The sequence below is a fragment of the Hypomesus transpacificus genome, chromosome 3 (assembly GCF_021917145.1).
Source record: "Hypomesus transpacificus isolate Combined female chromosome 3, fHypTra1, whole genome shotgun sequence".
NCBI lineage: Eukaryota > Metazoa > Chordata > Actinopteri > Osmeriformes > Osmeridae > Hypomesus > Hypomesus transpacificus.
Window position 1 is genome coordinate 11,807,060 of NC_061062.1, and position 72,089 is coordinate 11,879,148.

Genomic DNA, 72,089 nt, shown 5'->3' on the forward strand with positions numbered 1-72,089 from the left:
ACAATGTATTTTTAATACAACAATAACAATTCACTGGATATATAGGTTATTGGATGAGCTTGATATAATGTTGCATTGTAATTTGCAAATGGAGCCTTTTCATGTATGCTTGCTATGAATGAAACAAATATAGGCCTATATAAGTGTATCATTCAAATAATATGAAAGTGCAAATGTGTGATTCCAATCGTCAATTTAGCTTATTTATATTCAGGCTAACCCTAACCCGATAAAAGGGGAATCACATGTAGCCTAATGCATTTACTAAGACTTCAGGTTTTTCCTCACTAGCACTAGAAGTCTCATATGAATGTAGGCTACAGTTATATTATTCTGAAGTGTTGTGTATTGTTTTTCAATTGTTTTGATTTGTGGTATAAACTCTTTCTTTTTGTGTGTTACAGTATATAGTGCTCGGCTTGCATGGGCTTTCACATAAAGAGGTCTACATTATGCAATATTGTAGCTTTTTAAGATTACCCTATATAAACTAAAAATGTTAAAACATCAACTCGGTTTTACAAAGACGTAACATTTCATTATCATTCAAAGTTTGACAAACCTCGTGGACCTGGAGCGTCCAAATCTGTCTGTCGACAAAAGGCCACCTTCCATTCGGTTGTCAATACAAGTTAAAATAATAGATCTATACATAAAAAAAATACTCTATAATGTGCAACCAACCGGCTCCAAAAGGGTCGTGGATTTCCAGTGTGGAGGGTCTCTGGACGCTGGTCGTGCTCTCTGACTCAATAATCCAGGAGGTTGAGAGGTTTGCCTCATTTACATAATGCTAGCGGTACCACGATTAGGCCTATACCTTTCTTACGTCCCTAAACCCACCATAGAGCGTTTCCAAAAGCGTCGATAAGCTTCAAAGATGTACAGTTTTAAGAATCACAATTAGAGGTAAGATTAGATTTAAATTCATATTTTGATAATAGGCTGTTTGTAAATGACAAATAGCTTTCTTTTCTGCCATTCTTTTCTTTTCCGACAACGGCATATCGTGCCGCATGCTGGTGTTTCCTTGTAAACCTCTCATTAGGCCTGCATGTATGTATTTTGTCTTGAGAATAGGCTAACTAACTTCAGTTCAAGTTTCACAAAATGCTAGTGACTTTTTAGTGCTTTTCTGTGTTTGCGATGTAGTCAACACAAAATCCACCCACTTCGGCATTGATGAAAGAGATTGAGAAGTGTTTCTCTGTAATTGAAGGATGTAAGGGCTCGCAAATATTTACTGAATCAAAATGCACAAGGACAATGATTTATTACTCATAATTAGACTAACAGCTTGATGGGAGATTGATGCTTCTTAAGGCTGTTGGTTGTAATTGATGGATGACCATGTCACATCTTCATTTGTGCAATTAGGGTAGGATAGCATGCTACCTACTTGTCATGTCAAGCTACATTACAGTAGCCTGTTTCTGCTTTTGTTTTAGCCTCTTCAACAACAAAAACAGAATATTTAACTTCAGCATGATAACTTTTAGGTCTCATGTTGGTTAGGCTATACAATTTTGTTGCCCCTGTTTCGGTCCAGAGCGTGAGAAAATAAGAGCAGTCAACTTAAACAATGTATTTGCAATTTAAAATCCCCAACTAAATATTATACCTCTCTCTTAGGCTTTAGACCTATAGACCTACAACACATCCCACATAATTATTTCCCGTATCTGTGTTTAATTATGTAGATAACGTTACAAAACACAAATCGCAGCAATATTTTTCTCACCACGACTACCTAACAATAATACTCATCATCATTAGTTCAATAATACAGTTTTCCAACTATATGTATTAGAACCATCAGTCATATCCATTTGTCATATTATTGATGTAAAATACTTTACTTTTACACCAGCATGAGAGTAATTCAAAATTTCAATCATATGTTAAACCTTGTTCAATCTTGTTAAACTAACGAGTGTAATCACAAATTATGACTCATACAACATACACGTCAGTATAGTTATTTAACGTATAGTGAAATTAATGAGTCTATTCTTGCTGTTGTTAATTCTATATTTTTTTTCCTATAGCATATTCTTGTTTTATTCGTATTGCTATGGCATGCAATTAAAGGTGGCCTTGTGATTTGTCTTGTTGAATTCAGTGGTTATGCCAGTGGCGCCAAAGAGTTTAAATAAAGATTAAGATGGCAGGTCAAGCATCGGAGTGTATGCCTATCAACAGAGGAACACGACTGCAAACATATCAAAGTGTCATCTGTGTAAGGTGATTCAACTTGAGTGCTTAAAGTTGAGTGTCAGTATTCTAATCAGATTCTTTACATGTTTCCTCAGTGTCATTATTAAAACGCTGACTTTATTCAAAGTCAACGAACTTTTTGTCACAATAAATATGCAATTTTTCCAAAACCAGATTAGCCAACTCATTTCGTCCAGTAAACACAATGTAGTAAAGCCCATTCCCACTGTTTGCATATATCCATGGACAATTCCAACTTCATTACCAAAGAGCACATGTAATAGAGTATTATATGGCCTTTATCCGTTAACCATCCAATCAATAGATCAATGAGTCTAGGCACGCTGAATGTGATGTCCTGTCATGAATTTGACTGTCAATACTTTGTTACTTCGAGTTAATTTGAAAGTGGTCCACTCTGGTGAACAAAATTATGCTTAAGACGCATACATTAGGTGTTCACACAATTGAGGGGAACCTTCATTGTTGATGGTGCTCTGTGCCGCTTATGTCTGGTCAAAGTGCCCTCAAAGTTTCTGGAAAGTGTGGAATTCCCTACTGACGCAGAACATTTGTGCTCTAAACCCATTTGTAAAATGTAAGAGGATGGTTGCTTGCTGCTTACATATCAACCAAAACTAGGCTAACATAATTACATAGCCTATATCTCATTTGGAACAGTGATATCACCTCAATGTGGAACTAACAGCATTTTCCTCAATTATCATTCTAAAATGTCAATGACTATTGTTTGCTCGTTTAGGACGTTGCTCCGCCCCCCATGTTTGTCGTAAACCTGGCTCATGGCTACAATAAACCGAGCTAAGAGCGCCCTGGGCTCGCCTCCTTCTCCAAGGCGATCAATCGGATCTCAGGCGTAGTACAAGCACTCTCTTACGTAGACGATCCAGAAGGAGAGAGCTGATACAACAACACGGTTGATCTGCTCAGCAAAATCTACCTGCTTTCTGAACCATGTCGTTGAGCCCAAAGCATACAACGCCGTTCTCAGTGACAGATATTTTGAGTCCTATCGAGGAAACATACAAGAAGTTTGGTGGCATGGACGGAACAGGGAACCTAAACTCTCCATTGGGAGCTTACCGACAGCCCCAGGTGTCTCAGACTGGCATGCAGCAGCAGCACTCCATGGGCCACAATGCTACCGTGTCGACCACCTACCACATGCCACACACTGTCTCCCAGTTTTCGCACAGCGCTATGGGGGGATACTGCAATGGAAGCATTGGCAATATGGGAGACCTCCCGTCGTACCAGGAAACCATGAGAAATAGCGCAGCAGCAACAGGGTGGTATGGCGCCAATACTGATCCAAGATATTCAACAAGTAAGTTGCCTTTTGTATTTTATTTAGTTTTGGGATGTTTTGTGACTTGTCTCAACACAATTGATATATATTAAAAAAAAATTATGGCATACACAAACACTTAAATATGTACTACACCATTCACCATCCCCAAACACCATTTAAGCCTTACCTAATCCTTTACACATTGTTCTGTATGTGTTAAAACACTTTTTCTTATTTTTTAAATCTAAATATTACTATTGGATTGGATTCGTTTATTATCGTAATGTAATGTATAATCATGTATTACTGTATTTACTTGATTGATTATTATATGTCTATTATAATTATTTTGATTCGTTATCTTTTTAACATTAACCATATAATTTTTTGCAATAGTCACATTGTAGACCGTACCAATATTTCCTCTCTGAAAGTATGATTATATTTTTTATTTGTTTACAATTACGCATGGCACATATTATAAGGTAACACCATTTTAGCAAGACATGTTGGTACATTTAAATTCCTGCTTATTGAATGTGCGTATATGTATGTATATTTTTAAGTTTCTAGATTCATGGGACCTTCCACAGGTATGAACATGACTGGAATGGGGACCCTGACGGGCATGGCGGACGCTTCCAAATCTATGCCACCTCTGCATGCAGCGCCCAGACGAAAACGTCGGGTACTCTTCTCCCAGGCTCAGGTGTACGAGCTGGAAAGGAGATTTAAGCAACAGAAATACCTCTCTGCGCCTGAGCGGGAACACCTGGCGAGTATGATTCACCTGACGCCGACTCAAGTTAAGATTTGGTTTCAGAACCACAGGTACAAGATGAAACGACAGGCCAAGGACAAAGCGGCCCAGCAGCTGCAGCAGGACAGCAACCTTTGTCAACAACAGCAGTCCCCGAGGCGCGTGGCAGTTCCTGTTCTAGTAAAGGACGGTAAACCGTGTCAGAACGGCTCAAACACGCCAACACCGAACCAGCAGCAGGTGCAGCAACAGCAGCAACAACAGGTACAGCAGCAACAAAACGGACCAGGGGTCGTGCTCCCTGCCTCCAGTAATGCCATCAATCAACATCACAGTCAGCAGGTCAACGCCTTGGTTCAGGCCCAAGACCTGGATGAGATGTCACCTAGCCCCCCCTCACTCCACAGCCAGATAAACATGTCTCAGATTGACACGTCTGCTGTAGACTACACCAATAACATGGTCAGTTCAAACCTCCTTTACGGCAGAACGTGGTAGGACCTACTGCAATTTTTTTTCCATTTTTATATGTTAACCTGCGGATGGGCCCCTAATGAAACAAGAAATATATCATGTTGATACAAACAACTGTGAGAAAATGGCGCCCTTATTGGCTAAGAGGACAGCGCGCTTTAGGCGCATCAGCTGGTCAGGGCACATTTTCTTGACATTTCTGAGAGGGAGACTATTTTTGAACATTACGCGAAATGGCTGCCCTTGAAAACGATTATGTCGATTCTGGACCTTTTTGTAATCAATGTTATGGACTCCCTCATGATGTTAAAGTAGTCAATGTTGTTGAACGCGAATGCTGCTCCACTTTAGGGGACTGGGGGAAATGGAGGCTATAGGTGGGATCAGGTATGCTATGGATTTCTCTCAAGGTACTAACCACCTCCTTTGCGGTGAAAACCTGGTATTTTATGCTATTAATATTGTAAACTAATGTATTCATTTAGACTTAAAGAAAGTAGGAACTGTATATTTGGCTAACACACAAGAATGCGTTTACCTGTATAATACTTGTTTTACGTCGACTTTTTGTTTTCTTTATTCTTTTGTAAGTTAAAACGAACAAATGCGTGATGGCTGCTGTATATGTTTCAAACCAATTGAACGTTAACAATAAATCACTTGAAGTGCGAGCTATTCCTGACGATTTAATTTTTATAAAGACGTGGCTGGAGTATAGGCTACGTTTTCATTATGGTGTGATTGAGACCACATTGAGTTGGGACGCAAGGTCGATGGGGTGGTACCCAGCATTGTTCACATGAGATTTATTTGGGAGAGGTATCGCAACAAATGTATTCTATAGGTTCACATATGAAAGGTTATTTTCAAGTTTAAAACAACAAAAATATGTGATTTAGGCCTATATCACGACAAGACTGTTTTGAATACCATTATTAGACTGTGTAATACAACCTTGACACATCCTCTGTATCCATAAAGAATAATTCTGAGATGAAAATTCAGCTTTCATTATAATCAACTGTATTTATAATTATATAATGTAATCCAGTATTATTAAGCGGATTGTTCCCGTGACTTAAAATCATTCCAATTGGGTAAGATTCTTAAAACTGATATGTAGCCTATCCAGTAATTATATGGAATACTGCCAATGACTTGCAATTATCGTAATAATAGCGTACGTCTTCTCCAAATATGTAGGATGGGATAAACAATTATTTAAATAATTAAGATGGACTCAACTTTAGCAAACCACAAAAACGATTGTTATTTGCATTCGTATACAAATAGCCTCCAATCGTCTCATAGGCTATGAAAATTGTTAAGTAGGCTATCGTAAAGAAAAAAAAAATGACATACAACCGTAGGCTTGTTGACAAGTGTTTTTTTCATGACCATGACTTAAAACTATTCTTTGCGGACGTTTTTATGTAGGCCTATAGTATGATTGTTTGCGCGTAAAATGTCATTTTGCTGGTTCCAAACAGTGCGGTTGGGCACTGAATTTGAACAAATAGCCAACTAGTAACTTACAATATTTGAATAGTTCCAAGCTACAAAATTACTGATAGGCCTACATAATAACGTAATAAAGTAGGCTATTCAACGTAGTTTTTCCAAATATTCAAAAAAATCAAGCAAACTGCTGACACGTAAAACGGCATGTTCTATAACACAGTAGGTCAAACAACCAAACGCTTTCGACTTACATATAGTCAATGATAGGTAACAAAAAACGACCACAGACCTTAACATATATGTCTACTAAAATAATCTCAGGTATATTAATAATATAAATAACTTAGAGTATTTTATATATGGTAATTATTGTGTGGTTAACTCTAAAATACAACATAACTTTTAAGTAAGTCTACCCTGTCTGCCCAGTTTTTCATTAGCAGTGGACAAACCTATGAATATGGTTTGGACTATGCCGTAGAACTCCATAGCCACTGGTCTTTCAAACCGGTTTGAAAATGGCATCTCAATAACAGTCATGATGATACCCAATAAAAGTGCAGGTGATGATGATGGCCTATTGTTGTCACTGCATCCTCTCAATGAAGAGGAATCTAAGAGCCTCAATTTACAATAGCTTCAAATAACTTACAGCTTTATGTATATGTGCAATAATGTCTCCAGCAAAATGCATACTTGGAGATCTATTTCAAGGAAGAATTAAAGCCCATGTGATTAAATGAAGAATCCATCACAATAACTGTCTAAGTGTATGTAGGCCAACATGAATGGTTCTACCAGTCAAAATGTATGGTGCACACTGGCTGGAAAATAATGCTGGTTGTGGCTGGCTGTAGGCTTTATAAAGGCATGGGGATGTGTATTTTTTGGGGAATTTAATTTAGTAAAAGAGTACCGGTAATATATTTAATTCCGATAATTACACAGATAAAGGAATCAGTATATATTCCTCGGTCTCTACTTTGAAGCCTAGTAGTAATCGAAAGGCCTTCCACATCACATGAATTAAATATGATTTGTGTATGACATTACATACAGCAGAGATAGGAAACGTTCTCAATGTGTTAAAAATGCTTTTATTTAATCAGTGTTAAACATGAACATTCTCAACATACATTCTAAGGCTGTATTATTCCCTATTTCTGGCAGATAGACAACTATTTCTTGCTGCTAAATGATTTCATTCTAGCAAGGGGCCTTGCCTGTGGTTTCCCCCAATTCTACTTATATTATCGTATAAGGAAACATTTTCAAGTCCTATTCATGTGTTCCTCAATTGACCATGGCGACCTAGCAACCTGGTTGAGTGCTAATTGCCCAGGGCTTAATGTCATTGGTTGTACATTCCCCATAATAACATTGAAACAACCTTTGTGAAAATCTTCATTTTAAATGTGGTGAAAAACTATACACACTATAGGTAATGTAATCATGTCCTGCATACATAAATGAAAGGATGTTTTCTTTGATGATAATTCTAAAGTGTAAACAAAAAACATGAATATCCTAAAATATATTAATTTACTCAATATAAAAATATATTTTATGGTAATTCCCAAGTAAAGTTATTAAACTCTACAAAGAAAATAAACCTTGTTTATGCATGGTATACTGGGAAGGCGGTGGACAACAAACTCTCCAACTGGATTGGGTAATGTGTAATCTTGGATCGAGTTATTCTCAGTGTCTAAGAACAAAGTACCCTGGAATTTGAAAAGGTGCTGTGAGCATTCTCCACTTACCTCCCCCTACTTCCCCGTTCCTCCCCCTCCTTCTTTCTCCATCTCTCCTTTTTGCCAAAGATAGTCTCCAAATCTTGCCCCACGTGAAATGATTAGGGGACGAGCACTGCTTTTCATTGCAGTGGCAAAGGATGCTTTGATTGACGAGTTCTGAGAGAAAATTTAATTAGTGTAATGCCCTTCCTTTCTGGCAAGAAGAGACAGTCTTTTCTATGACAAACGTATCTCTCGTCCAGTGTTGTTTGGTGTCTTCAGAATGAGTCATTGCAGCCCTATATTTATGCTGCTTGCGGAAACCATCAGCTTTTGGGATCAAAGGAAATTGTGCCCTAGGAAGTAGAAACTTTTCTAATTCTAGTCATTTGAACAGGAAAAATAGCTTGCAAATAATCATCCTGCCACAGAATGAAAAACATTTCAAGGAGGTCAGAGGACTCAGAAAGCAATTCTCATTCTAATAGATTTCCATGAAATTAAATAAATGACACCACATTTTACCATTGCCTTTGCTTTGAAGATAACATGGGCTCACTCACATGGATGACTGACATACAACAGCAATGATATGCCATTCCAGGGCTTAAACTGTCTAATTCCGTTGCTTGCTATGAATACAATTTTTGCAATATGTAGCATTGTTCAGACCAAGCAACCTTTTGAAGACTATTCTGTGTCACTCCTAGATGGATAGAGAGGAAGGACTGACGGGGGAAACATGGTCACCATCCCTTATTAGAGAACCATGTCACATTCTCTCCAGTGCCTGCTTGTCTTGCTGCCACCGGTAATCCCCCCTCCAAGTTCCCTATGCATTTTATTCAGTCCCTTCATAAGTAGTTAAAGAAACTGTTTTCAGTTGGCACTAATAACTACTGACCTGGAGTGACACAGGCGCACAATGGGTTTGTCAGGCCTGAAATGCAGAACCAAAGAAGCTGATTAGGAACTCAAGTGGTTTGAAGCAAGAATCAATGGTGGGTCTGTCCTGATGCTGCGCTTCCAGCATGGTGCTGATAATGGCAGAACACCATTAGGTATGCCTCATTAAGTCCTGTGAAGCCCTTTAAGGGAAATTTGTTTAGTCCATCCAAAATCTATTACTGATTTCATCACTTACTGTGGTTCCGTATAGCTGGACCCTAAAGCACACACATTGGTATGGTCTGTAAATATACAAGTATAATAATTACTTAGAGTATAATAGATACTTACACTTGACTATGGAGAGGCTGAGGTCTTTAAGTGTAACATGTACATACAATACTAAACTGTGTTATGCTATACACACACTCGCTAGGATAACACATGACCTACACAGACAGTTTAATCAATTTAGGCTGAATTACTAAGACTTACTTTAAGTCGCTCTGGATAAGAGCATCTGCTAAATGACAAAATGTAAATGTAAGAAATCTCAAGCAGTTGCAAACTTAGTACATTTACTGTCAGCAGCTGGAAACAAACTATTATTACATTACATTTGCATTTAGTCATTTAGCAGACACTCTTATCCAGAGCGACCTACAGAAAGTGCAGGGCCATTGCCCCGAGGCAAGAAGGGTGAAGTGCCTTGCCCAAGGACACAACGTCATTTAGCAGTGCCTGGAATTGAACCGGCATCCTTCTGATTAATAATCCGATTTCCTAACCGCTCAGCCATTTGACTCCTTTCATTATACTATTACCTTTCATTATACCATCTGACTCCTTTCATTATTCTATTATACTACTGTCTTTGTATTATGTTAGAATAGACATTCTTTGTCATATATGTTGTACGTAACTAGTTGTATACATTATAAAGAAAAAGGCTGTGGATAAAGGTAGGCTGGGGGTAGACCCCAGTGCAATATGTTATGAAACTGCTCTTTGTTGATGAAATCCTAACTCTAACCCAAAACACATGAGTTTGAGGAACCCTCAAACTCATGTGTAGTAACCCTAACCAGATAAAAGTCATTCTTAAAGACGAGATGTGTTGCCTAATGATTTTCTTTTTATTGTGGCAAAACATAGCTTAATTGAAATAGCAACAAATGATACTTCTGTCAATATAGGATCTGTTTATGGGTAAAAAGTACATAAGTTATATATACACAAGTATGACTATTGTTAACCCAAACAATCGTGACAAAATATTAACTGGTAGAATAGTATGTTTGTAAATGACAAAATGTTTGTAAATGACAACTTTCATGACACCAGGTTCAAGATAGGAGCGTAGTTGTGCTTCAAAATATGAAAAAATGGGTTGTGATGTGGATCAGTGAGGTATTCCAAGTCTTTTCAATATTTTCACAAAGCTATACTTTTAAACTAGTGAACAGTTTTTTTCCAACCCACGGTTGCCAAGGCAATGGCCAGCTGCAAGTGAGGCCTGTTTGTTTACAGGAGCAAGGTTGAAGAGTAGTTCAGCTCAGGCAGAGACGAGGATGGAAGGGATGAGAGTGATCCCTGTGTGTGTGTGTATGTGTGTGTGTGGGTGCATGCATGTCTGCTTGCGTGCCAGTGTGTTTGTGTGTGTCTCAGCTATGAATTAAGATCTCGGGGCCCACTGCTCTGCCAACACACACACACACACACACATTTTCCCTCACTACACCAGTAGACAATTAAAACAGGGAGAACAAGCCTTCAATGTAGAGGTCTGTCAAATGAAGCCTAGATGGACCTAATCATTTCAGCAAATTTGACATTTGATAATCTCCTGGGCCCATACAGGGAAGAGCCTCAAAACCAAAGGCCCAGAGGGCCACACAGCCAAAGAGGACCACCCACTTTCTTTTCAATTATCATCTTGCAGCAACCTGTCTCCTCTCCAGCTTTGAGCAGAGGACACTGACAACACTCCAGAGCATTACAATTAGACGCCTGTTGTCCCCCTAATAAAGTCTCAGACTGTAGCTCCAAATCCAAAGTCTGTAGACCATGTGACCCTAGAGACAAACAGGATTACACCCTAAATCCCATGTTCCTTTTCTCTCTTACCTCCTGAGTAGTGATGGTCAATGGTCCCACAGCAGAAGACACGTAGGAGTCATTTGTGTTTATACTGGTTACAACACTGTATTTGTAGATCTGTCTGGAGACATTCCTTGTGGTGCAAGTTGGTTGGTCAGCCTACCTGCATGTGATTGCTGTATATATGTACATTGTGTGATGAAGGCATAATGAAGATGAATCCAATAACTATAATACAGCTAACTCCCTTACTTGAAAATACATAATAGTGTCTAACTATACACTTTATATTGCTATTTATAACATCTGCCAAATACAACTTGTCATTTTGAGCTACAGCAATAAAAACAATATATCTGGGGACATCAATTAGCCCACAATCCACATAGGACAAAGGCTATGTTTTAGATGGCAGCCATATTGGCCCCACTATGTGCTCAAGTGTTTATTTGCCCTGCTTTAACCAGCTGGCCAGATGAAGGCCAGAAAGGATACATTGACTCCACCCCACAGGGGGTAGTTGTGCAGCAAAAGGATAAATTGAACCCTTTTTCTCCAACTCCCTCTCCATAATGCACCACAGCCAATCAAAGAGTCCAGTCTTTTGTCGAGTAACTGCGTGTACTGGGTGGTGGGACAAGACAGAGACAGAGGCACCACACCAGACTGCCCCCACCCACCAACTCCTGAAATCCCTGTCCAGCCACACTTCAGTGCTAATGGCCAGCCAGGTCCTGCTGCCCTTAATCAACTGGCCATGTTAAAACTGCCCTAATCACAGCTAATCCTGCCTTTGTGTCACCACCTCCCTGCCAATAGACCTCATCACCCTGTCTGTATTGATTCATGCTGGCAAACCATGATTTGGGGATTTGTTATCTTTTGTGATCTATGGATCATGTGCAGCATTCAGGAGGACGTCATCAAACTTGTAATTTAAGTGCCCGCAGAACTTATTTATATCTAAAGGACAGGAGTGAAAAAAACTAAAATGTAATGTGGAAACATGGATTTACATGGCATTTTATGATAGGCATACAATAACCAAGTAGACCCTGCCCTTGTGAAAGTGATAAACAAATGGCATTACATCCCTCAGTCTTATCATTGGACTTGTGGCGATTACACTAACTGGAGAGAACAAAATATCTGAAATAGGCGTTATTCTCATAACTGCTTTAAACAAAAGCACCAATTTGTGAATTGAAAGGAAGTCCCCTGCTTATAAATCAAACCTGTTAGTAATATAAATATTTTACTTCATGGCAGTCATTGTCTCTTTTACATTAATAACCAGCTAGTGTTAATTACTAATGTGCAAACACTTTAGGACGGGAGGGGATGAAAAGACAGATCATTTTGTCTACAAATTAATCTGAAGTGATCATTTAGAGAATAATATACCTTGTAACAAAAGCTAAATATGTCATTCAATTGTGACAGGCAGAAAGGATTGAAAAAATTATTTGGAACTGAAAATCCTAATATGAATAACTCTGCCAATAATCTATAAGTATTATCAGGATAGATTGTTGACTACCAAGGGCAGTGCTAACTTCCTTGTCTTTTTCTGTTGTGGACAGAAATCTGGATGATTCTCAGAATGTTTTTTTTCTAATAAGCCACCACTTCACATCCTGACCACCAATAAGACTTCTTATGCAAATTCCCTCCCTCTGTGCCTAAACGATGCATCTGACATTTTGTCTGTCGCTGTGGGAGAGACACTACTTACACACTTTAGGAGGAAAAATTAGGTTGTTAGAATGTACAATGCGATTGAGTTTTAATCTGAGTGCTGAACTGCAGAAAATGGATTAGGTAATTACCATACTTTTCAGGACTATGAGGCCATAAATTAAAATCTCCAACAACTTCTCAAGTGACAACTCATCTAATCAGGAGGACAATCATGGAGAGGTCTTTCTGTTTACTGATTGCTCTAATCAAAAATGGCTTCTTCAAACACAGCTAATTGACGAGTTTACTCACGGAAAGGAAAGGCAGACATAGAGGGGCTACTGTGGTGATTTGAGGGACCCAAATATCCCCATTTGCATTGAGTGCCACCAGAATGCACTTGACTCCCACAAGTTATCAGCAAACCAGACAATTATTCATCAGGCATAAATTGGCACATCAAAGTCAAATCAGAGAATTACTGCCAGAAACACCCTGAGGCAGGGGCTGAGAGAGGAAAGGTAGCCTTTGATTGACCGCAGTGCCCTTCCTTCAATCTGTCGCCCACATTACCATGCTCAATACACCGCCAGCCGCACGCTCACAAGTGGCCGACTCACCAATTCGGTGTGTGGGGATGTTTTCTGAAGAAAGTACGCATTTCTCCAAAAAAGGAGGTTGGTTGCTTCGGTTATCATAGTACAGTAAGCTGCATTCATGCATTTGGTCAACTTTTGTAAGCAACATTGGGATCACCCTCACAAACACATGAACACAACTTTCAAACAACTGTTTTTTGTGATGAAAATGAATCTAAGGGAGATGTAGAGGACAAATGTATTTCTCTACAAGACAACGCCAACGTGTAATGATAGACTACTCTAAAGTCTATCAAACTACTAAAGTAAGACTGATCAATGGGGATCCTTGATTTCAGCTATGTACCACTGCTGGGAGTTTCATTTCCTACCTAGAAAAATAATCCTTACAAACCACTGTGGACTTTACTGGATGTGAAGCTACATGAATAAGGTATGGTACCCATTGACTTGATTAGAAATTTTTTCAATGTTTTGACAACAATCTAGACACACAGCTAACAATCTCAGTAACCAGGCAAGGATGGCCATGGTGAATTAGGTGACAAATAACCTAATGGCCACTCCAATAGAGCGCCAGACACCTGTAAAGATAAGAGGACCTGCTAGTACAACCATCTCTGCAGGACTCCATCCACCAAGTGTTTTTGGTAGATTGGCATATACAGCATCTAAATGATCCTTGGAAAAATATGATCTGATGAGACACTGAATTCCTTGGCCTGAATGTCAGGTGCTGGTGCATCTGGCTAAAACTCTGATTTCAGGATGACACCAGAATAATATTATCTTCACAGTGAAACATGGTGGTGGAAACATCCTACTATGGAGGTTTCTGATTGACAGAGTTGCTAGATTCGTCAGTATATATAGGCAAATTTGACCTTAGAACATAGCAACAACCTGAATTGGCTTCAGGACAAGTTTCTGAATCTTCTTGTAAATATTAATATATATATATATATAGTATATGGAAAACAATTTATGTTTATTTCTGCGTGCCTCAGGAAATATACATGGGGTCCCTCAACCAAAAGCGGTGGATATACAGTAAAGTTATGTGATATTCTGTATACAAAGACAAAGAGACAAACATGCCCCTTCAAGTATTTATTGAATCTAAATCTAGCGTAAGGGCATTTTCATAACCCCTTTCATAACAGATTGAATAAAACTCTACATACTTTTCAATAATTTGTTTTGAATATAGCATTATCCCATACTGTACAGGAACCGGAACTCATGACAGTCAAAGCAGAAAAATTATGAATATCACTTGGCCTTCCTGCACTCTCACAGATATTCTAAAGCTTTTCAAATGGTTATTGAATAGTATTACTGTTGGTGCAGATGTTTACATACAAAGAGAGACTCATCTATGCCTGATGACTGAAATTTCAGAACAAACACAGTTCAAGTCGATACCAGGGCTTGCTTTATTTTTGAAAAACATTCTTCAAAGCAAAAAACTAAATTACCAGTGCACCGCATATAGAAATATAATGCCAACATTTGTGATCGAATTATATAATATGCCAACCCTGAGAACTATACAGCAAGTTTGAGTATTATGTGACAGAAATGTTAGTGGGTTTTTTCACACTTAGTAGCACCAACTAAGTCTGGGCATAAGACAACGTGACCTATTCTTCACAAAAACTGTCACAAAGCTTGAGAAAAATGTGCCTATCAATGGCTAATAACTTTCAGACCAGTAAATATAGAGGCAGGCAGCCAGGGGCCAGTGCTTGAAGGGAAACATTAGCATTTTCCCCATCCATGCTAATGGCTCTCCCTGTATTCTCCTGATGGGAAGCAGGGAATGCACTGGGCTTCCGAACATGGCATGTTAATATCAGTAAACTCCTTAATTCCCTGCTGTGTTTCGGCTAATCTGATTCCTCACCTTAGCTAACATTGCTAATATCAACAGATCCCAGCTGTCAATGAGGAATTACACTAATGTAACTTCCTGTAGAGTGTGGCCAGAGGAACTGTGTGCGTGTGTGTGTGCGCACGTGTATACGTTTGTGCTTGTGTGCATGACAACACTTCCCTCAGGACAAGATGACATTTAAAAGGTTTGTATTATGAGCGTGTCGTGCAATTAAAGGTCACTATCATGTACACAATGCTGGGCAAATACATTTCCACTGCAAAGGCTTAATATAGACATCACACCCAAAGACCATGATGTCCCCACTAGGATAAAAAAACAAGAGGCTCAACTACCACAGATCATTTAGTATTATTTGTGCATTCAGGGAAAGATGCAGAGAAGCAAATCTGTGAATGTGTGGCGGGTACCCAGAGACACGTCTCCCATGGCTTGTAGGAATCTACACCATGAATAAATTCAGCCCTTCCCAGGAGATTGCCTTCAATCACAGAGCATAAGGTGTCAATGCTGTGCCCGGCGTGCACGAAGCACGATATTACCTCCCCACCAGATTGCTGAGCTGGGCCTAATAGGACAGGGGAGCTGGATGAAGAGCAGGGACTGCTAATTAGTCCATCCAAAGTCAGAGCTCACAAACTGAGCTGCCTGATGAGTGGCCAAGCTCAACTCAGAGATCAACGTTCATGTAGCCTGAGGTTTAGAAGATGAGGATGTTGTTGTTGCTTATTTTTTGAAAATAGGTCATGCAGAAAGTGGGCCTTGAGACTAGAAACTCCCTACAGCAATTTTGTCAAGTCTATTTTACATTACCCTTAGAAATTGTATCGCTAGAACTGAGATCAATGCAGAACTATTGGTCTAAATGGACACATTTGTAATGCCATGTTGACTTGAGAACAGGTTTTCAGTCTGTGAATATTGTGAGTATTGTAATTGCATTATTATTAAGATTTCTGAACGTTTGAGAAAAAGAGCTCATATTCCCGGATTGCAAAACTCCTGTTGGTTCATGAATAATTTCAAAGCATACAGTGTACAATAAAATGAAATATGCTCCTGAAATTATTGCTGCATAACTACTGAGGCATATACCATCAATGGCCATTCTCGGTATTTGTAACAACCCTGAATATTCAGTTCTCAATTTACATACAAATTTTCATGAATCTAAATGCAGAAACTCTTTACCAAGCCATTTTCCATTTTGAATAATAGCTTGTTTCTGAGTTCTAGTTAATTGGCCAAACAAAGACATGACTAGTGCATTAAAGCAATTGTTTATTGCCACTGAATCATAGCGTATGTATAATTTTTTTCTGCAAATGGTTATTAACTGATAGAGAAACCATGGATTTGTATAATAGCCAGTAATCATGCCACCTCGGAATGTGCTTTTTCCTGATATACAGGGTTAAAGAATTACTCTGTAGTCAATTCCATTTAGCAGGTCACAGAAATTGATTTGCTGCCTAAGGAATGATGTTTTTTCTGCTGTGCTCAGGCTCTGCAGTAGCATTCTGCTCACATAATCAAGGATGAGCCCTGCCCGTCTACCCAATCTACCACTTGGTCCCACAGGGAAAACTGACTTGCAACAGGAAAACCTGCATGAATACTAATTTGCCTACTTGGCTTTAACAGCTTTGGCGAGCCCATCTCATAGGAATTTGTAGAATATGATGCCTTTCCATATTAATTATCCAGTCTGAAAATAGTTACGGGGAGAGAAAGAGAGGGCGGGAGAGATAAGAGATGGAGAGAGATGGAGAGGGGGGGGGGGGGGGTCATGGGAATACCTATAAGCGTGTACTCTGCTCCATCCTAAATATGGTTAATTATAATGTGATTTGAAGCATCTCAAGCAGGAGTATGGTGGCCTATAGAGTTGTGACTAACTCATACCCCCTGACACACACCACACGTTACCCTCTGCATTGACAGTGCCTTGTCATCACCAGGCAAACACTTACTACAGGCCCAGATCCCCATTTACACCAGTCTTCTTCAAACTGATTCAATAATACACTCTATATTATCAGTCCGTCATTGTATGCATTATTGTGTCCATAGCTCTAAAACATAGCTGGTGAAGCAGCCTACTGCAGTAGAGATACAAGGTATCCAGCTGTTGGAAAACAATCCTTACTAAACATGACATAATCTCCATAATCACAGCTTTTGACGTCCACGTAGATCAGGTTTTCATTTGGCCCCTTTTGTGTCGGAGAATCTCACCTGGGCTTAGGAGAGGGGAGCAGAGGCTGGCTCCCCTCTCTGGCCGGCACGGTGCCCCTGGCCTGTAGACGGCCATCCTCTGTAACCCACGGTCTCATTCACAGACATCATTCATGTGCAAATCACCCTCCAGGCCCTATTGTCTCCCTCACCCTCCACCCCCAGCCCCACCCCAGCCCTTACTCATGCGCCTTCAGATACTTGCTGAATCGAGCAATAATGTAATGGTGAGGGCTCTAGATATTTTCATTGAGCAGGGAGTGCTAATCAGGATGAAGTAAATGGATTTGTTTGTCAGTTCAGCCAGCTACAACATGCCAATTTGCACTGTTCCGGTCACATCTTGCTTCTTCTCTGCACACCCCCTTGCTTAAAGGCTTTGTCCAATTGAAGAGAATATGTATCCAGTTACACATGCGCCTAACACTCACAAACGCACTTTCAGTAATGCATGCATGTAGCCTACTATTAATTTTTTCAGCATACAAATAGTTTTCTTTGTAAACCTGGCACTGGAAACTCAGATGAGGATCAGGAGTGTTTAACTCTTTTAATGTGTCCTTCCCGTCTTTGAAACAGCCCAAGCTTGTATAATCAAACAACTTTTCTCATAGCTTAAATACCCAGAGTAGCTGTGAAGGACACCACATCAAACTGAATGAATATTTAATTGAAGCCTATTGTAACAGAGGATCAAATTACCTCATCTTAAATCATTATTCTCTGAGAAAAAAGTGTAGTAGAGAAGGATGGATGGAGCACACAATAAAAAATCTTAGCTTGTCCAGCAAGCCAGAATCTATTACACAAACAACTCAACGCTAATCATACACAGAAACCACATCCTTGTTGAAAGAATGTTTAACTTTGCTACTTGCTTTTGTCTAGGGTCGTCTTTCCTTCACTGAGATGTCCACATGTGTCTGGACAAATTAAGACCAACATGAATCATTTTCACTGCCCATAGTCTGTAAAGGGAATCTACTGGTGAAGACAAATACCGGGCATTTTGAAAATAAACTGATATAGGAATAAAAACTAAAAGCGCCAAGCTGTGTTTAAGGGCATACGTATTAAAAACTGTGATGAGTAAGATAAACTTTACTCAAGCCTTTTTTTGATTGTCTTACAATTTTTTTTTCTATAATAACAATAACCATAGATAATAAAAGAATTGCGTAATTACGTAAGTACTTTGCAAACTTTTTCGCAATCCCTCCAAAAGTAACCTAGCATGGTGCCTTGTTTGGGAGCAAAATTGCTTTTTTTCTGAATTTAAGGCAAGTATAAGTTGGGTTAAACCTTCATATTAGGAAACAAGGGAAGTAATACACATTCTCATCAACCATCGCATTGAAGAAACATATTCCATATGGTCAGTCATGTATTTTGTTTGCAGAGAGAAAATCTTCCCTTTGAGTAATGTTATAATTTTATCTATTTATGCTCTAAAGATACCATTTTGCAACATAACTCACAGTACACATTTTGGGATATATTATATTACATGTAATTTCCATTACATATATAATACGATGATGGAGCAATAACCCATGTATACCATGTAACTCCACCTGTTGGACCTACTGAGGTGGTGTTCCTTGCTAAATCAGTAAGATTTATTGGAAATCTACTGTATTGTAACTTAATAACTTAATAAAGTCCTGTAATAAATTGAAAAATAAATGGAAGAAGGTTGCTGAGAATACATAGACTGATGGAATGTGGTGAATGTCATGTGCTAAATGCTGAATATAATCATTGCCTCTCAGAAACGAGTCCATCTGGGGAAAAAAGTTCTCTTAAAAAATGTTTATTGTGTTGTTACTCGCCAGTACAATGTAACTCCACTTCTCCTCTAAGCCATCTGTCACACACAAGTGTCTGTTGACATGCTCCTTAACATAGATATTATGTTAGGGAAGCCTTTTAGCAAACTCCAAATAATTCCAACACATTCCCTTTCTGTGGTAGGTCAGGGCTGGCTGCAACCATTAGTGATAATGAGTGTTGAGTCCTACTTTAGAAGGTTCAGGCATATAAAGTCACCTAAAAGCTGACTAATGGAATCATACTGATGAACTGAACGCCAGAGCTTCTCCAATATTACACTCTTTTGTGGAATGTAGGCTTTGCAGTAGATAGCTACAGACATGATGAACTTGATGTGAATCAAGATTGGGACCTAAACAATAAAATGGCTATTAAGAAGGTAAATATGTAGCAAATTAGTGAAAAATTGTAAAACTTCAGACCTGGTTTTTATACTTATGTAAGACATCTTTATATCAACATTACTCTGCAACATTACTACAGGCACGGGATACCTAAGAGCATGTTCAAATAAAACTGGAGCAAAACATTTCTTGATGCCAATAAAACGGCTCAAAAACTATCGTCCCAGGCCTTTTGTCCACAGTTTTTTTTGTTGCTGTATTTCCATTCAGAGCTTGATGGTAGGCTCTGTCTTGTCCTGGGATCCAAGCCTCTTCAGTGGGTTCACAGTTCATGTGGTAGCATCCAGAGTGGCCATTGTCTTTGTCATTTCACAGGTGACTCACATCACTACACTCAAGCATGCTAGATGCAGACCACTCGGAGATGCTTGCAGCATTCAAAATACATGATTTACAGCCTACTGCAAACAAATCACTTTAAAAGATCTGTTTAATCTATTTCAAGCTGTTATTATGAGGTGTGAGAGTCGTTCAGATAGAGAGACTGAAGCAGGGTTAACATCAGTGTGTTGGAAAACTCTTCACATACTTTAGCGGCAGTAAAAGGTTTCAACTATATTATTTGTTTTTATGATACAGCATGCATATGCCTAGACTATATAATCAGATATGAAGGATTTAACACAGAGCAGGAAGACACTATTTACACACACTTTTTACGCTTGGTGATGTAAGAACATATTCAGTCATAGAAGTCTTCTGAGTCATCATTGTTTGTGCCAAAGGGTTGAGGGCGTAGCGCAGCTTCGATCTCTGAGTTGCTGTCATCTGATTCTCCCCAAAAAGCTGATGACAGAACAAGAATAATTTTTAACTAAGTTAAATTAAGTACATTTAAAATTATGACATTTTATTAGTAATTTTGCCAGTGGCTTAATTTATGGCAAGCTCTTGAACCTGACACACCTGTTACTTTAAATCCTAAACCTGTAGTCCTTTGCAATTTAAAGAGTTATCATCCATTGCTACCCTTGGCCTTAATGTACACTGTACAGACATCTTTGGCTCTGCTCGCTAGATTATGGGACCGCTTCAAAAACAACAAACGAGTTGTCAATAGTAGATGGTATATTAGTGTAAAAGACTGATATCAGATAAAATGCAGTTATTGATTATTTTATTATCTCATTAGAAACGGGAAGTAGCCTAACCAGTCCATGGCACAGGTTTATCATCAGCCCATAGCATATATGATAGTATCAGCTCACTTTCATGCTGTCCACCTCATCCTTGACTACAGTTCAGTAACCATATATATTCATATTTACATCCAATAAGAGTTTGGTATTGTACAATTATGGTTGAATTATTATCCCTTATTATTGCCCTTTAAACCATCAGTCCAAGCATAACACAACTTAACCAAACATCTCACACAGCTGACCATTATGAGGGGGTACCGGTCTACAACAGTGATATGGTAACAATCAGAGGGGGATAGACACAGTAATAATGCCGCCAACAACAGTTCTCCACTGAATCTCTCAGTACATTTTGAGTTTTCAATGATAAAGTGTAACCTCCCCCAAAAAAGAAATTACAAACCTTTTGACTGCACAGCTGGGATTTTCTGATTCATTTTTCCTTTCCTGGGAATATAAAGAATACAGGCAATAAAACTGTTTTCTTTGATACTTCCAAGTTCTATACAAGATGAACGGGCCAAAGACCAATCTGAGAAATTGGGGAAAATGCCTTTCTTTATTTGAAAAGCATTTAGAGACAGTATTAAAATGCTTTTATAGATTACAGGAAATGAATTAAATGGTTTCTTGGAATTCAGATATAAGTAGTGTCTTAACAACTTACATCGGAATTATAAAACGAGTTACTGACCATGGCCTTTTAGAAAGATGACCCAGGGATTATATGAATACCATGTAGATAAAGAAACCAAAGTGATCAAAATTAGATTTGTGTTAGCTGTACAGAAACACCTTAAAATGCACAGCATGCACCTTTAAACCTCTTTACCAATGTTCTAGCCAAAATGTGTGCATAACACGCATGTTGTTGGGATACCTCTCCCATCTTCAAGGGGAGAGATTTGCTAGCTAAGCCCATTTTAGAGGGAGAGAACACCAAAGGAAACTACCTTGACTCCTGTTCTAATCGCGCTGAAGGACTTCCACAAGGCCCTCTTTATTTAGAAGTGGTCCAGGAACAGGGTTACTGGGTTCCCATAGCGCCAGTGATATGGCTATGTAAATGTGTGACCCACGAAAAGGCTTTGATCTGCCTCGATGCATATGCAATAAGCCCCCGTTCCACTTTTAAAGGCCTCCTCTTCAATTTACATCATCACAGGACCTATTCAAAGGCCCACAATGTACCCCCCCATCCCATCCCCACTCCAATCATCATCTCTCAGGTTATCGTATATCCATACAGAACATTTGTCTAAAAGTATTGTTCTCCCCAGATGAGCAAGCATATCATCATGTGTTTCTCAATCTACATCTATGTGTTATTCTCTATTCAAACCCCTGACTAGCTTGATTGCCATCCTTACAATGGCTCTGCTTCATTTTATTTTTTAGATAAGCCATTGGCTAATAAATGTGATGGTCTGTAGTCTGTGCACATTGCATTGACTCTGATCCTATTGAAATGAGCCCAGTCACATCCCTCAACAAGTTGTGGGGAAAATAAAACTATAATTTATTACCACGACTGTTAATAGATTACTTTGCCATAGGTGCATCAAATGACACAGGAGCCATAAACATTACAGACTTACCTCACACACTCACGCGACCCTACATTTTTTGCTGTATAATAATGGCAACGATGGAGGATGCATGCAAAAGGACACACAGACCACATCTGTAAACTTCTGGCAAGGAAAGTGGGCAAATCAAAATAAGAGCCGGGCAAAGACAAGCAAGGTCAACATAGTGGAAACGGGGGGGACAACAGTACAAGGGCGCAATCACAAATCAGCCTGTCGGTGTGCTTCTGAAAGAGCACCATGCATGTGTGTCCTACTGACACCCCGCTTCTTCTGTTTTGGCAGTTTGCTTTTTATCAGGCACTTTCATTTAAAAGGTAGCTAGTGATAACCTTAAACGTGGTGTGCTTTATAGTGTGAACATTTAAAATCAACTATTTACCCCAAATGTTTTCTTTGCCGTTTACTACAAGGTTGCTTTAGTCGAGAAAGGCAGGGTAAAGTGTCATTGTGCACAGATGATTATTACTAACATGGTCAAGTAGTAATTTTGGCAAGTGCAGCTATGAAAAACTTTCAGGGCAATTAAAATAGGTTTTTGCTTCACATTTTCTATAAACACATAAAATAATGTTCATGGAACCAACTCAAGTCATACTGTGAGGTAAGCCTTAAATTTTATTCTAGGCCGTGGCGGAGTATATTACTATGGCTCTAAGTTAGATGCAAGATGGTGACATCCTTGCGCTCTTCATCACACACAATCATTCTCATAAGAAGACGTGAACTACCTTGCTAATCCAAGGGAAACAACGTGAGCCAGGGCAACATATTCTAAGAGCCAGAAACAAGAAAAAAATAAAGAAAAAAACAGACTGAAATAATCAATACAAACCGTCTATCAGCTGTTCCACTTCAGATGAGGACAAGGCTGATTTCAAGACTGGGCTATTACCATAGAAAGCCCAGCCTGGCGTTGACCCCTCCAATCTAATATTCCATTTCCATAAACATTTATGCCGGTTCATCTTCGGTTGAGTTTTCCCTTAATTGAGGCAATGATCTGAATATGGAAGACTGGGCCGGCCTCTGTTTGGCATGCCCCCAGCAGACGAAGGTGAATGTAATGTGAAAAATGATGCAAATTACACCTATTGAAATGTCCCCTTTGGAGCAACCTTCTCCCTCTCTGTCTCATAGCTTTTATGATTGTTTACAATATGCCATGTCCTCTTTTGAGATTGGTGCATTATTGTTTAGATCATTGTCTGTTGATCATATATTTACATTACAATGAGATTTGGGTGTAGGAGCTTATACATTTGTACCTTCATGTTAATTATTCATACGTGTGGGTCGCTATCTATGAACAGACTAAAATAAGAATAAAATATTGAATACCTTTATTCTTAATATATATAACAGGTTCCTGTGACAAGCAAACACACTTGCTGACATTACAGCATCTAATGTTCTAATCAGGCAGATCATAAAAAAGGTAAAAGTGGATCAAAGCTTCTGTCGTTGTCGTTGTATCAAAGCGTCCTGTACATGAATCATGAAAAACCAACAAAGTACAATGTTGATTCTGTATGAACAATAATGCTTACCTCGGCATTTCATACAGACTGTGCACATATGATCAGTAAAATATGCTACCTTTATTTACCCTATCTTTTTTAAGCTCTGGGCTGCCACCCACACATAAATGCTAATAGCACAGGCACTCTAGCACAGCGGCGCTTGTCTAAAGGTAAAGGGAGACCCATCACCTCATCATCCCCATCAACTCCTACTCCCGTCCGTGCTCTGACCCACAGTAACATTGTTTAGGCTCTGTTTAGACGTTTCAAACAACCCTGGATCGTACCAGGATGTAGCACTTGGGGGGGGGTAGGAGGGGGGGGGGGGGAGGGCAGGGGGGTAGCAGCAACCCTGGGCGGCCATCATTTCCACTTGGTGCTCTCTAACATGTGAGTGCTCTCTGCTGGTCATGGTGGGGTACTGCAACCGTGGAAAATAAAGAGCCACTGACATGCACGGGAGCACCAGTCCATTTGCTGACAGCTGATTCGCTCTTTCTGAGATGCAATGCATGCACTGATTCAACAGAGACTAACATCGAGACTACTTAATTCCATGCAATTTAGGACGATATATACTACAGATTATGCATTCTTAATATTATTCAACACAATTATTTAAATAAATACACAATACATACAAACAGTATTTACAAAATAAATTATGCGTAAATAATGTGCAATGCAATTCCAAACAAAACATTTGGGAAAGAGTGTGAAACTGTGTCTAGGATAACCAGGGAGCCAGTGTCTGGATGTGAACTCTCCTCTTAGCGGAAGGCAAACGATGAAGACGGAGAGGAGCCAGAACAGGAGAGTGACCTCCTCTGGCTGGTGCCTCTAAATGCTGCCTTCACCTCCCTGTCTATGAGTCTGCTCTAGTCTGTGTCCCAGCCCCTAAACCAAGCCCTGGACCCCACTGAAGGAGTACGAGGAAGCTCACCGACACTGCAGATAACTGCTGGATGATCCTCCCGAATCTAAGTGACGTTGTCGTGGCTAACGTGAGGGACAAGGGCGAGAGGGGGGATGTGTGTGCCTGAGTGAGATCGTTTTACAGGGTAAAACAAAAAGTCCAGTCTCATGTATCTCCGTTTGACCTGCAGTCTTTAATGTCAACAATATTCTTCTAAATTTGATTCCACTGGCTGAACAAAAATGTCTACCTACCTCCCTCCTTCTCTTCTCTACCTCCAGCTCTTCATCCATCCATCCCTCTCTCTCCCTCCCTCTTTCTCTGTGCTGTGAGAGATGCCACACACATCGCCTCCCCCTGCCTCCCCTCGACCACAGAGCGGGCCAACTTCTGATTATGACACTTTGGCAGGGAGTGATTGGGGGCAAATGCCCGTACACATCCTGTAGTCCAAGGAAAAGCTGCAAACCCTAATTGTCAAGTCAAGGTTTTTGTCAAGCAGGGACGAGGCACGCCAAACACTGCACTTCGACTGATGACTGGAGAGATCTGTTGTGTTATGTGTGGAACAAAAATAAAAACTTGAGAGAAGCTCAATCTGAAATGCCTACAGTAAGAAGAAAAAAAGAAAAAAGAGAAAGAATAAAAGAAGGAGAAAAAAAAAAAGTACAATGATTCTTTGCACAAGAGGAAGCAGTGGCATGCACCCTTGGACAAAGGGGAACAAGTGGTCTTTACATGGAGTGCAGCTGCTTATTAAGACTCACTCCTTCGTGTATTATTCCTTTCATTTCCACTCAACCACGAAGTGATTTTGCTTTGGCACTTACAAAGGCAGCAAAAGATTTCTAATGGATGAATCCTTAATAAACAGTTGCAGATCTGTCTACTTCTCCTGGTGATTTATAATACAATAAACGGCAAATTCTATGAAGCATCAAGCTGAAAACACTGTGTGGGAGAGAAAGAGAGGGAGAGAGAGAGAGACGGACAGAGACAGAAAGAGAGAAAAAAGGAATATGAAAGACCCCAATTCTCTGTGAGGCCATAATAGTGAAATGAGCACATATAAATGTGTTAAGAGTATCTCTTTGCATCTTGTATAGACTGCATGTATTTAATCTGTAAAGCTTATTAAGGCCGAGTCATTGCTATGCAAAGCAGCTCCCTGTGCTTTTCTGTTGCTTTTCAGCCGAGTGCAGTGTTTGGCCAATAGGCCTGGCCCCCCGCCTCTCATTCTGCATTCATAACATGCAACATTTGCACAATGTATCTCTCAAAGGCCCCTGAATAGAGGGCCTTAATACTCATGTAAACAACTGCAAACCAATTACTTAATGAATCGGGCCCACACATAATGAGGAACGACACAAAGGGCTATAAATGCATTTTTTGCACCAAAGCCTCTGCTTTAAACTACAATCCCTCGCCTGTAGTCCAGGCTTAACTGGCAAATCATAATTATTGTCTAAGACAACAGAGGGGAAGACATTTTTGTATTTCAAGTCCAGCACAACCCCTTTTGATGTCACTCATCAGCTCACTGACAAAATAAAGCAAATAATTACCAAGCGGGAAGGACGACTAGAGAAGGAGGAGAGGCAGAAGGCGAGGATGCGTTAGAAAAAAAAGATACATATATAGTGAGAGAGAGGAGAGAAACACAGAGAGACCTAAAGAGAGGCAAGGGAGAAAAAGAGAAACGGGGCCGAGCATGCGGCAGTGTTATGCTTGTGTTCAAGTGCAGGCCTTTCAGACCACTTGTAGACGCAATAAAGCGCAAGAAGAGACTGTCATAAGTGGAATGCTTAAACAAGCATCCAGGAAAAAAAATAAGAAACAGAGAACAACAGAAGACCAGGATGACAGTGACCAGCTCTTAACCTTCCTGTGTAACAGCTTCCTCCTACCCGACAAGATTAGTAAGAGTGTTAAGCATGCAAAACTACTCATTAGTCCCATTTGGGTTTGTGTACATGACCGGTGGCTCGTCAGAGCTCACTCTTTATCTCCTTAGGTTTTTTCTTTTTTCTTTTTGCCCATCCCGATTCAGTTTTATCACCTCAGCTCTAGACTTCCCACGTGCCTTAATGACAGGGAGACTGGGCCGAAGTGAGAGGCTCTGGATCCGAAATTGGCTCATGTTTATTAAAGAGGGTGGTCATCGGTAGGCTAGCAGAGGCAGCCAGTACAACCTCAATGGAGCCAGGCCATTATGCCCTTCCCTGGACTAATAGGAGACTGGGAGAGCCCGCTGGCCTGGCCGGGGAGATGTAGACTTCAGGCCCTTGTGTCAGCATGGTGCACCATAATCACATGAAATCAGAGAAGATTATTCCTCATAACGTTTACCCAACCATTACTGCTCCCTAAATGGGCTCCTGGTGAAGAGGCGCTCTGAGGACCCCGAGCCGTGCAATTGCACATCTGATGAAGTCGTGTTGATATTCAAATGTAGGAAACGGGCGTTAGCGCACTGCGGTTATTTACTGTCCAATGTTCTTTTTCCCCCTTCCAGCAGCCACTCAGTGCTCTGATTTGAGCGGCTTAAATGTGATTCGAGGACTACAAATGAGCAGACGCTCCGTCGTCGCTTGTACTTGAGAGTTCAGCTCCCATAACAGTTGTCTTGAATTCTCTTCTTGACTTCTATGTGTTTGCACACTTAGCACAGACCCACCAAACTAAGATTTTGGAGTTTGATTGGTTTTGCCTGGCAACTGTTTACGTGGTTTATTTCCTCTTTAAACCCGATGAACCCTGATGGAGAGGTTTTTTAGGACCTTTTGTTTTGGTGCACGAGTTAATGGGTGGCATCCCCTTGATCTTATGGAAATGAACTGGGAATTATGAGAGCGACATGCAAATGTACATCAAGCACTTTGCTGTCTGGTGGCCTATTTCCTGTGGCCCCTGTGAATAACAACAATGTTCTTACCATGGGTAAGGGTATTGATGTGAGGAGCGCTCAGCCCTCCCCCGGTCCTCTTCATGGCCATCGTTTCTTCCTTAAAGAGCAAACAAGACAGATGAAAATGGTGAATGTGGTGCATCTTATTAGGAGATAATCTAATGTTGGATATTCATGGTGATACAAATGGCTAGGTGAAACCAAAAGCTGTGCCCTTTTGCTCTCTTTCAAACAGTCTACTGACATGAGAAATGTGGTCTTTGTTAAAAGGCTTTCTTTATGGGATGGTTTGACATATGGCCAGTGTTGACCAATGGTTAGGCTTCAGTAGCTAGCTGGCCATCTGACTGGCTGAAGGGGTGGTGGTGTCTCTCCCTACCTGACAGACCACCCCCCTCCTCCTCCTGCTCTCCTCCAGAGCTTTTCAACTTCTCCTGTGTAGCCGATTGTTTAAGCAGCTGATATGCTTTTGTCTCTGTTCACAAAAAAAGAAACGCACACACACACACACACACACAGACACACAAAATGGGCCAGTCAAATATTTGCTTAAGACCCAGGTTTCCAACTTTCAGAGGCTCTCTATTTGATGAGACAACACGCTCTGGTGGCTCAGTCTTTGGGTCTTGGGATGGACAGAGTGGGTGACAACATCACTAAGCTGTTGATTTAAGCCTTGGGTCTACACCAGCAGAGGGGAGCAACAGTTTCCACCAGACCATAATCACCTACAGACATTATCTGGGTATCGCGTTGGCTAGCACCCCTACTAGGACGACAGTGATTGATTTGCTGTTGTAAAAGCACTTGTCAGGACCTTTCCTACACTGTGGAGTAGGTATCAGGTTTGAGGACTAACACACAGGCGGGGGGAGAAATCAATAGAACAGATGTAGATAGCGTAAATGGACAGTTGAGTGAAGGGGGCAGTCCTGTCCTCACGCGCATACAGTGGTCAATCAAAATCCATATCTGGTGGTACGAAGGACTGGGTAATGTCTGATTATTCTCCAAAATGGTAATGAAACAACAAGAAAAGATGGGAAACATGAAATAAGTAACGAGCCTGTAATGGTTGATGTTGCTTCGATCAGACCCATTTTGGTTCTGATCTGAAAAAAATTCCCCCCTCATTGTATTTTCTGCCACTCATTAAAACCTTTATAAAATGTTTTTGTAAATCCATCCATTTAACTGGTTTTGATTAAAGGGCTTTTTTTGCGAGTGCTGATCTATTAAAAGCATGTCATAGTGGGCTTCTAGGCACACACATGTAACTAATTACTAGGAGTTCCTATCTCCAGTATGTGCTAGCAGAGATATACATCACTTGCTGAAGTTCCCAGCTTCAGTCCCGTTTCCAGGACCCTGTTTTCATAGCTCCTTCAGTGTTTCCCTTTTGATTAGTAGCGAAGCGAGGCCAGACTCATTTTTGTTGTCGTGCGGCACCTAGGGGGATGCTACCACATCAAAAGCCCAGTATGAAACACAATTCGCCAAGTTTAATAATGTATCGTTTTACATTTGTGAGCTGTGGTAGTCTGGACTGGCTTCCCTGGGTGCTTTCAGGATGCCTTCACATCTAGTCTTTTCAAGTCCACCTCGCCGGAGCATTGTTTAGAAGATAATGAGAGCCAATGACAGATCTCTCTCTGTACCCCCGGTATCCTTACAATTAAACCGGGCCCCCGCATTATAACGGGGGGCCCCCCTGCAAATAATCAATTTCTCCCTTGTCCTCTGACTTGCTGAAAACATGCCAGTGTTTTACTCCAGGATAATTAGAGGAACTAGCGCGGCTCTTCAGGTGGGACTCTGACCCTGCGCTCACCTTGATCATCCTAGCCGGGCCATCCATTTAAAAGAACCCATTATCGGCTGCCCGTGGGAGGAAAACAAACGACACACAAGAAGTGTGAATGCCAGGCCTTGGTGCTGCCTTTTTACCTCTAATAGGAATACTTTCCACAGGGCTTTCGTCCTGGCTGTCCTCTTCACCACTTTGTACTCCTGTAAGAAAAGAGAAGCCCACAGTGAGGCTCAGAGCCAGGAGGGGAAGGCTGGGAAGGGGGAGGGGGTAGAGAGGGGGGGGGGGGGCTCACATGGGCTTTCTTTCTCTCTGAATAGAGGGCCCTATGAAGACTGGGGTGGTGGGGGATTCAGGGGGGAGAAAGAAGGCCCATGGGGAAAGTGATTTCTTTCATGATAGAGGGGGCAAATCTGGATTCTGCGCAGCGATTTGCTCATACCACCAGAAAAATTGCTACTCCCAAGATCGAGTTGATGTCACCACCTATCACAGCTAAATTACTTACCTGCCCCCTTCTGAACAATTGGGTAGACTAGCTACATTATCGCTGTCATAGTCATAGTGTGAAAACATATACTTAAGAAAACATTTCCCCCTTTGTGTGCTTAAACAGCTTAAAGCTCATATGAAGTGTCCCTGTACTTACTGTAAGTCGCTCTGGATAAGAGCGTCTGCTAAATGACTAAATGTAAATGAAGTAGCTTTGCTATCTTAGCTGTGGATCCACACTGGGAGATCTTGGGGGAATACTGCCTTGATACCTCTCTCATGTATTGTGTCCCTGTCTTTCCAAGCATCATCGCACCCTACAAGCTGGAGTCTGCTATTTATTTTCTCTTCACCTGACGATGTGATATACAAGACAGATAGGGGGTGGGGGGGATATGACCTTGCATCCTGTTGGCATTCCGATGCTCCTGGGCTGGCCCCACAGTTCGCGCCTTTCCACTGTCATCCAGGAGGGAGGGCAGGCCGCAGGAAGATGACTCGCTCTTCTCCGTAGGGCCCTCCTCATCCTCACTTGACCGGGAGAGAAGTGTCCTCAGCAACACTTTGGCCTGTGTGCGAGCACAAATTAAAACCACTGTCTAATTAATCCATATTGTGAAAGGAGCGTCAAATTGAACTCGTAGAGATTAGGTAACTCATTTACCCTAGCCCTGGCTGCTCTACAGAGCGCAGCACGCTTCAAATGCTTGGCAGGGGGAAAAAAGTTACTTCAAATTCTCATTTAACCAAGAGATTAATTCTCTCACACACTCTTTCTCTCAAATGTTTTTTTTTCTCTCTCCTTCTTTCCCTCTATTTCACACACACACGAAAAAACCTTGCTCTCTCACTCTTCTCATGCATGAGATTAGACAAGCGTCTAAAGAATGCAATCATCCTGGCGTTAATGTGCAACACGTTGGCTGCTATCTCCTGTGTGAGAGGATTGAGAGGAAACTGCCTCTCTGCCTCCCTCTCCACTCCTTAATCTCGGGGGAGATGAGGATACACAATTAAGAGGAGCTGTGGTGTGTGATGAGAAGCAGGGAGATCCCTCCACACACAGACACCTCCCACACACGCTCCCCCCCCCCACACACACACACACACTCTCAGCATATCAAACCCAGCCATCGTCATCTGAGAGCTAGGCCTCTGTCTCTCTTCCTCGCTCTCCTGTCATCAAAGCCCTTCTCTCAGCCTCAGATGGCTGTTAGCAACTTTTAATGAGGACTAATATGAAGGGGCTGATCAGGAAGATTTAAGAAACACACGTTAACTTTAAGTGTGTGGTACAATGTGAGTTGTTATCAGCAGGTTACTGGGAAGAGATTGACAGTGTATGTGCTTTCATGTCACCAGAGAGGAAAGGGACCGAAAACAAACATGAATCTGATCTCCTGGGTCTTAGTATGGAGCAAAAAACTGTCTTGATCCTTGTTTCTGATAGGGCTTTCAAACACAGTATATGCTATACTATAGTAAAATGTCCCATGGTCCAGAGTGCTCTCACAGACACACTGTCTTTTAAATATCATTGAACGCGACTGTTGGTACTTGAATATTCAAAGGGCCTCTTTGAGAGCGTGCATGCGAGCTGCATGCTCCTGTTTGTCACCGAGTGGCTGGAGCTGTGCCGCAAGACGTGAATGGAAACCCTGTTTGCTCTTGTGTGTGTGTGACAACGATGGAGAATACACTGTTATGAGGCAGAGAGGGAGTAAAGAGGAGAGAGAGAGAGGTAAAGAAAAGGAGAGAGAAACTGAGATAGAGAGAGAGAGGTTACATTCAAGCTCTTCCTGATGTACTTGGACACGATGATCAGGATGGTGGCACCTCTCGTCCCTTTGTCAGTTCATATTTTCAAGAGCCTCTACAACCTCTCTCTATCTCTCTCTACCTCTCTCACTTGCGTCAGGGATGTCGTGGTCACATCTCCCTGCCACATGAAGCACAGCTAAGATGCTAGCAGGCCTTTTCAGAAAATTGCATCGAGGTATAATGCCGATTATTTTTGGGGTGAGAAATAAATAAATAAGCTTCCTTTGTTGTAAGGGTCACATACTTTGGGCCCTCCATTGATTGTTAAAAGATGGACTGATATTGTATGTTCAGATTCGATTTTTAATGTGGTTGCATGCAACGGTTTTTAAAATGGACCTGGACACAAAGGCACCGAGATAGGATGGAAGATTGGTTTCAATAGGGGACCTTACTCTTTGCATCACCTTTGGGGCGTAAGTGGGCCATGTGAATATTCACTGTAATTTCCTCCCCAGTTTAATTGGGCATACTCTGCAACAAGGTCAATGAGGAGGGAATTTCAAAGACTCCTGCCGCTGTTGTGAAGAAGGTCTAAATGGCTTCCTCATTCACGCAGGCCTGGGCCACGGCAATACTCCAGCTAATAACGAATTAAATGCCTGTGTTTTTCAGGAGAATAAGCCACGGGATGAAAGGAGCCGGGGCAGAGCCTGTTATTTACAATTAGTGCCCGGGTCAATGTTTCCCTTTGGTCAAGGTCAGCTCATGGAGTAATCTGATGAGTAAGCAAAGATCCACACCTCAAAGTGTAGACAAAGAGAAAGAGAGGGCCTCTGAGTAATAACTACTCCCTTCGGAATGGTTGTAATTATTTACCTAGTGTATCATGAAGAGGAAAGGTCCCCATTTAATTGAACGGAACAGTTTACGTAAAACTGTCGTCCTACAATTCTCAGAGAAAGGCAATCCTCTACAGCAAAAGTGAAGCAAAAAAAGGATTGCATGAGTTTAGAGTGAACTATCCCTTTAAAAAGAATGAGCCCCTCCAGTGTGGGTGCATGTGGAGGTGGGGTGCTAGTCTACCTGGTGGCTGTAGGAGGCGTGGTGCGGCAGCAGCACTGGGGTGAACAGCTGGACCAGGCGTTCTGTGCTGAGCACACGCTGGTCCTTGAGCAGGAGGGCGTGCTTGAACCAGCGATCCCACAGTGGAGCAGCATCATGGGGGAGACTGGAGCTGTGGGGAGGGAGGGAGGGGCCCAACCATGAGAGAGAGATGGAGAGGCGGGATGAATGGAAGGTGTACAGTACACACTGAATTTAAGAAATGTTTTCTCATTCCTTTGAAGTTCAGGTGAAAGGTTTTCAAATGGAAGTGAATCACAACGAAAAAAAAATAACAACATCTACTTCAAAATTAATTTGAACTGTGGTCACACATTCTAACATTTTGCCGAGGTGCTTTGATGCAAAAAATAAAATACTTGATGCATAGTTATTGAATTGAATTGTTGGAGTTTATGGAGAGTAACGCTTTTCATTCAAGAAAAAGAAAACATGGAACTTATTTAACAAAAGGGAACCCAAGGATACAGCTAAAAGGTGAAACAACCAATAGGCTCCTCAGCAAGCCAGTGGGGTATAAATGACATCTTAGAATGTGTTTCTTTAGCCTGAGAACACGCTAGAGGAAAAGGTCTCCCAGAAATCAATGAAGTATTGAGGCAGAGCAGAGCTTTGGCTCAAAGTGTGCCTACTCATTATCAAAAGAAATGGAAGTCACAGATAGGGGCATTTAATTTGCTCATGACATTCACACAGCTAGCAACGCCACTGAAGGTTTGCAGAATGACCTTTACATTTTGTGAAGGACTGTGACACGAACATAGCCGTTCCATTCAATCTCCCCAAGTGTATGCCCCTTTGCCAGTGTTTGCCAGTGTTCTCTAGTCAAACTGTCAAGAAAAAAAAACATCTAATCTACTCTTTGTCTTAAAAGTGGAATTCATCTTTAATAATGTCTACACTTTTTATTTGGAATGGAGAGATTGGTCTATTGAACTCTGTCACTTGTAGAGCGCTGATATCTCGGTTTTGAATGACTCCGTTACTGTTCCCATTTATGACAGGAGCAAAAGTTGGCCATTTCTATGTGTGCACACTTCACATACACACACCTACACACTTACACACACGCCTTCCATCTTAAATGCTCAAATATCTTGAAAACTGAAACAAACCCCACTAATGTCTGTCAAAAAAGGCTACACTTTTAACAGACAGCTGATTAGTATACATGGACAAGCCTACTGTATGAAATAATGCCCATGAAATCAAATCACCTCTTTCCTGGTCAGCATTAAAAACAGAACACATCACGTCAGTACCTTCCCACCCCCCTCCACCCACACCCAAACCCTCAATTCAAAACGCCTGACATCAAACAGTCTCATCTTGGATGGTGCCTTCACAGAAATCCTTCCTTACCTTATGTGCCAGGCTTCTGCGTTGGAGCCATGAGCTCTAACTATCTCCTCCGGTAACAAGCAGCCCTTTGACGTGCTGCATGACAACCTCTGAAGCTGATGAAGGACGACGGCTCCACATGCTTCAAGGTCCTCTCCATTCAAGCCTGCTGCCCTGGTGTTACAGAGGCTGCCCAATATATAGAGAGCAGTGAGCTATCACCGCCAGGGTGCCTGGGGCTCAGCCCTGCAGGTCAGGGGTGTGGGGGGCACACACACACACACAGGCGTGTACACACTCGGGCATGCAACACACACCCATGCGTCGCATGCACACAAACACACACAAGCACGCAAACACACACACATACAAATGCTCAACAGTTGGAAACATCTCACACACATTCACTTAACGTACAGTACACAAACACAAGCTCTGAGAGCTTATATGTGAGAGTTTATATGTGAGAGTCTCACATATAAGCTACAGTACACATATAACCCATTTACAGCCCAAGGTCACAGCAGGGGGTCCCCCCAGAGTCTTGCTTTAGGTGGCATCCTTTAGCCTGCCCCTTTTATGCTCCAATTGTTTTGAAGGATAATTGGACAAGAGGCATTCTTCAAAGCCATTCAGATTCTTTCACGTGTTTCCTAATCATTTCTTTTCTGATAACAACTCTGAGTAAACTACAATGGCCGCTTCCTACATTCACTGCTTCTCCCTGACATCCAATAGTCCCGGCGCATCATTCAGCTGCTTAATGTGGTTACTATGACACTCCAGTGTGTTTGAAAACCCCTTGGAAACCAAGATGTGTCTGTGAGAGTGTGGTTGGGAGCCAAATGATGACACTTGATATAAAGTGAAAGCCCTTGGCGGTAGGACAATACATTTCCTTCCAAATCCACCAACACTACTTGATGATAATAGAATACAATTGCAACAAAACTCGGGCTAAAACTAATATACATTTTGATTAGGCTAATTATGAGCAACAGTTCACCTGATCAGCATGTTGCGTTTCCTCTCTCCAAGTGTCGAGACTGAGTAGATATTAGTTTGCTCCCCACGGAGCCGTCCTTCAATGCTCTCCAACAGATGAAAGAGTCCTTCCGGGGAGAGCCTGAAAAAACACAATGCTACAGCATTAAAGACTCAAAGAGAAAGAAAAGAGCAGATCGATATTTGTCGTAGTCCTTCCAGGTCATTTGATTCCACTGGGGTCCTCAAGGTCTGTTCCTGAAGTCAGACCACAACAGTGATGTGGTCACAGCTAGGGCCACAACCTTTCAATTAACTGTCCATTGATATGGAGTGATGGACTCCTTGGTAAATTGTGTATGAGCTGGAAATGAGGTACAATGAGGTCCAAAAAAAAATATTTCTTTTAAAGAAGACCTTCGTATAGAAATGTATTCATTCCACCAGCTTCAAGGACAAACACAATTCTCAACCCCCTAAGCAAAAGAAATGCCTAAGACGATATTTTTTATGGTTTTTGGTGGGAGATTTTCACTTTAATCTGGTTCTGTAAGGAGTGTGCACAAAAATGAGTGATGGATACCTAATGCATGTGGATTTTAGAAATCCATTTCTTTTTGGAGCATTAAGCTCTGGGTGGCCTTCATTGAATTCCCCAGAAAGGCCCAGTTGAGATCCTGAGCCCCCCAAACATAAAAGGGGCAAAAAGAATTTATGACAATCCATAATGGGTTTCAGGGTTAAGGGTCAGCAAACAATTGCTCCTTCTCTTTTGCAGGTTGTTTCCTGGTAACATTCTGATTAAGCTGGAAGCTTGAATTATATCCATGACATTCTGTAGTGCACAATCCATCTGGGCTAAGTCCTCTTCAATACAACTGAAGTAGCATGGGCAAAAGCTCTGCGTTCGGCCCCCCCCTCCCGAAAGCGTGGGCCTTGAAATAGTCATCATCTTTCACTCCACTTTATTTTTCAGTGCTCTTCAAAGGGGGACCTTTGGGGGGGGGAATTTGTTGTGTATGTCACAGACCTTTATATTGTTGTAGGGATTCGCTGTAAGGTCTCCAACCTCACTTTTCGTGTTGCGGTAAATGTGAGAGTGAAAGAGTGTGAGAGAGAGAAGGTGTGTGAGAGAGAGTAGCCACATATCGATATCATTAGGAGTGTATAGATTGCGAGCAAGGACCAGGTCAGCCTCTTTGGCAATATTACACCAAAACCATGTTCAATGGAGCCTTCTGGGTGATTTCCCACATGTAATAGTCTCACAGGAATGATTGGTGTCAGGGCATTTCATCACAAACAATATATACCAAGGGTACTGGGAAAATATACTGTATCACAGATCTAAAAGTTGTTTTCAGGGTGCAATACCCTTCTTAAGGAAAATAATGTATAACCTTATAATTTCAAGATATGATGAAAAAGGAAGGGAATATTCTTTTCAGATGTTTTCAGAAGCACAGGGAGAGTAACGCTTTTATAATAATAGGAATAGTAATTACATAGTCCACAACCAATTCAAAATTATAATGAGCCAAAAGTATGGTGTAGCCTCCATCGTTGATGGTGAATATAAGTAATTCATGAGTCTATTCATGACAACAGGCCTAACCGCCATACATTAAACAAGGCTGTGCAGTATATAACACACCCTTGTTAGTCTTTACAGTATGTGAAATGTTGGGCAGCCACACTTTAAGGGAAAAACGACATCCTTGTTTGAGAGAGAAACACTATGGGCCCATTATTATGAACACTAAAGAAACCTGGGGGTTGTTGCTGTCCTTCACTCCCTCACCCTGCCACACTGCAAGGAAAATATAATGGGATAATCTAATGAATTGCCCTGGCTTCTTTGCCCTGCTTGTGAGCTAAATGGGAAGAGTGATATCAACTCTAACCTTGACGTTAGAGAGGCTGGGAGACTTAGGCTTTAGATCAAAGTCTTAGTTTTCTCCTCATACACAGGGCTCTGTGTTAACAATACCAGCACGATCCTCACCACCCCCATTCTCCCTGTTGTCTGTCATGGGGTCATTGTGGGTAAGACCAAAGTTTGTCTTACAAACGGACACATCTATCTCAAGATGATCTAGACAGCCATCAGGCCTGTCACCAATAAAATCTTATTTGGTAAAAAAATATATAATAATCAGAAAACGATGAGAAACAGAGAGTAGAATATTTATCTTTTAGCTTATTACAAGTATCTGGCACAAATCAAGCACAATATGCATGCTCACGGACTGAAATAAGGGGGTGAAAATCTGTATTGTCTACTCAGTTCATGACTGTTACTTTGTATCCATGTTCTGGCAAATTCACATTCTGTACAATCCAAACCACAAAACAATGGGGTCCTCAACACCAAGGCCATCATGCATTGGATTTGTTGCTGTACTATAAGTGCTGTCCACATGCCCACCCTCCAGAACACTCTATTCAGCCACAAATGTCCTCCTCCAAGGAGACTTCCTGAGGTCTCTCGAGCAGAAAATTGCTCCGTTACAGCATTATCTTGGATTATGGCAATAATGTCTGCCATGGGTCTCGAGCCCTCCCTACAAAGTGGACTGTTGCCACAGCTGAGCAGAACTAAGAGCGAGGTTGTGTGGAGCGTGACTCCAGTGATCCTCTCTGTCAGCCGCAGATGTGGCACAGGGGGTGGGTGTGTGAGAGGGGGAGTGTGGGTGCTTGTAGCATTATCACACAAGGCCAACTTCAGGATGGCTGACCATCTGAGTTTCTAGTCCTACTGCAGCTACATATTAGCTGTAATATTATTTTTGTTTGCATAACTCAACAATAAACATATGAATGTAGGTCGAATTTGAAACACAAAAAACGGGTAGCTAGTGTCTTTTTAAAGAGTTCACACTTGTTTTTAAAACTGTATAGAAAACAGCCTACCTTCCTGAGGATGTTTCTAGAGATGTGGATCCACTACTTGATTGGGGTCTGGTCTTTCTGTCTGCAGTGTGGAGTGATTCCAGACTGTGTAAACTGGTGCTGTGGTGCTCGCTTTCCACAGGCGAACTGCTCTTCTCAGCTAGGCCCGATGATCCTTCAGTCCTCCTGGTAGGAGGGACGTCTGGGTGGTGGGGCCCACCCTCGGATACCTCTGCCAGCTCAGACTCAGTGAGGGAGATGGAGAGGTCACTTCCACTGGTCACTGAGAGCTCCACGCTGGAACTGGGGATGCTCATGCTCACACTTCTTTCTGAAAACAAACGGTAAAAAAGGATTTGAGTTACTGTGCGACAGATTGGAAATCTTCTTTGGAATGAAAGTTCTCAAAACCACATTGGAGACACACAGAGAATGACATTAAAACAATCTTAAAAAAATGAAAAACACAGTATACTAACCACAGCCCAGGATCGGGAATAGTACAACATCATATCAAACCTGGCTCATCTTGAGATTCTTTTCTAAAGTCGGGTCCATGTGTTGATTTCAGGAGGCCTTTCTCCCCACGCTCCGTTATGACATTGTGATGGGCAGCCTCTCTGGAGCGACTGCACTCTGCAGAAGAATTCCTCTCACACGCAGGACCTGCACCGTTCGGAGACGGACTATTCTTTAAGGGCCTCGTCAAGGTCGCTGGAGGTGACGGAGGTTGTTGATCAGCTCCACAAGGCACGCTTGTGCCGGCTGTGAAGGCACAGACCGATGCAACCGCCGCCGTCATCCTTTCATGTTTGTCACTCAAATGACATCCGTCGGGGGAATCGTTTGAGCCTGAAATGTCATCTGATAAATGCGCTCGGCTGCCGGCGGTTGCCTCTCCGGAAACTTTGGAGTCCTTCAAAAGGCCACTTGGCGGGCGTTCGGAGAAGCGCAGACGACGATTGGGCGAAGGATGCAGTGCTTGGCGTGAGTGTACACTTGTGGTGGCATCTTCAGCTGCAGTCACTCCGGAGGTCTGGCGACCCATGAATACTGCGGCTGGATTGTATAAATCCTTAGCCAGGCGAGACAGAGATTCACCCTTCTCATGCGTTTGTAAAAAAGCTGCCTGGAAAAATAAATATAGCAAAATATGAAACACTGACGTGAATCATAAACAATGCTATGCATTTTTTTTGTCAAGTCCCCTTGGTATAGCTTACAAGTTTGTTGTATAAACAGCAATTGTCTACTACATTAACAAAGCTCTTACATTGATCCTTCTCGATACAACAATGATTTTAGAGCAATGAGATCTACTTTAACAATGGTTTGTACACTGTATACCACATGCTAACAAAATATTCCACTAAATGTTCTGTTGATGGATGGGAAATGACCGAAGCAGTGAATCCATACTCTAGTTTTCACTTTAAGTTTTAGTTTAATGATATTACATTTATACTTGTTTTTGTCAGCAGTACAGTCAAGTACGACCCTCACAAATTAGGTCACAAAAGATTTTATCTGAATGAACTCTATTCTGGAGTGTTTTAAAAAGTCTCACTTCATACAGTTGGAATGCTGACAGTTCATTGGGGCAAGGTCAGAATTGTTTTCAAATCATCTTTCAGAAAATTGTTGCGCGATCAATGTATTAACTTTTAATCTTATTAGCAATCCTTTACGACAGTTGTGATTCATGTCTGCAATGGCACTGTTAGGGGGAGGGAGGGGAAAAAAAACCTTCCCCCAAACATAATAACAAAAAGCATGGCTTCTGTTTCTTTTCTGATAAGAGTCTTAAATACCAAACAGTTAGCTGCTTAATAACATTCACTGTAAACCATGCTGCCCGCCCAGCAGATCCACAAAGTAGGTAAAAAAGAGGAAAAGTTAATTTCTTGGCTGAGTGATTCCATCGGTAGCTGCAGGGCAAAGTAGAAAGTGTTTCACTAAAGTAGCAATTGATTCTTCTATCAATCTGCGGCACGCGCGTGCTCTTCCAAGGAATGTATTAAATATGAAAATCATATCCCGTTATCATCTGTCTCCAGCTTTCAGGCCGGTAAGCTTCCCTTAATGAATGCTGCAGCCTGAGGGACATGCACACTGCCAGCAATGGCTTGTATGCATAATGGAGTGACGGTACCATTTTGCTCATTACAATATCGCCAAGCTGAGGGGGGTTTTGCACACAGTCACAAGTGACTGCTCTAGACAGCATGCTCCAAGTTATTATGAGATGTCTTAGACATTTCATCTAAAAGAGCTTTAACTGCTTTAAGTGAAGGGAGAGGCAGCTATGGGCTTGAACTACACCGTTTGTACAGATGCACCAGACAGGATTAGGCAGCTGTGCTTTCACAGATACACAGTTTAAACGTAGACCCCTCCACAGATTTCCTTTGCATAATGTCTACTTTTCTTTGTTGTTCTAAAATGTGGAAAACTCAGTTTGATAGTCGAGATTTGCATTATACTTGTATACATAACAAAAAAGAAATTCAACATTGTAAAGGCATACAAGTACTTATTTTCCATGACTGTGACCCAAATGTAATACAGTGCCCTCCAAAAGTATTGGAACAGTGAGGCGAATTCCTTTATTTTTGCTGTAGACTGAAAACATTTGGGCTTGACATCAAATAATGAACGTGAGACCAGAGATCAACGTTTCAGCTTTTATTTCCAGGTATTTACATCAGGATCTGATGCACAACTAAGAAAATATCACATTTTGTTTGAATCCACCCATTTGTCATGTGAGCAAAAGTATTGGAACAGATATACTTAAAACATATTTAAGTGAATAAGACTTAATATTTAGTTGCAAATCCTTTGCTTTCAATAACTGCAGCAAGTCTGTGACCCATTGACGTCACCAAACTTTTGCATTCTTCCTTTTTGATGCTTTCCCAGGCTTTCACTGCAGCCTCTTTCAGTTGTTGTTTGTTTTGTGGGGTTCCTCCCTTCAGTCTCCTCTTAAGCAGGTAAAATGCATGCTCTATAGGGTTTAAGTCTGGAGATTGACTTGGCCAGTCTAATACCTTCCATTTCTTGCCCCTGATGAACTCCTTTGTTGTTTTGGCAGTGTGTTTTGGGTCGTTATCTTGCTGCATGATGAAGGCTCTGCCAATCAGTTTGGTTGCATCTTTCCTTAAATTGGCAGACAAAATGTTTCTGTAGACTTCCGAGTTCATTTTGCTGCTGCCATCATGTGTTACATCCTCAATGAAGATTAATGAGCCCGTCCCAGAAGAAGCCATGCAAGCCCAAGCCATGACATTACCTCCACCGTGTTTCACAGATGAGCTTGTGTGTTTGGGATCATGAGCAGTTCCTTTCTTTCTCCAAACTTTAGCCTTTCCATCACTTTGGTAAAAGTTAATCTTTGTCTCATCAGTCCATAAAACTTTGTCCCAGAATTTTTGAGGTTCATCTCTGTACTTTTTGGCAAATTCCAGCCTGGCCTTCCTATTCTTCTTGCTAATGAGTGGTTTGCATCTTCTGGTGTAGCCCTTGTACTTTTGTTCATGAAGTCTTCTGCGAACAGTAGATAGTGATACCTTCACTCCTGCCATCTGGAGGTTGTTTCTGATCTCACTAACAGTTGTTTTAGGGTCTTTCTTTACAGCTCTCACAATGTTTCTGTCATCAACTGCTGATGTTTTCCTTGGTCTACCTGTTCGACGTCTGTTACTTAGTACACCAGTAGTTTTCTTCTTCTTCAGGACATTCCAAATGGTTGTACTGGCTATGGCCAATGTTTCTGCAATGGCTCTGATTGATTTTCCATCTTCTCTAAGACTCACAATTGCTTGTTTTTCACCCAAAGACAGCGCTCCGGTTTTCATGTTGTTTTCACCTCTGAATACAGTCTGCATAGACAAAACCTATCTTACCCAATCTGAACCTGAGTGTAGACATTCAGTGGTATTTATTGATTGAATAATGTATGTAATAGGACACACCTGGGCAACAAAACACACCTGTCAGTCATATGTTCCAATACTTTTGCTCACGTGACAAATGGGTGGGTTCGAACAAAAAGGTGATATTTTCTAATTTGTGCATCAGATCCTGATGTAAATACCTGGAAATAAAAGCTGAAACGTTGATCTCTGGTTTCACATTCATCGTTTGATGTCAAGCCCAAATGTTTTCAGTCTACAGCAAAAATAAAGGAATTGGCCTCACTGTTCCAATACTTTTGGAGGGCACTGTATGTCAAGCCTACATATTCAACAAAAGAGCTATATATGTATAGATAGGTTTTCTTGATATCAACACAGTTGGTCAGGTATTAGTGCACTGTCTTAAACAATAATATGTGAATAACAATATTCAGACTGTGAATAGGGAATAACAAAAAGTAGACAAAGAAACACAGCAATAGCAAGGCTTTATGTTTGTGAAGAAACACTGGGTTCGAATTGATTTGACTAATTAAGAGTGACATTTCACGATATCACTTATTACCTTATTTTCTTCATCACTTTGCTGTTCTTTCTTTTTCCTTAGAGCCATACATTTGGAAATTCGATTGAAGAATTCAAGCTGGGAAAACAACAACAATACATTATTAATCTAAAAACAAATGAACCACAAGTAATATGCAGTATGATATAATTATAATGAAATAAAATTCCCATGCTACTACAACAATTGCTTTCCAATACTGGTACTATAATAGACTAGGCTAATTGACATGTCTCACAGGTCATTTACATAATCTAGACATGTGTAAACACTAACGGTTTCTTTAAAACATTAATACTGCGTTAAACATGATCTGCAAACATGAGGGAGGAAATACAAAAGTGTCCAAAACGTTTGCGTCAGTCACCACGGGTATTCCCCAGTGAGTGTCCTCTACACTGGCTGCCAACACTCTTAATCAATTATCTGAGTAGCCAGACTGACTGCTCTAATCCCAACTCCAATTAAACAGTCTAATGGTGCAGTTAAGGGCAAAGGGATTAAGTCAAACAGCCAAGGCCTTTTCTTCATAACAATACCAATTTCCAGATAAAAAGGCGACTTCTGTTAATCAAAAACGCTAAATACACTTGTTATCTATTTGCACCGATTTTCCAGTGGGAGATAAAGTCAGTGTTACAAATGATTATAATCATTAGAAAATAACGGTACGGTATGTGTCAATAAAGATCAACTATTTCAATGGACCCTTAAATAAACAGACATGGCATCCTATTTACCATAGTATACAATACACAGAGAATTATTATAGGGTATTCAGATTATATTAAATAATCGAACTAGGGTTACAAAAGTCTGTCATACATGAAAGGCACATCCATAATTTTGGGATATTGCTATCTAGAGGATAAAACAAAAAACAACATTAGCTTACCTTGAGAAAGAAAATTATCAAAATAAATGACATGACAACAAATGTCTGATTCATTAAGCATGTAGAGGATACAAAGCAACTGCTGGGGGAGGGGGGATAAACCTCTGGGGTACTTCAGTGTCTCAATATTGGGCAATTAATTTAGCGAGTTATAATTAACCAATTTTGTTAATTTGATATTAAGCTGTTGAGCACTGTCGTTGAGTTTTAAGTGATAATCTGACTCTCTCATTGTTTTCTCTCTTGCTCATTTGCTTGCAGTGATAAATTGCAGTGTTCAAGTGTTTACTATTGTTACATCAAGCGAATGAGAGGAAATATCCCTACAGTGTGACAATTAGAGCATAATACTACTATTGAGAATAAGGATGCTACATGAAGGCCTATTTTCTAAAGCGTTTCCTATTGCTGGAACAGTGAAGAGTCAACACATTACTAAACAGAACACTGCCACAGGTTTCTGCTACAATGTTTTATGATGATTCTGACTGTTGCACAACTAGGGTTTGTAGAAGACAATAAAAATCATGTTGAAAATGTGTAACAAACTTGACGCTACAGTAGAAGATGGGGGTGTCATTTTGGTGTTGCAGGTACCTTGTGTTGATGCAGGGAGCTATGGTCATGATGCTGGTCCTTCATACTGGTCTCAATGCACTCCACATCTCTCAGTAACTCCAGGTTCCTCACTTTCGCTTGCCTCTCTCTTTCACAGATTTCTTTGAGATGACCATGCAGTTTGGCACACTTTAACTGTGAGCTAAGGGAAATGAAAGTATGCTATTAAAATGCATTTACTCAAATGAGGACAAGACTAGCCCATCACTTTTAATTGAGACACAATCTTAAATAAAGACAAAACACATTGACACATGTAATCCAATTGTTTCATGAGCAAAGTCTAATGTTATTAAATCTTAGTATTTTGATAGTGTACCACTGCAGAATGTATCTGGTACTGGAAAACTTACATTCGCTTATCAGATCTAGAATAGGCAAACAACTCTCTCTCCAACGCCAGTCTCTTCTTCTCCCTGCAAGAATTTTGAGGATAATTTTCACCAGGCATCTCAATTCAGTTTAGCAAGTTTACAATTCTATAGTTCTACAATATATGAAAGTCTATCGTTTTTAAAAGAATATGTTGTGGTAAAGTGGAATCGTTGTCTGCAGATCAAGAGGTCACAAGTTTGAATCCCCCTTAAGTCGCTTTGGGAAAGCGTCAGCTAAATGAACACATTATCTAAAATAATACTAAACAGGTATTATAACTCACGACACAATTCATTGTATAGGGACAGCATATTGGCTACGGGGATAGTTTGACAAATAGGCAACTGACGTTAACGTGCAAAGAAGCTAGAGAGGGCTTCCACTTTAATACTAGAGCTAACTAGCTAGCATCGCTACAGTAGTACCCAACACCGCGTTCCGATATACAGCAAGCTCTAACATTAGCAAGCTGAATAAACAGGAAATCAACAACTAAGCAACCGTAAGTTAACAACACAGAGGCTATTGCTGTTGTATGTCTTGCGTAGCTGCCATATGCTATCTGACAAGAACCTATTGACACAGTTCTGCACTCAAACTAGCTGGCTAGCTAACTAGCCACTGGCTAGCCTAAGAATCATCAGCCGACAGCTGAGTAGGAGACCTCTTCTTCGGGCAGTCACTCACTATAGATCGTGGTTTTATAACAGGCCTTCTAATACAGCTGAAAAGGAATTACTTTACTTACCTTTTGTGCATGCTTTGTTGAATAGCTCCTATTCTTTCAAAATACAGGTCATCACAAAAAGCCATGGCTGCCCTCCTTCTTGTGGTTATTCTGTGTAGATTGGTATTTTAAAATACCCGGCGAAAAGCTTGCGCTCCTTAAACGTGTTTGCGTTGGTTGCCATGATCACCAGTTCCCATAACCCCCTCGTGGTAAACAGTGGGGCGAGGGGGAAATAATGCAAGAAACTAAAACCTTCAATGATGGTGCACATAACATCTTCTTCTCTTCTTCTTTGTCAACTTGCACACAACGCACAATAGAAGTGACCTCCCTAGAAACCACGTATTTATAAATGGCATGCCTATGCAGGTGCATAACATTTTATTAAAGTATGATTCTGAAAGACAGGGTGTTGTCTGTTTTGACTGAGATATGTGGGGACCGTTAGAGAAACTTTACAGGACGATGCAATGTCTTTAATAAAACGCTTTGGACAATAATTGTCAGCCAGCATTTTACACCTTTACAAAACAAAAAGATGAGCAGTTTCAGTTACAAATGTTTATTTTAGTAGCCTACTAACAAAACCGCACAGGGTATGGTAACTTCCACAAATAAAATTCAAGTTTAAAGGCAATGTAAAGATTGTAGATTACAAGATATAGCACAAAACACAGTTCAAATGACTGACTTTATTAATTTGTGAGTGAATGAACTGAGCCTTTAAAGAGATGGAGAATGTCATTTATTTAATGCACCAATGTCACATTGGTGTAATAAAAAATATCTTCCAAGGTTCAGCTTTTTTTCCATTGGTTGAAATTCAAAACGATTAATTTGTTATTTATTGAAAAGTAACATTTAGTCAACAACACCATATTGCCACAGATTGACCATAGATAGTTTGATGCTGACACACTATCTTGAAGGTTTTTCTAATGAGTCTACTGAATCTGCTGTATCTAAATATCAGTGATTATTGTCATTAGATAAGCTGTGAATTAACAACTGGCATGCGACTTTGTACCATCAGACTGCAGCCAGAGTCTGTCAAACCAATTCTTTTCTCTGGCCATTGTATCATCCTATTATCTAACAGTACATTTACAAAGTTCACCACTGACAGCTCTCTAATGTCAAGTTCCCACAGATTGCTCTGCCTTGGCTACACTGTCACATCTTCCCAGCTGAGATGCTGTATAGGTAGCCCCTCCAAATGCATACCCTAATAAAGCGATGACTCCAATTCCATCTCCATCAAATTGCTCTTTAGCTGTTGAACGGAGGAGTTTTGGTGTCGTTTTCCTTGGCTGATTGCTGTTGTGAGATAAATCCCCTTGTTTTCCTCCTGCATGTATGAAGGATGTTTTTGCAGAGCTCTTTGTTTGGGCTGTGCAGAGCTCCAGCAGAATCTTCTACTTTGGGGAAGATGAAAGTAAGACTTGCAATATCGATCTGTTGAGGTTGATAAAATAATACTGGTAGGTAGCACATTGTACACAAACTGTACAGTTACACCATGGTATTCAACATACAACAGTGGTTCTGTGAACTGTATCGGAAAGAGATGGTTCAATGAACCCTGCTTGTGTGCTGAGTAACCTTGCTAAATACTTGAGAACTTGTGTTAACTCCAGGACTTCATGGCTAGGCATTTTCTCAGCAGATAAGTATGTGGTGCGGGTTTGAGGCCGCATTCGTGCTGTTACACAGAGTGGAATATTGAATGAGGAGGGGTCAAAGGATCTAGAATACTCTGCTTTTGTGAGCAATATTCATCCAAAACATTACATTGCCTTGCAAGCGTGTGGCAAACAAAGTCCAGACACAACTACGCACACAGTACATCTTGTAAAGGAGGCTGATGGAATAAACTGTTGTGTTGAGTGTGTAGAATTGATTTCATGGTCTGGTCTCATTTTTTTACCTCTCATTTATCAAGGTTTTTCAAGGTTATCCTCAAACTCTTATGTTAAGCCAGAGGGGAGAGATATTTCAAGAATATCTATTCAGGCTCCATTGTAATATAGACTTTTAAAGTATAATGTATACAACATTAATTTAATGTTTAATATATGCAAAATCATCAAGCCTCATAGTAATACAAACAAAACAATAACATTCCGAAAGACAAAACAGGAACATCATAATAATTACATTCCACAAACTGAAGAAAACCAACATGTTATGTTTTATCAGTTTGTCACCTAATAACATGGGATTTATCATTAAAATTATAAAACATGCATTGCGTTTTTGTTTCTGTAGCAAATCATTGGTCTTTTAGATACAGTATGGAGTAGTAGTACAATAGATACGGTATGGAGGATAATTGATATGCCTTAAACAGGGGTCATAATTTGCATTAGAATTAACAGCGGTAAATTAAATTGATATTCAGTGCACATCTCTCCTGATTCCTTTAGACCTTTTGTTTCCCATGCTTGGCAGAGTCTGTGTTCAGCTGCTAACCAGAGAGAAACATCTGTGTGGCTAATAATTTGATAAACAGCTTGTACAAACGTGCCTGAAATGTTTTTTTTCTGAAACCTCTATTTTTGTCTTCTGATTTTCTCATGTGAGACTTGGAACAGTTGGCAAGGGTTTCCAGTGCTTTTTCTACCTGTCTGTTGTGAACATTCTTCAATAGCTTGATTGTCATGACTCTCACTCTTTTCAATTTTGTATTGATTTTGAAGCTGTGTTTAAGGCGTATATAAACATTTCTGCATCTATTGGAGACACCAAAAAGGAAAGTCTCAGAGGCCCTATATTATGGAACACATTGCAAAAAAATTTTTTGGGAAATAACTGCCTATTCTGACAAAACAGTACAGGATTGTATTTCATTGGTCACTTGTTTATATGGTTAGCCATCTCTAAATGAGCTTTTAATTAAATAAGTCAAGTCTATGAGAAACAAAGATTAATAGTGTGGTAGAAAATAGGAAGTACATGAAGTATGCGCCCAATCGTTTAATGTGTGTGAGTGTGCGTGTGTGTATTTGTGGATGTGCTTATACTATATGCACACATATTTCAGCATGTGAGTATGACAATTACTTAAGTGCTGTCAAGTGGATAAAAAACTGCACCCCCCATCCCTCCCTGTTTAATTTCATGGCAAGTAAAGTTGATAAAGTAAAATGGAGTGGGGGACTGATGAGGAAGACTTTCTGAAAGCTTCTCTTCATGCCAGGAGATTAAGAGGGAATTGGACACAGAGTGTCTCAGAAACTAATGTCAAGATGCTGTGTCATTGCTGCCAGTTATAATAATTGTCATACTCTATAAACACGTCTGTGTTGGGGAGTAGTCCTTATGTGCTATGAATGGGGTGTGGTTTTAAGCTAATTTGAAAACAAAGCATTCTGTAGGATGGCCATCTCATCATGGATAATTATAGAGGATAATACATGCTTCGGAGCCATGTGCTCCCCTGAATTCCAAGCAGTTTAATTGTTCCAAATTGGTGAGAATTGGAAGTACTAGTGTTAAAAGCAGGACATGTTATTGTCAGGGAACCTACCTTTGAAAAAAAATGCACCGATTTATAATAGAATTGATGAAAATGGTTGAAAGGTTTTTAATATAGGCATTTTTATTCCAAAATGTGTGATGGAGGCAGCACATTTACCAAGATGTTGCACTCGTTGGTTATTTGAACGAACAGCGGTTCAGTCTTGAGTGCTGTCTGAGAGGACAATGGTTTTAGTGTGGATCAAACAAAGCCTTGTGGGTAAAGAGAACAGTGACCCCTTGTCATCTTTCACATCTTGTGGTGTCACAGGTTGATAAGTGAATTCCTTCTCCATTGTCCTTTCTTTCCTTCTTTCCTTCCTTTGTTTTCTTTCATTGGTCTTCTGCCACAGTGCTGTGTAAGAAGGAGAGAGACAGGAAGCAGAGTATCATCCCTCCTCAGACAGACATGAGGCAGTGGGCCTGAAGTTTGACTGACAGCTAACAGCTGACAGCGGTAAACTGTGGCATGGTGTGTGTGTGTCTGTGTGGGACTGCATGTCTGTGAATTGTGTATTGGTGTTCTTAGGTTTGTGTGACTGTGTGTGTGTGTGTGCTTGCGTGCATGCATGTGTGTGTGGTAAGATGATGAGATCCTACTGTCAGAGCCTTTGGAGGTGACAGTGACAGGGTGTCGGGGAGGGGGGGGGGCTGATGCTTCCTCCCAGGGTGGCAGCCTGTCTGACCCTGTTAAGCCAGTGGACACATACCTCCATGTTTACAAGCTGTCTGCTGTTGAGAGGTAAACTGGCTGTCATGTAAGAGGTCATTGCACCAGGGTGATCCCATTACTGATTCTGCACATGTTCAGCCATGATTTCTCTGTCTTCCTGGATATTTTCCTACTCTTCTGTGACAGTGTTTCTGATACATTCTGAAATGCTACAATCACTATATACATACTTTAAAGCTGCTGTACAATAGTTGTTTTCATACATATAAATGACTACAATGTATGTTATTTACTTGCATTGCTTGAGGAATATGAATCTTAAAGTTTGATCATCTGATTTAATGTCTTCATCATGTTTTACCCGTATTGCCACGTGAAGGCACCCCAACCCTCATTAAACAAGCACCTCTCCCTTCATGCGAGAGCCAGTCCCAGCCTGCATGGCCAATTTGACCCCTCTTCCAATAGAGCCAGACGGCACGTGTCAGAGCAGCATTAGGGCATTAGGCTGCGTTTATTTGTTTGTGCGAGGAAGGCCTCGCATCCCCACTCTCTCAGGGTCACACCTCAGTTGACATCAGCTCTGGATGTTGCGCTTATGTGGGTTTAGTCTCCCAGGTCAAATTATCCTTCAATTTGAACTGGAATAGGGAATGGTGTTGGCTGGGATCAACGCAGGACCTGCCTCTGTGCTCTGTATTAAGCCATCACAGGGATGTAAGGCAAGCTCATATAATGAACCCTGTCACCGCCACCACTGCACCAATATCCCCACAACACAGCATGCATATTGATTGCAGATTGTGAGTGTGGGAGCCAATGTATGTGTGTGTGTGGTTTCCCTTCTCCTGCGAGGAGCAGTGCGAGGAGCAGGGGAATCGTGTTACTCTCCGACTGATTAGAAAGCTCATGCATAGGAAATCACGACGGCAGCGCTGGTCCCCATCTGCCCGCAGTGCAGGTGAAAACAATTTACACATCGGCGGGCTAATGGATACATTCATAGGGAGCACAGAGGGAGAGAGAGGGATGGATGGGGAGAAGGGGAGGGTAAGGGAGGGATAGAGAGAGAGCGAGAGAAAGGGACGGTAATGGGCCTGGGCCAATGCAGGCCAGTGGCCCTGGTCAGACACCCGAGCCAGATAGCAGCGTATCAGATAACACATAATCGCCGGGTCACAGACTAATGAGTGCGGTCGTGACCTGGCGGCACAGGCTTTTGCCCGCGCTAAAGACACTTGTAAACAATTCTGACGGGTGAAACATGGCAATAATATGTTGATTCAGCAGGTAATGAGGTGCTCCCAGAACCGATACCCCCTCACCCATCCCTTGGCGAGGCCAGCATAGAGCACCTCGCCAGGTTAGTCGGAGCGTGCCACTGCGGATGACCTCTCCGCTGCAGTAAGGACACGGCGCGGTCTGAAGAGGACTATTCTCATATTGCACAAGGCCCTGAGTGTCAGAACTTTCATTCGCAGCAAGCAAATGAACAGGCGGCGGCTGCATGCTAATGAGCAGCAGGCTATTTTCCACCTTTTTTATCTGCACATTATGCTCTTGACTTTGGAGAAGGTGGGAATTAGGTTGGACCTCAGTGTCAGGCTGCCTGATGGCTCCGCTCAGGAAAACTGGTAATTGAAGCCGATGGCTACGGCGGAGGAGGTCTGAATTTGGAAATAAACAGTTTCAAGCACTGAACGTCATTTCTAGAGAGATGACAGGGGGAATGGAAATGAGCTGTCTGGATCTAATGCGGTTTCGCAGCGGGGGAAAAAGGGGGCCATCTTTCAGATAACAATTCCACTCATTAGGACTTCAATGGCTGCCGTAATGACTGGGAGCCTGTTTCGCTAAATTCAGAGAGGGCAATTAGGAAACATCCAAAGTCCCCCAAATATATGCATGGGTTGCATCGTGTTGAATTTTGTATATTGTTGTTTGACATTGTGAGATACATCTAATGGCTTTGAAGGGGAAGTGAAAAGAAGATGTGTGAAATGGACTCCTACTGAGTAATTCTTATCGACAGTCGCAACTTTGTCATTATTGCTTGTTTATTAGCATAATGGGAAGTAGACCAATTATTTCTCCTCTCATTGGCAAAGTGACTCATTTGTGTTTGTTTCCCAGCTTATTAAGTGTCGGGCCAATTTAAGCATCTTCATGTTTGTGTGTGTGTGTGTCTGTCCATGTATCTATGTGTTTGTGCGCCAGTGCAAAACCATGCTTATTGTTTACACCTGTTATGTAACATTTTTACAGACTTACAGATTATTTCAGACTCCTAATTCATGTTTTAAATGGGTGCAGTTATCCAAGTATAGCCTTAATTACCGGAGTTGAAGCGTCAAACAACTGCCTTTCCAGCATACGTCTGTTACATTGAAATAAACAGTGACAGTAAAACATTGAGGACCATCAAGTTCATTTTTATGCCACATACTACTCTGATATTTCCTGAAATGTGGCCTCTTCACCCTGTTCCCTCTCGGCCCCAATTCCCAGAACCCCCCATGGCTATCACCAAACTTCTGTGTCTGTCAGGCATTTCAGCCAGTAAGCTGTGTGTGTGTGGGTGTGTAGGCCTATGTGTGTGTCCACTACAGCCCACCCCCCCTCCCCCTTAGGAGACGCTGCCTCTCCCTCTTTCAATTTCCAAAGGATTATCAACAACAATGCGTTTTCCTCAGCAGATGTGCAAACTTTCTCTCTTCACCCCCCTCCCCTTCCATCTCTCCTCTCCCCCTCAAGCTCCCCCCAAAAATGTAACTTGGCCGACATTTTAAGAAGCGTTTCATGTGCTGAATGACAGTCCTCTCATTATAGCCTCGCAACATGGCGGCAGGCCTAGTCTCTCTCTCCCTCTCCTTCTCCCTCTCCCTCCATTTACGCGTATCTTGCTCCTTCTCTCTGTGTGTGACCGTACACAACTTGTTTATAGTATCCAAATGACTCGAGCCACTAATCCCCCTTGCTTGCTTAATGTGCTGTTATTGTGGCACGTCAAATAAAATGCAAACTACACAACCTTGCCTGACGGTGTATGGACGCGGCGTGCAACCTTGATGTGGCTGGGTGAGACCGTGGGGGGTTTGAGGCTCGGCTAGTCAGTGCGCTCATGAATAAAACAAGGGGTTTAGGGGGCTTCCTGTGTGGCTAATTCACAGCGCCGATGTTTCAATCTTTTTTTATGGTGCTTGGGCAGAACAATTTCTCTCCCCCAGCTTCAGGGCTTGTACAGTGTGCATCAGGCACAGGATCTCTGGCAGATCCTGCAGTGGTGGTTATTTGTCGTAATCAATCATTGTGCTTTTTGTGAGGCCCACGCAAGCTGGGAGACACAGTATTTTCACAGGGTTCACTCCAATTGTATGCAAATAAACAAAGTAGCTTGCTGCTACTTTGCTCTGAGACTGGGATCGACGCTACTTTTCTGCGTTAGCGTTTCTGAATATGTAGCAGCCATTATGGTGCACTCTCAACACTGGAATTTAATTCATTTTTTGTTGATATCAGTGATTTGGACACAAGGACTAATATGACTGACTGGTAAAACGATGTTCATGTCAACTCTACTGTATATCCAACCTTTTTACTGTGACTGTCCAAGGAAGACCCAGCACCATGATTACGATCATCATTATCATCATCATCATCATCATCGACATCATCATCCTAGTTGGGAAAGGGACTTCAATTTAAGCTCTAGACGTTTCACTACATCAAACGTTGCGTCTATGTCTCTGCTTTCCCTCACTTCAATTAATCACAAGAGACGTGATGTCTGCTCTTCCTCGTGGCTCCTGTTTGCAGACTCATTACTGGGCCCTGCTGGTGTCTCGCCACTGAGAGGAAGTCAAACAAAGCTCCACTCACACACGGCACCTCTGCAGAGCCAACAGGCTCCGGACCCTGCCGTCAAACTCTACAAAGTGAAGGGCTGCGAAAACAAAAAACGCTACGACATCCTCCACTCCGACTAGCACCCCACCCTACCTCCGTCTCATACTTCATGGTGCCTCTCACTTTCACTGTGAAGTGCTGAAAACACATGTTATCACCATCCCACCCCAACTCATCTGTCTCTGTTCTGTGTACTTTACTGTAGGCCTGTGGTTCCTTGCGTCTTCCTGTCTCCTTGCCAACCAACCTGTTACACCTTGATAGAGAAGGGGAAGTGAATGGAGGGCAAAGCATGGGTGAAAAAGGATCGGCATAGTTGTGGCTGATTTATTCTCTTTCTTTTATTCATTTATGACAAACACACATATACACACACATATGGACAGAGTCAAATAGAGCAGACCTAATTAAAAGCCCACAGCTTGGATGGGGGGGCCCGACAAACCACATCCCACTGCCACAGTAACAGTTCATCTTGGCCAATTACAGTGAGCATCAAAGCCGAGGGGACCTTGAGAGAGGTGGGTTCAGAGGCTGCGTTGTTGTGTGCGTGGTCAGCAATCAGCGGAGCTCCCTGCTGTGTTCAGCGTCGTTTACGCCTCCCAGAGTCACCTGACATGGCCTTGGTCAGGGGGCCTGCCGCGTGTTCTCATGAACAACGTTGCACTAAACTTATCACGTAGAGGAGCATGAATCTGTCACAGCACACTGTTTGTCTTTCCCTGTCATCTATAGAACTGTACAAACAAAATAATTACCTTGTTTACCTCGACATGAAATTAAAACAAAGAAACAAAGAGTCATGCAGTAAAACAACAGAGAAGATGAGGATGAGAGAATGTCTGTGTGTTTTTGCTCTTCAACACTGACTTGTATTTGCCATGTGCTCCCAGGAGTCATTGACTCGTGTGTCATTTACTCTGCAGGTAGGTTTGGAGTGTGAACGAGAGAGACCGAGAGCAAAGAGGAAGACTGAGAGGAGGAGAGACACAGAGAGAGAGGCAGCAGGGAGAAGGGGGGGGGGTGGGCAGGGAGGCAGGCAAGGAGTCAATTTGTATGTGTGTGTGTGTGGGAGAGGGAGAGAGAGTGAGAGAACACATAAGAGAGAAAAAAGAGAGAGAGTCACCCCTCTCTCAGAGAGCAGTGCTTAACCTGCTGAATGGTCCAGGCACTGTTCTCTCTCTCCGGGTCACTGATACAGGATCCTACACCACAGCCAGTGGAGCCAGAGCTGGCCCCTCTTCTTCCCCTCTAAAGCTGGGAATAAGCCTGGAGTCGGCACAGAATGGATTCTCAGGATTAGGAGGGGTCAGGGCTGGAGTGCTGCCTGCCACTCTCCCTCTCAGCAGCCGAAACTGGAACTCCTCATTATACCTGAGGAGACAAACCATTACCCATGGTGCATCTGGGCCTGGGGAAATGTCCCACAACTGCCGCCGTAGGGCCAGCGGGACTGGACTAGACTGGGCTAAAATGATAGATTCTGAAAAATGGCAATGCTGAGTCTACTTCCCAAGCAAATCAATAATAAATAAGTGGCCTTGTATTTTTTATTTTTTATTGATTCAAAGTTAGTTGGAGTGACAGCCCAATTTCTAAACCCGGCAAATAAACGCAATCATTTTAGTGAAGTGAAATTGCCCCCCCTAAGGTCATTTTTTTCATTTGACAGACTGGTGAGGTGTGTGGGTGAGCGCGTGTGTGCCTGTGTGTGTGCCTGTGTGTGTGCCTGTGTGTGTGTGTGCCCGTATGTTTGCCCTAGTGTGTGCCTGTGTGTGTGCCCGTGTGTGTATCTTATTTTCTGTCTACAAGCTACGTATATTCTGCCTGCAAACATACTGTCATTCTACCAACATACAGAGGCAGCCATTATCCAATCACATTGCTAATTTATACATATATTTATATATTTCCTCCTTAGCTAAACATAATTAGCGATTATGTAATATTTTGGCCTGCCACTGTGATTACTGTCCAGTGTTTAAAAGGCTGCAGTTCTTACTGAATTAGAGAATGATTAGGGCATGGCAAATGTACTTCATTTTAAATATGTTAATTAATGGTCTATGTCGTGAGAGCAGTGGTTAAAAGCACTAGTAACCTCACGCAAGCTTCAAATGTAACCACACTCTAAATTGCTTGCCGTGTGTTTCTTTGAAAGGCTATATTTAATTAAATACCATACAGTAGCCATTTTGGAGGCTAATGGAACTTACATTGTATGTAAGAGATCTGGTGAGGAGTCACTTAACCATCCATTACAGCTTTGGTTTCAGTGCAGGACTATTTTCTTAGTTGCCACGTTAAAATAATGGTGATTAAATCATGACTGTAATAGAATTGCTGACGGATAAATGGGACAAGACGACAAGCATGCATTTGCAACCCACTCAAAAGATTTGCCCTGAAATGGTTCAGTGTTTGATCAGTGACATAAGCATTTGATAACTGGTAAATGTAGGTATTTTTTTTAATTTTGTTTCAGATAGTGAAATACATTTCATTGCTTTTCTCAACTACTTTGTTGAAATTATGAAAAACTGAGTGTAACGGTGAGAGTATGCTCACCTCCCCTGTACCACTATAGGACATAGATCCACATGGTGTCTATGCTTTAACTCACAACAGACTGTCAGCCTCTTCACACTTCACACAAAGCTCAACACTGAGAGGGCACACTGGAAGGACTAGAAACAAGCTTTTAAATCCTCTCAGATGGTCCCATTGTCACATTTTTGGATTGGAAATGCCGGTCAAGTGAAGAATGTGGACAGAGTAAGAAAACGTTTAAACTGAAATGAATTGATGACATAGGTATCACATATTATTTGGTTTATCACGTATTTTAATCAGTGGAGGCCTGGACACAATTTTGAAGATGCCAGGTACAATCCTTGATCAGGCTTGAAGCTATGGAAAAAAGGTCAAACAAAGGCACTTTTTTTTTTCTTATGGTCAACAATGGTGAAGACAGGCTTCTTCATTCTTTTCTCTTTCCTCAATGTTCCTTCCTCAATAATAAAAACCCTGTGTTTCAAAACTTGGTTAAGGGTGCCCCCACCTGGCCAGTAGTATACTGCCATGAATGTAGAGACAAAAAGCTACTAAGAATTAGATTTTTTTGGTGTATGGCTAATACCTGCATTGTCTCATCTACAACATATTTACCTACAGATTTATTTAAAATAATAAAGATGTTAACGGTAAAGTAATTGTTCAAGTGCTATTATATACCATGTGTAAAAAAGATTAAGCATTTTTTTTTATCTACTGTATTACTTTAAATGTAAAATGTATGTACTGTCTATTTTTACGGTGTTCATCTTATAATAAGTAGGTCTGCTTTAATTTGACAGCCAGTCAAAATGGAAATATGATTATTGAAAGAAGGGCACTAACTATCAGCCAGTGGTATAGGTCCTGGCCTACATGGTCCGCAAGTATGTTCATGTAAATTATTATAGCGTGTGCATATATGTATATAGATTGAGCTGTCTATGTTGACAATATCCCAGCATGATCTAGACACACACATGCACACAGATGCACATACATGCACACATATGCACGCACACCTACACACACTCACACACATACACGCACGCACACACACACACACCTACACACACTCACAGACACAACAGCAACAGTTGTTCTGGTCCGACTGCAGTGTTGGGGTTGAAAAAAGGGTGTTGGTGTGTGGCTGTATAATTTGCAGTCTATCCAGAGCCCATTTCCTTGTGTTTGACTGCTGGCTGCTGTTCATCAGTATGGAAGTCTATTAGGTGAGGCAAAATTGTAATGATGGCCACTGAACGGCAGGAATCAGCCGCTCAATAAGGCCCCCTAATTGCTTAGCAACAGTGTTTCAGGCCTCTCATTTGAGATCAAGAGTTTACTGGACTGGAGACTCAGGCATCGGAGAAATAGAGCTTGTGGCATTAGATAAGACGGGGGAGAAATGGGCTATATCTATACTTCCACATAGTGCCCTCCTCTCTCTCTCTCTCTCTCTCTCTCTCTCTCTCTCTCTCTCTCTCTCTCTCTCTCTCTCTCTCTCTCTTTCTTTCTCTCTCTCTCTCTCTCTCTCTCTCTCTCTCTCTCTCTCTCTCTCTCTCTCTCTCTCTCTCTCTCTCTCTCTCTCTAGTCCTCACTACTCCCTCCAACCCCCATTCCCAACCCTTCCCTACGAGGATGATTATGTTACCTTTCAACTGCATGATGTATTCAGTTCACTAGATTATTTTCTGTCATCTCAGTTAATTGAATTCTGTCCATCACATTTAGATGTTTTTGCATTTGCATAAAGGTTAGAGTGGTGAAGAGTGTCAAACTTCAATTTAGACAATGTCACTCAAATAAATATACCAGCTCTCGGTCTGTAGGCAAGTATTTACGGATTTCTCCTGAATTTGAATATATCTCTTTTTCTCTCAGACGTGGGTCGCTCATATACATGTAAATATGATTATGAAAATGACCGGACAGAACTCTGATATAGGGTGCATAACGTTGCGTGTGTGTATGTGTGTGTAAATGTCAAAGTGAATATAAAAAATAAAATAATGTGTGTGTTTCTGTGTACTCTTTTAGTTGCCCCCATGGCAGGTCTGTGACACAGACAGTTTGTGTGTGGGCATCAGTGCTCCCTGTCTAAGCTAAGGCCTCTCAATAGGTGCTTCCTCCTACTCCAGAACTCACCGTCAAGTACCTCTAACCTCCAAACGGAGTATGGCGTGAAAACACTGCACAGGACCATGATGAGAGAGGACGGTAAGGGACACAATCCAATTGGGTCAAATATCCACACCACACACTACAGACACACGTGTTGTAAAATACGCGAACCCACACGCCAAACACACCCAGGCTCACACAATCTGGTACTAAATCACTACGACTGACAGAAAGAAACGGGGCATAATAACATGTCTCACTAGGAAGCATGGGAGAGAGAGGGGAGACGAGCAGATTCCCCTGTCATCCAAGAAGACCTGCACCAATTCACATTTAATAAGTGTACCGGAATATCCAATTACGTTTGCTTTTAAAAATAGATTTGTATGTCTTTAGTGGCAATTTTCATATTAGGCTCTTTTAAATAAACATCTATTAGGTTTATGTATCATATCCCGCGTGGCAGTGTAGAGAAGCCCCAGCTAAAATAAGTGTGTGTCAGCTAGTCAATAAAGAGAGTGCGGGAGACGACGGACAGATTAGAGTGCTTATCTCTTTTCATCAGCTCTGAATGCCGGCTGAATTGAAGGTCAATATCTGACGATTCTCCAGAGCCGAGCAGGTGTCTGTAGAGTATGGATTTGCGAGCGCTTGTCGAGCCACTGTCCCCTCCTTTGTGGACTTGCCGAGGCCAATTTCAAAAACCGTCAAAACTGCATTATGGTCAACCTTTCCTCAGACCAAAAAAATACCGTAGTTTACATCCTGTTCTGGTCTTTTCCTCTCTCCTCCCTCCCCTCCTCTCCACCTCTCCATCGTCTTCTACTCCTCCTCGATGTTCTCTCTCTATTCTGAGAGTGTTCACCCGTCTCATACTTCATGACCGGGGCCTCATAGTGTGAGTTATCTGCCGAAGAAATGCTGTTTTCTATGGAGAGACACAGAACCACAAAGTGAAAAACAACAGCGTTGGTATCGACTGAATGCGTACCATTACTTGCCAGTCCGAGATGGGAGACATTCTTTGCCTGCCTCTAAATTAAAAAGCACAAATACTGTATGTTAGTAAGTGTGAATGTGTGTTTGTGTGTGTACAGAATGTGGTTGTGTGTGGGGATAGGGGGGGGGGGGGAGGGCAGACAAGTCCTGTAGCAAAGGCATCCATCTTTCAATGGGCCATCTGTTTACAGCCATTTTCAAGGTTGTTTATTATTGATTGCATCTATATATTTTTCCCATTCTTCTACAGCCCTGCCACAAAAGAAAAAATGTCCTTCTTCAGATAAAGAAACCCAACACAATTTCAAACTTAAAAAAGAACTGTATGTTGCATTACCTTTTTTTGTATTGCTTTTAGATATATCCTTCTTTCCAGATTATTACAGTTTTTATCAGTGGCATCATTGTTGGGACTTCTGGACAGTGCAGAAGAAACAGGTCACGGGCAGGACAGATGGCTGTCCTCTCCTTCCTGACAAGACTGTTTGTGTTTGAGCTTAGAGCCCTGTTCAAACTCCCAAATCCACACCAAAACAGTGGATAAAACAACATTGGCTTTCAAGTGGTGGCACACGTGGGCCTAAGTGTGTGTGTGTTTCTGTGTTGTGTGTGTAGCTAGGCCAGGCATCCCTCAAACAGTATGGGCTGGGGGCTCCAGGCTTTTGGTGGTGCTCGTCCATGAAGGACCTTGTCCAGTCTGTCAGAGGGCCCTCTCGGCTACTCTCCTCTCAGACAAAGCCTCCGTGAAGGGGCTCACTCCAGCAGGACGCTTCTGCTAGGCTAGAAAACCACCACCAGCAGCAGCAGCAGTTGTCTCCATATCCCTCCAGGAGCAGACCCAGCTATCAGCAGATGCACAGTCCACTCCCCAGGCTGGCCCAAGCCCCCCAGGGAAGGCCATGTCCGCCTTTATCTGATTGTGTGTGCTTCCGTCAATCAATAGCTATTGATTGAGCTACACAAACTGGGCTCCAAGTCTAAGAAGTCAACCTTTTACATGAGTTTTGATATATTTCACGCAATGTAGAAGTTGAGTCAAACAAGATGTGTAATTGTGTTTGGATTATGCCGCAATAAGTGAGTGATCTTGACCTCACTCAATAGTGTGACCTAAGCATTCACACAGCTCAGATAAAGGAACATACATTTGTTTCAGTTGTACAAATTAAAACCGATTTGCGGCGATGAATAAAAAAAAAAGTAAATTGCCTGCTGCCAGTGATTTGAATGGGCCACTTTATTGTGTGTGCATCTGTAATGTTATTGTGACTATTTTCATTGACACTGGCAAAGTTGTGAGCTCACCCTTGGCTTTTATTTACATGGTAGTGTGTCTGCTGCTTGCCCACAGTAGATAAGTCCTTTCAACCTCGCACAATTGGTTGCCTCGGCAGCGTTTTGTTGCTGTAACTACCTCTTTCTTCTCCACATTCCAAATATCTTTGGTTCGAACCTGGTGGCCTTGATGGGACAAGGTTCTATGGAATCAACCGTCCGCTTCCCTCAGAAGATTTGATCGTGCTTTAATGTTGGGCTTGTTTGGTTGTCCTTCTGAGACATAAACCTCATGCGACAGGCATCTGAGATCCAAGTTTCTTTTCTATGACATCTCTTGTGCAATGCTGGAAATGAGAGATGCCTCTCTGGGAGGGAAACACAGCAAAAGAGATCCAGAGGCATGCACACATTTATATTTGTACGTTTTTAAATTATCAAATGAATACAAAATTATGAATACACTTGATATGTACAGTACAATAGCAGAACGTTATTTCATCTGGTTCTTTAAAACTTTTATAATATATTATCAATTCATACTTACGTCATTTTGTTGTATTTTCATTACATGGTTAACCAGGCTTTACAACAATGCAGATATAATTTGCCAGACTATGTGGGAAATGTATGCTGCAATGCCAACAACGCAAATATTATTTTAACAATATTTAAACTGATAAAATGAATTCTCCCAACAAAGGATATGTCAAATGAATACTGCAGATTGGACAGCTTTTTTAAGGTGTTTCCCTTGAATTTGTGAGCAGATGAAAGATACAACTGTCAAAATTAGTTTGTCTCATTCAAGACAGGAACCTAATGTTAGCTAAACAGACAGCAAGTCGCATCATGCATATATGCAAAGTGCCCGAAAAGTGTTGTACAATCTCTATCTTTCTCTCTCACTCTCAGTAAAACAGCAACATCTGCTTTCAGTTTTTATAGCTGACAACATATGTCCCTTCTTTGGCGACAAAACTGGCCATGGCTCTCACGCGGGTCCTTTTCCCTAGTCCAAACATACATCTTTAGATACCTGTCAGCCTTTATTGTGCTGTCCTCTGTCGACACAGATAAGGGAAGTTAAAGTTTAATGAAATGCAGCCTGGCTACAGAGGCCCGCCTTTCATAATTTGTCACAGGCCGGGAGCTAGGAGCTCACTGCTATGTAAACACGGACTCCGTGTTCACAGCCATTAGTTCTAAATGACGGCACATGGACGGTGCAGCAGAAATGTCACTCCAACCACCATTTCTCTGTTGCTCCTACACCACAGACGCTGAAATCTGGCATCAACGGACAAAGAACACATGCAGAATAATGCATAAACATTAATAACAGATAACTGTCAAATCCAAAAATGTAAGCGTGAATGTGGCTCTATTTGTTTCACTATCCATTTATCCATTCATCCATTTATCTCAATACAAAATGTATTTATACTTCTACTGTAAATAACTGTGACTGTTAAGATGTGGTGCCCATAAATACCCCTCACAGATTTAGGGGAGATAAGAACGAGAGCTTCTGGGCTCAAGTCTCAGTCTGTTTGAAGAGGGTAAAGGTAAACTTCAGCCCACAGCTCGGGCCTGGGGTGGAACTTGGAAGACCCACCCCACTTGCTCTCTCAAGCACAAGATCCAGAGGACTGCTTATTTCATGACCACCCTGCTGTAACCTTGATGGGCAGATGAGTTCTGGGGTTCAAGGAGAAACAGTGATCAAGGACTAGTCTATCAACATACAGCATTTTTCTATCTAATTTGTTTGTGATATAGGGTAGATCATTTTATCTGTAATGTTTTTCCACATTACTAATCATAAAAGCAAATATTATAGTACTGTATACATTTTAAATGGTTATTAAATGTATATCAGAAATACAAACAATTAAGACACATTTTGATCTTGATCCCTCTTTACAGGTTTGTTTTGTGCTAGAATTAACTCTGGGAAGCAGTTTGTTGGAGCACTTCAATTTTGAGCTCCGTTTTAGCCAAGTCTGCCGTCTGGCTGAGAGTAGGAGTCCGCACACCCAACACACACACACATACAGTACATACTGCAGCAGTTGATGTCTTAATACAGAGGCAATCTAATTTTCCTGATCCTCTGACACTTATCCTTTAGGTAAACGTAAGGCCTGTTCCCATGGCCCCAGTGCCAACAAAACTGCACTGGCTGTTTTTCAAAACAATACGATTGTTAGTCAAATTGTGGTTCTGAAAGATCTTCCTCATTTTAGAATAATTTAAAAATAGTAATAAAGGCTAAGTGTTTTCTTTTAGCTGTCACATAGAAATAGACAATAACATTTGAAGTAAAACACACATGCTCACAGTCAGGAAATAGACACACTGACAAAGAAATTGAAGACACACACTCAAATATAGAAGCACATGCACACATACTGTGCCATCTGTGTGTGTGTGTGCACATGTTCATGCAAGCATGCTTGTGAGTGTGTATGTGCTTGCACACGGTGTGGTCTGTGTGCCTGTCAGTGTGGCGGTGGCTGTGTGTGCTGGCCCCGGCTATAATCAGTAGCTCTGTGACAGGAGGGGGGCGGGGGGGGGGGGGGGGTAGCTGGCGGGAGGGACAGAGGGACAGGAGTGATAACAGATTGAGAGACTCTGATAAACTCTCCTCTAATGGCTCTGCCTGTCCCTCTCCTTTTTTTTCTACAGCACCTATTTAGTGGAGTCTTTCACTGGTGGGGGATTAGCAACCTGGATAAGGAGAGGTAAACACTGGCAGCTTCTCTGAGCAAGCAACAGAGAAAGGAAGGCAAAGGGAGATAGAGAGAAAGAGGGTAGGCTAGAGGAGAGGAGGAGTAAGTAGAGAGATGAGGAGAAAGAGGGAGACTGAGGATAGTAGACGGAGAGGAAATTCAAGGAGTGGCACTTACAATGCCCATCCAGCCCTTTTCCCTCTCCTATTTCTAGCCATTTTCTCCTTTTTCCATGTTATTTTGGGCTTTCTATCCCTTGCCATTGGTGGGTATATATAACTGTTTACCGGATGTGTGCTCTGTGTGGTGTGAGTCAATGATGGGTTCAAGTGGCAGGTTGCAGGTGGTGTCAAACACAGCCTAATTCTGTGTGGTTAAAGGCTAGACGTGACACACCCAGGACAGTGTAAACATGGATTAGGTTGACGTCTCAATCACAGTGTGGCAGGCTGACAGACAGTCATGCAGGCAGGCTGACTGGTCTGACAGTGACAGCTGCATAGGAAATAGTGGATGGGGTTCACAGGGGAGTTTGAAGCAGCTTTTCAGACACATAATCAGATCAATACATGAATGAGTGTTTTAAGCAAGCAATGGGTCAAGTTTTGATTCCCACACACAGGAACTGATGAATACTAGCACAATTATTATGTTCTTAGTATTCAAATATGCTACAGTGCTATGCAGTGAATGTGTTAAATTAGTTTGTTGCAGATACAAGGGATACCATGAATAACGATACACTCGCAGCAATTATTTTGAGCAGCATCTTTGTCAAGCTCTTCTCTACTTGTGCAACCAAGACAATGTCATTGCGCTGAGGGCCGGCAAGCAGCTTCACTCAGCCGAACGCTGCTGTGTCAAGTGCTGCAAACAATATGCACTCACTAGAAGCACTGCTCGACTCCTAAGGCGACATGCACCAGTGACTGTGCCAGTACAACTATTTTTATTTATTTATAAAAGCCATGTTATTGACCATTCAGTTGACATCACTTCTTACAAGTTGACATCTCAAAAAAACTCAGTTTGAGGACAAACTAAATGAGCAGTAAATAAGGTCTGCCTATGGTTCTTAGCAAGTATTTCACTGTCAAAGGGAAAACTGTAGTTGTATGAGAAAACTCAGGCTGAACTAATCCAACAAATAAAGATGGAATTTAGATTCAGACTTTAAACCAGATTTAAAATCTGGTCTCAAAGCACACCAGGGAGGCTTGGAACACACTAGCATAATGACTGTAAAGCAACCATGAAGGAAATACTACGCTAGCTCTGGAACAGCTGAGCCTGCTAGAGTAAGAACACCATGGCTTGTGTGTGCTGACAAAACATGTAGAATCATTTCTTAACCAGTGAATTAGTTGGACTAGAAATGCCAAACTGTAGTAATTAGCTTTAGGGGAAGTTATGTGAAAGCATATATAAGTAGGCTACCAGCACAATTAACACAACTATCCAGAACAATGCAGTTTTGTACTGGAATTAATCTACAGTACTATCATACCCATGTACTGAACAAAGAGAAGGCTGGTTATTGGAATAACTAACTAGCGAGCTAGCTAAACAATGTCCAAATTCCCAATCTGTCTCTATTAATTAAACCATTTAATCATCCACTGGTCTAATTGCGTAATTAAATCACTGCCTCCTGGGTGCTACTGATGTTTGGTTGGCAATCTGGCGCAAAAATACTACTCTTTAATAATGTGGGATGGTTGATGTTGCTAATGGGTTGGCTAAGGCCAAAAGCTTTCCTTTCCAAGGACATCTACACAGTAAACTTTAACAAACTATAATTGGATTTATACAGTGAAATATACACTAACAACATACAACCTACAAATAGTATTAGGCGACTTCATTCCACTGAAATATATAGGTGATAGCATTATAAACAAATATTGCATTTGTCAAATTTGTGTATTGTATGGAGCCTAGGCTATTACTAAGAGACAGATAGTGTTGTTTACACCAAAGCCTCATCTTTCACTCTCTATTCTAATGTGTGACCATGTAAAGTGTAATTTTGAAGAATAATACATAATTCTTCAGAATTATAGAAGTGGTATAAGCCTGACCAGCAAGTGCACTTCATCCTAATCAATTTGAGACTGTTCTTCTTTTGTTCAGGTTGCAAATGCAATTGGGTGAATGCTATTGCTACTTGCAACAGTGCAGTTAATCAATTTGAAGTTGTGGTGCAGCTAAAAATATAAAGAATGCAGTCTGTAGTGATGAACATATACCCTCTGAAAAACACTTCAGTTTATACAAGGTCTGTTCTATCAGTTTTTTTCATCAAAAACCCTCCAACACAGAAACTAGAATTATTGCACCATGGAAAGATCTTCCACACTTTGAAATGGAACAAACCACTGTGTATACTGCAAGGGATTGATACCAAACTGTGGGTATCAATTAACAAGGTTAATATTATATGAGAAAGATTACATAACAACTGATAAGCCATCAGTAAGTATGTCTGAAAAACCTTGTAAACCTAAGATTTATAGTAACATTGGTAGCGAGACATTCTATTGTTTTCCACAACATACTGGCTAAGCTCATCCAAACATCACTGAGCTGTAACCAACCCCTTCAATTTAGCCCATTTTGGTCAGCCGACATGAGTATGGCCAGCAACATCACCTTGTGTGTTGGCATGGTAGGCATGCGTCTGTCTGCCTCAGCACGAGACGGCCGCTCCAGCCAAGTGTTTAAATTCCTGAAGAGCCTCCAGAAGAAATTAGTATGTAATGACCACACTCCGCAAGAAGAAAGGCCCATTATGGCTCCCACTGACTGTACTTGGCTTTCATTTGCAAGCTAAATGGATGCGCGAGAAGGTGAGAGTTCACTAGCCATTCAAGTATTTGGCTTTAACAGGCTCCAGCACTCTTGCTTTAATTCAAGCAGAAGGACAAGTATGAATAATCTCTCTGGATAAGACTCATCAAAACCAACAGTGGCACAGTCGCTTGCGTGTGTGGGTTTCTCTCCAGCACCCCTGCTTCCATCAACATCCCTTTTCCTCAAAATGGCTGCTGAGATTTAATGACTAAATACAATTTACAGCATGTCTTATACTTTTGTATTAGCCGGCATTTGTCGCAGCAATCTTATTTTGGTCTGCCATTGCGTACTGCATTATTTTGATGCAAATTGTTCTAATTTGATGTTTGTTTGTGAAGGTTACAAAAAAGAGTGGGGGAGAAATCAAATAACTCAATCAGCATAAAAACAGAACACAAGTGTGCAGTGATTTCACATCCATACTGAACCCTGGCAATGTTGACAGGTTTTGGGGGTTTAGGATTTGATGTCCTTGTGCAGGGACAAAGAGACCACACCCAGATGACATTGTGTTTGTAAAGCACTGCGGTTGGGGAGAAATTTCTCTTTGTGGGCTCGTAATAACCAAGGAGTGAATGGTTTATTTAGATACACGAGGGTGCATGGCCAGAACTGCTAATACGAGGCCCCAAGGGTGTTCATTTCATGTAATATATGCACAGGCTAATTTATTACACTGTGACTAATTTCCATTTCTTGTGCTGGGAGATGCCTCGCTAATTATGGGATGTTTTTTTTTTTCTTTAAACCATTTTTTCCCGATTTCATAATTACGTTTCTGCATTCAGGAGAAGCGTCATTGCAAATGAGATGGGCCTCGCCATTTGGCATTCATGGACCCCCACAACTCAGGTGAACCCATACCCCAGACAGAGCACGGAGCCCCCCCCATCTCTGACCCCCCGCCCCCCCCCCCCCCCCCACCCCCCCCCCCCACCCTTATCCAACCCCCCCCCCCCACACACACACAAACACACACACACATTCTCAAAATAACACCCACCCTCCCAATCACAGAGGTTTGGATCTTTGATCCGTCACAGGCCTGACTCTCCCTGTCCGCGCAGAAATATCAGATAGGCCGGCGTGTAATTAGACTTGGGACTTTAATTAGGAAAAGTTAACTGTCACATGAAAGCTGTCACATCTGTGATACGTACTGTTGGTTCAGTGCCTAGCTCCCAGGGGGTCTGCATCAAAAGGCCCTTCCCTGCTGAGCTGGCCCACTCTAGCATGTTCTCATGCGCCAAATCAGACCCGGAGTGGCTGCCGACATGAGGGGATGGAAAACAGAGGCACAAACATGAGTTAACTGCAAAAGAGAGAAGAGAAAGGAGAAGGACACGAGGGAGGCAGAGGGGGAGAGAGAGAGACCTGTGACCCGCTCTGCTGCTTTCTTGTCTCTCGTTAAACGGAGAACGCCTGCGCAGACACAAAGGGATCTGAGAGAAAACAATGTTGCTTAACAAGACATCATTGGGTCATCATTAGCAATTTGTTGTTGGCATAATGTCCCCCCTGGCCTTGCATACTAGGTGCCCAGGGATGTTGTGAAAGATGCCAGGGCACCTTTGTGCACCTTCATTTAGCCATTTATTTACTTGGCTTGTGTTACAAAAGAGATATCCACCACCTAGAGTGAAAGCCAAGATAACACTGTTATGGCTCTGTATCACAGCCCTATTAAGAAAGAAGGGCTGTCTTTAATTGACTCCCCTAGCTCATCCTCTGTTCCAGAGTTGATGTCCTGATCCAACACACCCAGTGAGGAGCCTACACACCATTATATGAAGCTGAGTAAACTCAGTTAATTGCAGAAACTTTGATTAAAGCTTCTGGCAAACTTGTAGTGTCTGTCGTAACTTCTCAGGGCCTTGTTATGGCTGCATGCTCTCCGTGTCGAGTTGTAAGCTGCTGAAGGAAGAGTTATTCTGCATTTTGATGGCACCTTTCAGAGGGGGGCTCTGTTTCTCCCTCTCCCTCTCTTTAGTATAGAAAATGCAACAGCTGCCTGCTGTTGTATAGTTGTGTTACATATGCTGAAACGGCTTGACGGATATCAACGCCATTAATCAAAGAGTGCAGAGGAAAAAGGCTTTATAATTCTGTTGTGTGTTTCCTGTTTACCCATCCTCACAGATGGTACTGACAGTGTTCTATGGACGAGGCTTCACACTCTCCGCATGCTCCATCATCGAGGCTTTCTGAGACCTCTATTGTGACGATACAGACATTGAGCTCTCCTTTATGGTCAACAGACACATACATCCATCAGCATAGATGGATGGGCCAGCTCCTCACTACAATGATGCAATGTGGAAAAACTACCGTCAGTCGATCTGAACAAGTTGATTGTTAGGAACTGGACATTGAGGGATTGTCAAAATCATAATTAGGTCCATGAAGCCCATATGACTTTACTGTCTTGAACAGATTTTCCCTCTGTTTCTTCCAGAACTCTAGTTCACACTTTGTTATATATATATATATATATATATATATATATAATTTTCTTTTAATATCTTTTTTTCCATACAGGTGAATATCCTGTCAAGGAACTTATATCTGACCTTGGTCACTACTGCTAGCCTCTACCTGGGCAGATCATAATGACTAATCCAATCAACACTTCTTCCCATCTATTCCTTTACCTTGAAATGTAAGCCTGAGCATCACTGTCTTTAATGTATTCTCCTCTTAGCAAAGCCGGAATTTGCATGAATTTGTTAGGGCTCAACAAAGCAAGCCTGAGTCCCAGAGTCCTTCATTGTGAGTATGTTAAATGTACAGACATGCACACCACCAGCGTGTGGACACTGACATTGAGCGCTACTGCAGCGAGGCCAAATTGGAAGATTGTGAAATCGATTTCCACATTGTATTTCACACTCTTTCATCAGGGCCGGCCCTCGTCGCTGGAATGCTTGTGATTTCAAAAGCACTTAACATACGCCAGCCCCTTTGTTCAAGAAGCAAACTACTTCTGAGGACACATCAATGCAAATAAAACCAACTAGCGGAGCGGGGAGGCAAACTCGAGCTGAAGAACAACCAAATTATCTGTGGTTAATACGTCTTCATTACAATTTTCTTCTGCCAAACACCAAAGACCCTCTGCACTAATGATGTTTCCCTGTAATAAAGGAGCAGTTGCTGGTGTCATTTTGAATATGAAACAGGAAAACAGATTATTGTAAAGATTTCCTACTCACCCCGCTGCGAACAGCCGAATGATACTTAAAATATAATGATGTTCTTAACCACACTCATTAACCAAACTGCGTTGCGCCGGAGAAAACAATACTTTTTCCCAGCAAAGCCAAACAGATTTCAAATTAGAGCATAAAGCAGACAGGCAATCAGTTTGGGGAGGATGTTGAAGATGGAGACAAAGACGTGAGTAGGGTGATATGGGTTTTTATCCATATATAGATCATCCAGATAAAAGAAAAACACCTCCTCAACTCATCCTCAACTCAAATTCAGTTTTTTTGCATACGTAACTTGCTGTACCAGCTGTGCTTCAAACCCAATGTTTTTCATATACCTTGATCTTTATGCCAGATATATGGTTTGATACAGAATATGAGACAACATGCTGGATATGCTAATACAATGGAAATGCAGAGGAAAGTAGTCTTTCTCCATAATTTATGGCCTAAGCCTATTCTGGACAAGAATCCTTAACATGACAAGTAGAGACACTGTAGAATTGTTGTATTCCAGCAAAGCCTAAACGATTATTTGTCACACAGACATAAATAACATAGGGTTGATTGTTCTGTCCAAGTTAATCTGAAGGTAAGGGAAGCAGTCATTTATCTAATGACATAGTTTCTATGACAACAATCGATGCCCAGAGCAAGCAGAGGAGAAAACAGATGCTACTGAAAAGGCCAAACATTTACTCTATTTCTGTTGGAGGCATTCACTGAACACAAGAAACATTCAGTCAGGCATTGTCAGACATCCCGGACCATCAACTGTCAAGCTTTGCATTGATTGATATTGAGGTTATTTACTCAGGTTCAAAATCAAGCTTTTCAAAGCCTTCCATGATTTAAGGCTCTAAATATGTTCAATTGGAGTTGGGTTCCTTTGGAACTACTGGGATCAGCTATCCATTCAGGTGGTCTTCTACAAGACTGTTTTCCTTCTCATTCATCAAATTAAATTGAATTGAATTGAGTTGCTCTTCTAAAATAAACTCCTCAATGCCAGAACACGAAATTGTTTTCTACAGATGGGTGGGATCGGTTAATGGGATGTGGAATTTGTTTACGTAACAGTAATTTTTCAGTACTCAACTGTAAATAGAAAAGTCGCCGTACTTGTGGGACCCTCAAAAACATGAAGTTAAATGCTGCAACCCTCTCTCTCTCTCTTTTTTTCTCTCTCTCTCTCTCTCTCTCTCTCTCTCTCTCTCTCTCTCTCTCTCTTTCTCTCTCTCTCTCTCTCTCTCTCTCTCTCTCTCTATCTCTCTCTATCTCTTTGCTTCTTGCTGCAACACGAAGGTCAATTTTATTACTGCTGTGTGCTCCCAGTCCCATGGAACAATGGCTGAGTGGGAAAGGAGAGAGGACACTGAAGCTTCCCTTCTAAGATGGCCTTGGAAGACTCTGTCATTAAAAAGTCACATTTGATATTAATTCCTCTTCCCCATACGAGCCTCCACCTCAGTCTTATCACTTTTCCCCAAGGAAAATTAATGGCAGCTAGAGAAAGAATGTCTGCCTGTTTCTGTAATGTGTTATTCCCTGATAACTACATGCACTAGCTATGGATGGGATGCTAAATACTGTTAACAATGTAAATATGTTGTATGTTTTGTTGGATTATGTTCTATCCTTATAATAAGGATTCTTGTGGGAAGTACAATGTAGAATACTGGATGACAGATTGATGGGTTTCTGTAAAAAATAAAACTGCATGATTTATTTGGTGGTTTGGGGTTTTAAGAAACTAGTGCAGTCAGAGCATGTGACTGATTGCTAGTTCTAGTTAAACAGACAAAGTGTGCTTTATCTTGTACATTTCCCTATTACTAGTCAAATAACAATTATTTTAGCTAGCTATGTCTGTGACAAAGTAAAGCCTGTGTTGCCCAGTTTATTTCTTGTGAAATCCTTTCCATGTGAGATTCCTGGATTAATAGTGAAATAGATATTGTTTTAGGACATTATACACATATTTAGCTGTGAAGCAGGCTATATCTGAATTCAAATTCAAATAATTATCAAACGTTCTGTTCATGTCTTGTTGAGCTTTTTTTTTCAAAATCAGAAAAGTGAGAAGTGACACATTGCTATATCAGGGTCTGATTCAGCCAGCATGCAGGAATCCTGATCGCCTGACAGGAATGTTTCAACTAGGGTACGTGCTAAGAAAGGCAGAGGGAGGGGAAAGACACAGGGTAGAACCTTGACAAATATCATTCCTAACATTAAAATGGACCCCATTGTCATTACGGACAGAGAGATTAAATTCACCTCATCAGACGTGAGTATGACAGGTGCCTCAATAGGCCGATGCCAAGCGGCGAGCCAAGAAGATTAGCAGGGCACTGATATCATTATTTCCGCCTATCAGGGATGCAGCAGGGAGGCAATTGTAATTTCTAGGCTTATTAGTCCACACTCGGTGGAGAAAAACCCTGTGATAAAGCTGCCTCTGACAGGCGGGCATTCCAGCACCAAGTGCTGTCACCGTGACACTTACCAAATGCCAGCGTGCCTCTGTCCCTGTAATCCTGCGTAATAGAGGTTAACACACAATACAAAGAGGTCCTCATCAATGATCACAACAATCCACACATTTGCATTTTTAAGTTATAAGCTGTTAAAACGAGAACAATTGGGGAGGCGGATAGTTTTGAAGATGGTAGAGGAGAGTGGGTGAGGGTGAGAGACAAGGATGCTGCTCATGCGTCATACAGTGTACATATACTACACAAATGCACACACACACACACACACTTAACTATCAACAGAAACGCACATACACACATTCACAGATATTCATAAACCAGTGTGTTTTGAAATTTCTATAGAGAGAAGGCGGATGCTCCCGTCTGTGCATGGCAGACAGCTGTCCCTCTGTCAGGCCAGCCTGTGCCAGCATTGCCCCCCTGAGAGAGCCCTGTTCTCAGCACACTAAGCCCAGAAGTGTTTGTCAAGCCTAATAAATATTGCACAGCGCTTCTTCTTAATCTCATTAATGTTTGTGCATGTCTGTTGGTCGCTCTCGATGTAAACAACGGACGAGAAT

The 72,089-nt window shown here is 41.5% G+C and overlaps 2 protein-coding genes across 3 annotated transcripts; one reads left to right on the forward strand and one right to left on the reverse strand.

Annotated features, from left to right (window-relative positions):
* The first annotated feature begins 3,089 nt into the window (after nucleotides 1–3,089).
* On the forward strand, nucleotides 3,090–5,370 carry nkx2.4a (NK2 homeobox 4a). Of its 2 annotated transcripts, none has more exons than XM_047017139.1 (2): nucleotides 3,090–3,565; nucleotides 4,096–5,370. In XM_047017139.1, the coding sequence occupies exons 1-2, from the start codon at nucleotides 3,193–3,195 to the stop codon at nucleotides 4,785–4,787; spliced, it is 1,065 nt and encodes a 354-aa protein (XP_046873095.1). In that variant the 5' UTR covers nucleotides 3,090–3,192; the 3' UTR covers nucleotides 4,788–5,370. The 2 variants fall into 2 exon arrangements, with proteins under 2 accessions (XP_046873095.1, XP_046873103.1); XM_047017147.1 differs by having other exon boundaries at nucleotides 4,123–5,370.
* Nucleotides 5,371–19,188: 13,818 nt separating this feature from the next.
* Nucleotides 19,189–45,446, reverse strand: kiz (kizuna centrosomal protein). Its single transcript, XM_047018321.1, has 15 exons — nucleotides 45,201–45,446; nucleotides 44,431–44,493; nucleotides 44,057–44,219; nucleotides 42,565–42,642; nucleotides 38,602–39,211; nucleotides 38,104–38,413; nucleotides 35,213–35,332; nucleotides 34,228–34,395; nucleotides 32,827–32,977; nucleotides 30,380–30,548; nucleotides 29,628–29,690; nucleotides 28,060–28,155; nucleotides 27,708–27,777; nucleotides 21,145–21,188; nucleotides 19,189–20,385 (listed from the first exon to the last, which is right to left on the reverse strand). The coding sequence occupies exons 1-15, from the start codon at nucleotides 45,263–45,265 to the stop codon at nucleotides 20,282–20,284; spliced, it is 2,274 nt and encodes a 757-aa protein (XP_046874277.1). The 5' UTR covers nucleotides 45,266–45,446; the 3' UTR covers nucleotides 19,189–20,281.
* Nucleotides 45,447–72,089: the final 26,643 nt, after the last annotated feature.

What these genes read in the sequence shown, in the direction of transcription:
- nkx2.4a (XM_047017139.1), top strand. Translation starts at nt 3,193, where the DNA reads ATGTCGTTGAGCCCAAAGCATACAACGCCGTTCTCAGTGACAGATATT. An exon ending in TGATCCAAGATATTCAACAA is followed by an intron (nt 3,566 to 4,095) that starts GTAAGTTGCCTT and finishes TATATTTTTAAG; the next exon opens with TTTCTAGATTCATGGGACCT.
- kiz (XM_047018321.1), bottom strand. Translation starts at nt 45,265, where the DNA reads ATGGCTTTTTGTGATGACCTGTATTTTGAAAGAATAGGAGCTATTCAA. An exon ending in AGAATCTCAAGATGAGCCAG is followed by an intron (nt 38,414 to 38,601) that starts GTTTGATATGAT and finishes GTTTGTTTTCAG; the next exon opens with AAAGAAGTGTGAGCATGAGC. An exon ending in AAACGCAACATGCTGATCAG is followed by an intron (nt 34,396 to 35,212) that starts GTGAACTGTTGC and finishes TATATTGGGCAG; the next exon opens with CCTCTGTAACACCAGGGCAG.